The sequence below is a fragment of the Hesperophylax consimilis genome, chromosome 31, assembly GCF_061612785.1.
Source record: "Hesperophylax consimilis isolate HC1 chromosome 31, BYU_Hcon_1.0, whole genome shotgun sequence".
Taxonomy (NCBI): Eukaryota; Metazoa; Arthropoda; class Insecta; order Trichoptera; family Limnephilidae; genus Hesperophylax; species Hesperophylax consimilis.
The window spans coordinates 10,814,213-10,886,301 of NC_142866.1; the positions used below are offsets into that span (position 1 = coordinate 10,814,213).

The 72,089-nt window shown below is 32.2% G+C and overlaps 1 long non-coding RNA gene across 1 annotated transcript; it reads left to right on the forward strand.

Moving 5' to 3' along the window:
• Positions 1–22,797: 22,797 nt before the first annotated feature.
• Positions 22,798–52,422, forward strand: LOC149409448 (uncharacterized). Its single transcript, XR_016305188.1, has 6 exons — positions 22,798–23,592; positions 23,935–24,248; positions 30,571–30,707; positions 32,116–32,244; positions 38,217–38,305; positions 52,325–52,422. It is a non-coding gene; the product is annotated as an uncharacterized LOC149409448 (long non-coding RNA).
• Positions 52,423–72,089: the final 19,667 nt, after the last annotated feature.

The window sequence follows — 72,089 nt, forward strand, 5'->3', positions numbered from 1 at the left end:
TTTAGTCATTACCGGGATTATATTCTCTGCAATTACCTTGATTAAGATCTTGAATTAACGAACATCGGTAACATCGGCAAAATTGGCCTTGGGCTAAACGCTCAAAGGAAAAAGACGCCTGTACTCAGACTCCAAAGCCTGAAAGAGCTGCAGGACCTGACGGAATACCCCATAATTGAATTATTTCCATTATCATCACTGTCCACTGAGCTTTACATTTAATCTTGGCATATCGACTGCTTGTTTCTCCCATTCTTGGAATTTGAGACAAGGCAATAAATAATTACAGACCTGTAGTCATACTACCAATGATATCAAAAATATTTGATAAGAATAAGAAATTACATTATCAAATTGTGCCTTTTCTATTAAAAAAACCAACACTGCTTTTTTTACGCCAACGAGATTCAATACTTTCCGTAACATAAAGTCACATAGCATAAACATAATTATAGAATTATTTAATTTGATTGAATTGACTTCTTAATGCTTTATTTTGAGATCCTTTTACATAAAAATGACAAAAAACACTCAAGGAAAATAATAAAAAAATTATTTAACGACAAATAATATATAAAATTTGGTTAATTAGGCATTACAATAAATTAGTCATAAAATTTTTCTTTACGAACCGGGAGAGGGAGCAAAAATATCTGAGAAAGGTTTAATAATAAATAATGGTTGTTTCAAGTAAATTTCTGAAAACAATTTTACATTACATTATTAATTTGACATACCTACAGTGCTATTCCACACGCTAAATTATAAAACAAATGCAGCATCTAATTTGACAATTAACCGAGCTCTTCATACCCTAAATAATATTTGTCTTAACTCTAACATTGACATTTTTTCGTATTCACTACCCAAATTCAAACGTGGCATCATGTCAATAATTTAAACTATTCAATGCGCATACATACACACACACACACACATTCTCTCACACATACATTACACACGTCACACACACACACCTATAAACTACACAATTCACCTGGTAATTAAGGAATAAACATACCACTTAGAAAACATTACAAGGAAACATATCATAGGTACACAACATGAAGTATCTTATTCCTGTATATTGTTTCATCTCTGTAAATCATGTACTGTTTGTTTTTATAATACAAAATAAAATGAAATAAACAAATTACTTTTTGTTGTTGTTGATATGTATCACTCGTATGTTACAACTGAGAGACAAATAACTTTCAAAACAAACCAAAACATGAAAATGCATTACTATAATATAAAATAACACAGAATATCAAGAATTTTACAAACTGATGAGAAATGGAAATCAATTTATTACGCCAATCTTTAAAACAACTCAAATGCAAAACCATTATATTTACCAAGCCATAAAAAACTACAATAATCTCCCTTCCGAATTGCGCTGTATTACGAACCAACAAGAACAAATAAATAAAATCAAACTTTTTTTCCAAAAAAACGTATATTAAAAATAATATGTATATATTATATATATATATATATATATATATATATATATATATATATATATATTATATTTATATTTTACACATAACATTGAATCTAAGTAAGAATCGTGGCTCCCTTATCAGGCACAAGAGCTCCTCTTTTCTGATAAGGTATACATGACCAACTATGTACCTAAATATGATATATTGCAAAATATGTATGATTTAATGTAACTATGATCTATATTAAAATAATAAAAAAAAAAAAAAAAAATAATATGAAACACGATGATAAGTGGATTTTCCCGCAACTCCAACCGCGCGGAAATGCAGGTCAGACCAAGATGGGTGTCGTGTGCCGGTTTCCTAGCCAACGCCCCTACTCGGGCACCGGACGCCCGTCGCGTTGCTCGCTCTGTCTCGCCTGACATGTACCTTCTTCCTGTTTTCAGCCCGCCAATTACTAAATATGAATTTGATCGTTACTCCTAAGAATCGTGAACTCCTGATAAACAAATACAACATTTTTTTGCTATTCAAGTATTAATTTATCTGAGATTTTATACGTATTATTTACATAGTTACCAATGTCATGTCAAATATAAATATTATTTTTCTAAAGCATATTTTGGAAAAATCAATCACACATTTACTCAATTTAAGTAAAAATTTGTTAAAATATATATTCGCCACCAAATATCTTAATTGCTCCGTCCATCAAGGTCTTTGGAATCTTGTTTTTTTTACGATACATTTTTCCATGACGCTTGTTTGCAAGTTTATTTGAGATTTGAGACTCTAAGGACTGAATTTACAAATAAAGTAATAATTTCAGACTTGACAAAATATCAGCAACGTGTGCTTGTGTATGAATCCCCTCGCTTGAATTGTTGAGTATCAGATACTCCCATATGTATACCTGTAGAATAGGGGGCTAAAACTCATCCATCATGCTGTAAAATATTTAATTTTCAGTACACACAATTTAACGGTAATCTATAATATAATATTAGATATCGGATCATAATATGCGTATGAAATATTATTTCTGGAATAGATTTGAAAATATACATTCCCCATTGCAACCTTGAACCTCACAATAACTAAAATTGAGAATGCCATTATCTCACTGGCTACAGACGGTTGGGAGTAATTGGGACTCTTGTGCGGTATTGGTCTTCACATAAACTTTTTTTAAATCACGCTTGAAAGTGTAAGGACTAGGCGTGCTTTAAAATTATTATGTACTTTAAAACACATCAAATATCGCGGCGTGTAATCGGTCTTCTCGCCTCCACTTGCACTTCACACTCTGTTAATAATTAGTAATTTGTTGGATGACAAACTTCTGGAAACTTAACATGAAATTGCAATGCAAGCAAAGAAAGATGTCACCGAATGATTGAACGATAGTACATTAATGAGATACATAACGTAAGTTATAACCTACGCAGTGAGGAAGTAAGAAGTGGGGAATGCAGTTATTTTACAAGACATTATATTTGTTTATTTTTTTAATATTATTGCACTATATTATTATTACAGAATTTTTATTGAAATATCTCTCAGTGCAGAAAATCTTTAGAGCACATGCGTCAGGTGAAAAGGCTGTCCCTATTCTACCTGTATTTCAAAGTAACATGCTCCGAGAAACTAGCGTTCTTTTATCCATTCGGCAACTACGCATTTTCGGAAAGAAGGACAAACGTGTGCCCAATGTTCGTACATTGTTGACATTAATTCGTCACACGAGAACGGGATGTTTTTACGATTCTTTCATGATTTCAAAAGCTCGGCTGTGAAATGTATAGGTCTCTTAAAAACCCGTGTTCATTCCTTCCTCTCCTCAAAAACACCTGCCAAACAGCATTCCCAAAGATGATATACGCCCTGAGGGAAATCATTTTCCTTAGAGCCTCCTGTGCGGAGTTAAGGCAATGCACTGCGTCGTGTAATATTTTGAATTGAGCCGCTATCAATAACAACCCTTACGTAGATGGTGATAAGGTTTAAATTCCCGCTTAACACCATCCGCCTGTTTTGATTTATGGAAGAAAAAAACATAGCCAAAAAGTGCCTTTTATTTTATTTTGTGGATGTTCAGGCATAAATATTTAATTTTTTTCCGATCATTTTATAAATAACTTAATTTGCTACATTATACAAGGAGTGTGTGCCAAGACCGAGTTGTTTGGCGGTCCGTCCTCTCTGCCTACCCCTGCGGGGAAACGGCGTGATGGTTAGTTAGTTAGTTAGTTAGTTTATACAATAAAATTATAACCGAAAATGGGTTCGTAAGAAGGAGATTTTGAACTTTAAAGCAGTTTTCATAGGCCTTTACATTATTTTTTTCTGGGCTTATAAAAAGACTTATATAAAAAAAATACTCGATTATTTCAAAGGCCAAGATGTATTCTACTCGCAGTATTTAATTAAAGCATCGGAAACATTTCTAGGCGACCAAATTTTCAAACCAAAAACACATGATTTTGCATTACTACGTACAGTGGTTCACCAAAGTCATTTAAATACCGCTGAAACAAACGTAGAATCCTATCTTTCAACTAAATTGAAACTAACGCCACTCATTGAATGTTTTTTCCCTTAATTTGTATATAGTGATTTTATTCCAAATAACACCCTTAATGCAGTTGTTATTTCGTGTATACTTCTAACATAATCTGACAATTGAAGGACAGCTTTCTCAAATCTTGTTTATCCTACATTTATTTTAAATCTACAATGAAATGAATACTGCTTCCGATATACAAACGTCATACTACCGAGATACTCTGACAATATTTTCAGTGGATAGGGGTGACTTTACACAGTCAAGTGAAGTCGGACACATAAAACCAATTAACTATTATTTAACATGAAAGGCACCTCTTAATTTATAAACTGTGCCACAACGGAATATAAATAGAATATATGATGCATGTATATGTAGTTAAAATATCGGTATCATGGAATATTTATAAGTGAGTCATTTCTTTATTGCATACTTTGTCGATTCGCGTCGCCGGCACCCTTGCTTTTCCGAAAGCTCATGTGACATTTTTTTAAAAAGACAAATTGTTTTCTTGAAGAAATCATCACTAAATAAAAATTTTAAAAAGACAAACATTAATATCGTGACCAGTTTTTTTTCTATTTATTTATCAATATAAAGTTTAAGTGTTAAAGCTAAATGAAAATGAGCGGACCCCACAAATTATTTTATAATTTTTGCAATTTTAATCTGGGAGGAAATCGCAGCGCGCACTTCGGCAACTACTAGACCAAAGTTACGTCATCTTACTGTATTGATGTTTATTATTGCAGCCCAAAAAACAAAGCGTCCTTGGATTTGAAACAAGGGCAAAATAAATCTGTGAACATTTGGTCAAAATATTTTCGAAAAATAAGTAATATCTCTAGGCCTCAGAGAGGTCAGTTTAATTGTATATCTGTTCAGGAGGTCTAATATGGACATAAGAAATGATACGACAAAGTTAGACAAATTTTAGCACGGCCTCCATAGTATCAGATAAGCTTCGGTTAATTGTTTTGGAGGATTGGTTTTCATTGTCAGTTTGAATGGATTGATGGCTAAATGATTCTGCGGTTCTCTAAATCAGCAGAATCCGAGGTAGCGTGATTAATTTATATGTGAAATAACGAGAATTTGGATAATTTTAATTTAGTTTTTTATTTAACAAAACTCCCTTACAATAATTTTACGAAACAAATGATCGCTGACCCTAGAGGAGGTTTAGAGTCAACCCAACGACAGGAATGCTGAAGACAGAATAATATTATTTACCGCGCGAAGTATCGCGCGCAGGTTTGCAATGATACCTGCCTCATAAGAATGTGGGTAAAAATAATATTGTTGTTATTTTCGGGAGATGCAAACTCCCTTTAATTTACCCCACACTGTCAATATACATATATTTTTTAATAATGTCGTTCGCAATTACTGTCGTATTCAAAATTAATAGCTTATTAACTTACGTAGTTGTACTAACAAAGATCTTAAAATTGAAATAAGTCGTATTGAACTAGCGAGTTGAATCCATACAGACCAACGCCGCTACATTGACCGGTCAGTGGCTGAGTTGGCATCACGTTTGGGTCCCACCCAGGCGTAGTGTGTTCAACTCCTCTGCTGGCTAAGTCCTCCATCATAATGCAAGCTATATTTGCAGTGGTAGTAGGAGATGTTCAAATATTGCCAGTTTGTTTGTAACCCAAGAATATTTGTCTTACTTTTAAAAATTTAAATAAAGCAAATTGGTACGGTCTTCGAGAAACTAAATTTGCTAATATAATATGAATAGCTAATTAACTCCGTTTATAGTAAATGCTGACTGCCAATATTTAGATTAGTATTTCAATTTAATAGTATCAATTTATTAATAATTTTACGTAGTTTTATGACGTTTGAAGTTTCGGAATGTGAATCTCGGACTCGGACGGTGTCCGCGAAAAACGCACTGCGTGCAGTACAAGATCGTCCGTATTTACCCCCGTTAAGAATTTCGATATTTGAAATTCTTTTATCAATTTCACCCAAAGTGAGATTACTTACTTACTTACTGTCTGTTTATCTGTTTGAAATGTTTTTACTTGAAATCATTCATCAATACAAAACAATTTATTTTGTCTATGGCGAGAAAATCGAATCCGCTTTTTCTTATCTACACCATCCGTTTTTTGAGATACCTATAGAATATACATACACAACCTACAAATACTGCTACGGTTATTTCTGAAATTTCGTAACAGCAAACACAACAAACAGCAAATTTTACCTCTTGAAAATTGTTTTTAGTCTAATCTCATCTTCAGAGTCATATTCGTGAACAATCTCACGGTTAAATTTACAACAGTTACCATTCGTCAAATAGTTCACGGAAACTATTAATATAAACATATTATTGTCTCATAATAATGCAGAAACTTCGGAACAATGTTAGTGTGTGGTTTTGCATCGCTTCAGCGCAATGTTGAAACGTACAAAAGGAGGAGCTTTCGCGCACCAATGTCAACCAAATATAATAAGGTATTCTCTTGTTGGATATCGAAATGTTGGTATTTCCCGTCATTGTTTGAAACAATCTGTACACGTGTGGGCGTTCGTATCGCAAATCATACGGGCAAAGTTATAGTCACTGAGCAAATGAATGAAAACCAGGCAAACGATGCTCGCAAATTGATAGAAAGGTGATATAAGGCTGAAATACTAAGGCATCCTGGGGATCAGACGCAGAGCTGTGAGAAGATGAATTTCCATGAAGTGCACCCAAAGTACGCGCAATATATGTCCTTATTTACTCGAAAACGCCACGTGAACGTTTTAAATATACATTATCTTTGACCAGCGGCTTCGCTCTTGGTACAAGGGAAACATTACTCTAAAAAGAATTTTCCCAAAAAGAAACTAATGTCATTCCTCAGTCTTACAAATATGACTGTTCAAAAAATATCGTCGATTGGTCGCTCCGTTGCTACGTCAAAAAAAGACAAACAAATCCTTTTGCATTTATAATATAAGTTAGGATTATAATCTAGTGTTAGCTTTGCTCTGCTTAATACAAGACGTAAGTTATTGATATTGCATTCTAATCAACAAGCTACAACACAGTGTGAACATAAGTTATTACAAACACCTATTGGAATACCCGTTCCAATCCCGCGTTTTAAACCCATTCAAATCATAATGCAGAAGAAGAAAACCAATCGTGTTTGGATGGTTATCTAGTCACCTAAATGTCACCTCAGAACCGAGCGTGCATGTCCTTACACACCCATGATAAATCTGTAATATTATTTCCACAAGTCTGAAAGCGCAGTTGATGAACTATACAGTATACACGTCACGTTTACCCCAGGGCGCAGATACCGATAAAAGGCGGCAATATCTACTAGTTCACACTCTGAGGCAGAGGGTGGTACTCACTACTCCGAGGTGCGTGTTGTCCCTTCGGTTCACTAGTGCATTGTTTACAAAATCCACATTATTATTTACTATTTGACAGATTTTTTTTAAACCTGTTTAGCATTTCATTAAGGGACAGTGTACTAATTTTTAAAATTGATCTACTAGTGTTTGTGGTAGAAAATTAACGAGAGAACACGTCCTGAATTATTAATTTTCTCCGGCGAGGAAACTAATAAGCTACACGATCATGGAAGATGATGAGTTACAAGATGACGGTAAATATAAAAAATTACTTTATTACTGCGTTTAGATTATCTGTGATATTTGATGTCTGTTTGTTAATTTATAAAAATGATTTGTAGATGCGAAAAAAATATTGTTTTTTGTGTTTGTTTTATGAAAATGTTATTTTAGAATATGGCGATTTTAGATGTGGCGATTTAAAAATATTATTCTAAAATTCGATTTGAAAAGTTCTCGCATTGCGGAGTTCAAAGCGCATTCGGTTTGATATATTTTTTTCTTATTTAGCATTTTATTTTATTATTTTTATTTAACTTAAAATAGTACTAACATTTGTGCTAATGTATTTCTTGGAATTTTCAATACTCTGGAGAGTTTTCAGTTTTTTGATTACAACGAATTTGTTGGAATTAAATTATCAATTCATTTCAAATAAATGTAATATACTCTACTACTTGTAATGCGTATAATGCATCAAGAAGAAAGGATGCGCAACCTTGTTTTCATGTAAAACTTAACTTTGGTTTTGAGGCGAAATTATTTAATCAACAGGGTATCCGGGGGTAAAGTGCGCTAACTCCGGGAGGTGATTCTTCATGATGGTAGAAGATAAAAAGATAAATAACTTTTTTTCTAAATTCTATATTAATTAATTAAATTAAATATTTATTTTCACATACAGAATATTTGTTCCGTAGAATAATATTTATTTTCCAAATTTGTGTTCCAAAATGGTCGCTTGGAATTTAAATTGAATCACATAAAAACATTTTCTATCAATATTATTTTGTGTTTTTCCATATTTGAATATGTTTTTAATAATAGCGATTAACTCACCCAATTACAAAAGTGGCCTCTAAAATCAAATTATTTGTCGTGAAAAAAAAACTTTTCTGTTGAGTATTTTGTTCGCAAATCCAAAATTAATTTTTGTATGAAAAAGACATTCAGCCGTTCCTTTTAAATTCGCACTTTATGGGCTCTCAATATTTACGTAGAAATTTTTTTGTTTTCTGTGCGTTTTATTTATTTTAACTGTATGAATAAAAATATTTGACTTTTGAATCGGCTCGTGCGGTTTCTAGAGAAACCAGAATTTTCATAATCATATAACTGAGCCCTTGCCCGAAATAATGTTGTGTCCAACAAAACTATCAATGTTGAGTTGTTGATGGAATTATGTTGGGTATGTGTATTGTATTATTATAATTATTATTGTATGTGCATTCGTCATTTCAGGTGGAGAAAAATATTTTAAATGGTAACTGAACAACTCAACACAATGACAATTAAACAAACCTTTAAGATGTGACATGAAGTCATGAAAAGTAATAAAACAAAAACAATATTATGTAGATTTGGTAGGTTAAGTTTAAAGGCTAGTTTTTGTTCATCAATCACTTTTTAATGGTGTGCTGAATTGTCATTGTGTTTAGTTATCGTGGAACCATTTTCAATGAATTTGTTTGTGGAAGAACGTTACATATATTAAAATCACGGAGCGTTCATGGGAATAAAGTGAAAAAAGGGGACATCTTGTGTTTTAAACTATCAAAGTCAAGAAGCTTAAAGTTGAAAAAAGCGGTATTTGTTTAAAAAAATATTGTCGAGACAACTTTATTTTTCTTTATTTAGTTTTACGCCCAGCCGGGCTTTTACATAGATATTAAAAACAGATTATATCCAGTGAGCTCTCCAAAATTATAAATTTTTTTAAATTTGATACAACAGTAAATTGATTAACTGAATATTAGTAAAACATGTAATAGTAACATAAAAAATTAGAAACTAGAACAATACCACATTTAAGACAAAATATCAAAACTACATTATCAACACTCATTGACTAAGTCGTATTACATCAATGAAAACGCTACTATAATTTGGAGGGTAAGAGTGCTGGTATAGATTACGCTTAATTTTATAGTTTTTAAATTGTATATATATAAGTTATGAAAGATGTACACTTGACTTGGTTGTTTTAATTTATAAAGTCTTTTTTTATATAAGTACAAAAATTATTTCATGTAAATTTTTTTATAAAAATATTTTTCACAATAATAACAAATTATTTACAACCGGTTTTTATAATATTTTGTCTCGAAGTTATATTTTTTGTGTTCTTATACAATATCTTGATTGTCAGTATACGTTGTATCCTAAGTAAGAAACCTTTGATTTTGGAAAATGTTGATAATTTTTAAAATAGTGGTTCAAACAAAGTTATTTATTTTCATTGAATTTAAAATGACTTCTTAAGTTAAAATTATTTCTTTGAACTTATTTAAATGACTAATTACTGTGCAATATTGTGAGAGTTTTATAATTGCCACCCCATCTTATTACACAATTATAAATTGTGGATTGACGCAAAGCGAAGTAGGTCATTCTAATTAGTCACTTATTCAGAATATGTCTCAAACGACTAAAGATATAGGTCAACTTTCCAACTGTGCTTTTTAAAATAGTTATGTTACCATTTTAAGTATTGCTCTATGTTTAAGTGATATCAATTGAAGTTCTGTTTTCCATATAAAAAAAGCAGGAAATTACGGTTGTAATACTAATTGCTTGGTACAGAATGAATCATGATGTTTTTTAAAATAAATTCTTCATTTCATTCTGTATGACAGTCCGTATTTCATTCTGAATGTTATGTATGTCATTTTGAACGTCGTTATTTGTGTCATTCTGTTTTGCATAACGTTGGACCTCCGATGCATGGAAAATTTTCGTCATGAGTAATCATTTTCTCTATACGCTTTTTTTAAATACCTTTCAGAGTTTTCAGATTCAACAGTCTTGGTCTTATGTCGAGGCCCAGGCAAAAATTGATGAAGTAATAACATTTTTTATAAAATTATTCATGATTTTTCCGTTAACTGGCTCAAGCGTCGTGAACAAAACAAACTAATAGTTTACTACATATTTTCCATGGTTCTGCTTAAAAAAATAACAAAATGCATTATATAAAGGAAAGGAGCGAGAGAACGTTCTGGAAAGGTAAAGAAGGTTGAAAGAAGGAATGAGGGTTGGGTAAGAATCTGTGCAGGAGTGACAGACATATGAATATGTTCTTCCCACTGCGCGCAAGGCGATGGGTCGAGAGACCAGTTAGAGAGGTCAAAGGGTCTTCCCAAACGAGCTTCTCCCGTTCTGGCATGCCAAGCACCTCATCCGATGAACCCGGGAACTCCTGCTAAATCACCAAACGTAGCAAACCACTTGAGGCGACCTATGACAGAGTTATTGGTTATCCGATAAATAGTTCCCAGGGGGCGGGTACCAAAATCCGCCTCACAAATTGTCCAATTAATACGTTACTTTTGAAACCTATGAGATTTTATACAAAATTTTGTTGTTTTGAAGACAGAATACGATGTGTAATAATCATTTTATTTCAAATTTACTTTATCAGCGCGAACAGGTTTAAATACGCTGCTGGAGAACAAGAGATATCCGATTAGTGTTAATTTTCGCAAACTTATCTGTTATGTGCATGACAAATCAGGAATATTTTAATAAATCCCTGAAATTCTCGCCAAAATAAAATTTTACGTACCGACTAGAAATACGAGGAAAAGTGCTACATTTTTCTGTGTCAATTTTAAAACCAACTATGAAGCTCATACACCTTTAAATAGACTACATCATTTTGGCAATAAATTTGGGAATATTGTAGACATGTTTAAAGATTCCGTATTAGTTATAAAACGAAATCTTTTTAATCATTTTACTGAGATGTATGAATTCACAATTCCGTAGTGAATACACTTTTGTTTTTATATGTATATGTTCCTTAATACATATTTAGCTTTCCGTAATCCACACTGTTAATTTGAATTTACCTTAATTTAATCAAAAATTATAATTTATTGAAAACTATGTAAAACAACTGTATTACTGGCTAACTACTTTTGTAAAAGCCCATTAGGGCGTAAATAAATAAATAAAGTAAAAAAATATACGAAAAGTGTTAAGGTTAACTTAATAATAATTAAACTTATCTCTTATTATAGAAATTTAATTCAATTTCTCCATTATTTTTGTCACGTTTCTATTCTAGAATATCTGTTCTGCCGTGTGGTATCTTTGAAAAGTCGTGGTGATGACTACAGCTTACATCTTTTTAAAACTGATCTAAGAGAAGTCAGAAATCATAACCTAATTCATTTACATATTTGAATTTCACTTATGTTTTCCGGAATGCGAAAGTTAACCCACTTTTCGTTATCCGATCAAGTTGCAACTGGTCAGATAGACTCGTTGTCGATGACAATGCATTCTATCAACTTTTTAGGCAACAACGAATACACACGCAGACATGTACGCATTACTGGCAATGTAATACAATTTTCATATCAGGCAATCCTCAGCCAAGCCAAAAAGTTATAAAAGACATTTTAAAATACTTGTATTGAAGTAAAAAACTATGGTTTAATTTTTTTTGCTTCCACTCATTAAATTTCATTATATATAATACTTTACGCATTTTTTAAATAAGCCGTAATGACCATTTTTGTTACAAAATGAATATCACCAACTTGCCGGCGCTATTATTTGTATTGCTACAACCCACGATGTGGATTTTACTCAATTGATTTGTGTCTTCGATGTATCTATCGGCATTTTTTTATGATAAACTAATGTTTATAAGACTAGATTTTGTGCATAGCATAAAGGATAACAAATAATTATAAGCAATAATTAATCGCCTGAAACATCAATACAAATTGAAAATATCTCCCGAGTAAAAATAAATGCCGCCAACGGGAATTGAATCCTTGCCTTCTGATGTCCGGTCAGGTGCTCTGTAACCACTGAGCTATGTCGGCTTATTTCCAACCCGCCAAATGATTCAATATGTAGTAGTACCTCAATCAACAATTAATGCTTATTATATTTTTTCCACCTGTAAACAACCAACTTTATTTTTGTAGGAAAGGCTTTGTTAATGCTAAATTTCTCACTAGATGGCGTCGATACATATAAAATCTTCATTTATTGGTGAAATATATATTTGATTGTCAAATATTATTATTTTTTGAAATATTATACATAATTATATAGATATTTGTTTTAATTTAGACATTTGATTAATTATAAATGATGGCCAAGAACACCCTTGAAGGTTGAAAGCCAGAAATAATGGAAAAAAAGATTAATGATACGTAACATAGCATTTTTATTATTACTAATAATTTATTATTACCAATTTAAACACTTCAAAAAAACGTATTACCTTTAATCATATTAAGCTGATATAGTGATGAAGCCCTTTATTTAAAGAGAAGCAACATTATACCTACCTAATCAGTGTCTCACCAGTACAGGTGTGACAATAACAAATCTTTTATGAACATATTTGTATTTACCTTTTACCCATTCTTATTTGTCATTTACTTCTTCATATTTAGCTTATTCATTTATTTACTATTTTTGTTTTTGTTATGTATTTAAACATCCGTGTATGTTATTTTTTGGGCACCATGCCTGTTTTATTTAATTAAATAAAAATAAATAAATTACTACAAACTTAAAGTAAAATAATAATAATATCTATCACAGAATTTTCACTTTAAAATTTATTACATATTCAAACACTAGTATCGTATTTCAACCTATTATTATAATAAAATAAAGTATGTTGGCGCTGCTTCTCTTTATTAGGAGCAAAGGTTTTTTTTAAATGGTAACTTATATTAAAAAAAAATTATTTTTTTGTAATGTATCTGGCTTTCACCCTTCAAAGGTTTTCTAGGCTATCTTTTTAAATTATGAATTATGGTGAATTTATAAGTTCATTCTGTTTAAATTGGCAAAATTTCAAAATTATATGGAAGATTCGAGTCGAATTCAGACTTATAAGAGATGAGATGTTGAATGGTGGGAAAGTTATTTTAGATAAAGCTTGATAGAAGAGAGGATGTTTGCTTAGAGAGGGGCGATCAAAAAATGTATGACTTATAATTTCCACTTCCAGATCACAAAATATACAAACTGAGGAGTCAAGAACGAATTTTAAAAAAGGTGAGAAAGAAAGGAACGATGTTCTAATCATCATTCGAATATGCGAGGAAATTTTTTTTGGGAAAAATAAAAGATTAAGTTGCTAGCCATAAATTATCATGTTTAAAAGTAAAATTGACGGGAATTGAACCCAAACCTTCTGATGTCCGGTCAGGTACTCTGGGCCAAATAATTCAATCTGTACTAGTACTTCAATCAACAATTTCATTGGTTTTTCATTAAAAAATATATTTATCGTTTGAGTTTTTTAACTTAAAAAACACAGCAATATTCACCATCACGTCTTTATGTACTATAATTCCTTTCATACAATTTGTTTTCTTTGTTTCAGACATGGTAGATATCTGGTATATTGAGGAAGAGGACTTGACCTGGGTTACGACCCAGTCTTTAAGGAGACAACAATACATTATAAATATTTCAGAAATTATCAATTATATCATCAGTTATATATATTTTATATACATACTTATATATGTTTTTGTTGAAAGAGCTCAGCACATATTTGAACACCTATTAAATACTCACCCTTTCCAGACTTTGGTGTTAACAGAAATGCTATTTTTTTTAACAAGATTTATTATAAAAGCACTGATAAAATTAATATCTAGCTTTTTTTAAAACAGATTAAGGTGAAATATGATTTCGTTAAATTACAAATGAATATATTTTTAAAGAACAATCTTTTAATGTTCATATTTGGTCGGAACATTTAACATAATTCTTTATTTGATTTTTTTTTTAAATGTTACGTTAAATATTTATGGTTTATAATTAGTAGGTAGTTAATATTTAAGAACCAACCAACAAATCTTACGATATCACAACAATTTTTGATTTTTTAAATTAAGAGAAAATTAGAAACATACACTTTTGGACTTGAAAAACGTAACATAATATTTAAAATGATGGGTAGCTAAAACTAATGGCATTTTTAAATTACAGATGTGAATATGTATTCTTACCCGATTAAACCTGTACATAAATATATATTTTTAAAATGTACTTCATATTTTTAAAACAAGAAAAAAACATTACATTATTTTATTGTATTTTTATAATACTTGTACAAATTTGAAATTCAAAGTCGCTCGAAATGAGGCAAAATTATTAATAAAACTGAATATGTTGAATCTCATCCACGTTATAATGAAAATGCACAAAATTACATTTATATAAATACTGTAATATTACAGAAACAAATTTCTGAAAAATTTTTCAGCAAACTCAAATGTAAGGTACTTAATATTTAAATAATGAATAGCCAAAAACATGTTTTTTAATTAAAAAATAAATCTTACTGTGCACGGCGATGGGGTCTTGAAATTTCCGTAATAATAATTAGTCAATATGTAATGTAATACTAATGATAAACTTACCAGTTCTGAATTACTTAGAATAATCTTACTACAAGAACTCACTTAACTTGCGGGTGTGCAAAAGAGAAACTAACGATCGAGCTATTTTTTTATCCCAGAAATTGTTTTGTCTCAACAATATTATATACAAAGCCACGCACAGTAGAGGATTTTTTTCATCACAAGGGTAATAAAATGATGTTTGATGACCTTGATCATCCTTAACTGTGATTATTTCCTATTTTAGGTTTTTTGCCAATGACTAGCATGCAATAGCCATCCAACCAGTTGCTTTTAAAAAAACTTAATGTTTTAATTTTAATTCTTAATGTACAATTATGTGCAATTTTATTATTTCCTAATGTAAGCTGGTGATTGCATAGGAAAGGAAACGCAGTTTCATTATTCAAACATATATTTATAAAGGATAGTGTCTCTGCCTTGTGGCGGGCGGACACCAGGCGGTCGGAATAAAATCTACAGTTTTATTATCAGGTTGATGAAATTCGCAAAAATGACCTTCAAAATAAGACGAAAACCACTGATTTGGAAAAACTCCATGTCCTTGAATAAAAAAAAATTAAATTAAAAAATAAAAAGTACCCACGCAGAAACGAGAAACATGAATAATAATTTTAAAAATAACAAAAGCATTTAAATAGCATAGACGGTCGGTCTAAGAGCGAGGTCGACAGCCGTATACGTCAGGCTAGGCTTGCATTCAATAAAAGGTCGAAAACAATAGAATCGAATAATATAGACCTAAAACTGAGAATACTCCTCATCAAGACCTATGTATGGAGTATCTTGATGTACGGCTGCGAAACATGGTGCCTATCCGAAAGAGATAAACGGAGGCTTTTGAGATGTGGTCCTATAGAAGACTGTTAGGAATTTCCTGGAGAGACCATATTACAAATGAGGAGGTTCTCCAAAGAATCGAAGGAGGAAGGCACCTGCTCAGGACCTTGTCCGAAAGGCGTGCAAGATGGATCGGCCATGTTATACGACAAGAAGGCCCCTTGCATGTCATAATGGAGGGTATGACCGAGGAGACCAACTCTAGGGGACGCCCACGCCGAGAGTACCTGGAGGACCTGCTGGTGGACGTGCGCTGCTCATCATATGCAGAAGTCAAAAGAGCCGCACAAGACAGGGAAGAATGGAAAAGGAGATTAGATGAAATTGCTGCAAACCAATCCCAGGATTGAAACCAGAGAGAGATATAAATAATTTTACAATTTAAAAAAGAAAGTCTTTTTACCTTGTGTGGCGTGCGATCGCAGCACTTTGCGACACTTATTGTAGCACAGTTACATTTTTGAAGATCTGAATATATTTTGTGGTAAAAATGAAAAAAAATTTAAGCAGGTTCCCTTTTTGCCTTTGTGTTTAATCCACAATTTATTGATCCATGTTTTGTTTTTGTGGATTATGTTTAATTTGATATCCATTATGAATATTGTGAGGATGGTCCGATGCTCTGTATGGAATCAGCTTGCACAGCGCGGGTGTAAACTGCGCGCTCTAATTTTTCGTACTTTATTTATTTATTTATATATTTATTTATTTATATTTTTATTTATTTATTTATACTGGGTTTTTACAGATGATCACACTTACGTGAGAACAATCCACTTATAAAAACTCAGTTATTGTACAATTACAAAAATCTACAATTAAATAAAGATACAAAAAATTAAATACAGATACATAAAATTAGAAAACAAAAACATCCAAAAAATAAAAATAAAATACACAATCATATACAAGCTCGCTCAAGTAACACATTACATTATACATTATTACAAGTGGTAAGAGGCATAAGAAATACGAGAGGTATGCATAGAGAGAAAATTGACACAATAAATTAGCTAATATTTTTTAATAGCGCCAGAACTTTTTTTCTGAATCCGTACAAATTAACGACGAAAATATCTACTTCAGCACACTCTATCTTGTTATACAGTCGACACATCTGGGTCAGAGGGCTAAAGTAGGCGATATTATTTATAGAAAAATATTATGGCGTCTCAAACAATGGGAATGGGAATCAATGGGGACATTTATTTCGATATTGCTAAGACATAATGTAGTATCAAGTTGACCGTGAATTATTTTATGTAAACATATGAGATTACTAGTAACATAAGTTTAGATCTAAGTAAATCAATACTTTGTTTGTGTTAAAGAATTGTGAAATAATAAATTACCGTAAAAATAAATATTTAATTGTAAAGAGAACGTTTTTAATTTATTTTTGTTTTGAAAAATTAGTTGGATATCAGTGAGAACAGGGAGTATACAGGGTTTTCCAATAAGAGGTGTTATTTTGAATAGCCCGCTATTTCGGTAGATGTTACTTTTGAAGCTGTCATTTTTTAACATTTAACAAGTAAAAACTACGCCATTAATAAAAATGGAATGATTCACGCTTCAACAACGCATTGAAATTATTAAAATTCACTTGAGTGAATCAAATGCAAATCATCTTGAGTGATGAGGCCCATTTCCACCTCGGTGGCTTCGTCAACAAGCAAAATTGTCGCATCTGGGGCTTGAAAAACCCAAGAGTTATTGTTTAAAAGCCTCTCTTTCCTCAAAATGTGACTGTTTGGTGTGGTTTATGGTCTGGCGAAGTCATTGGACCTTACTTTTTCGAAAATGAGGCTGGAGCAACAGTAATGGTGAGTGGATTGGGCTATCGAGAGATGATTAATGAATTTTTATGGCCGGAATTGGATGGTATTGATTTGAACAACGTTTACTTTCAACAAGACGGCGCAACGTGCCATACAAGCAACGAAACCATTATTATTTTACGATTGAATATCAAAATAACACCTATTATTGGAAAACCCTGTATAACAGTGATTCCCAAACTAAGTAATTTGGAACTATTCAAGTAGGTTATACATTTTTTATGCAATCGTTCCCGTTTCATAAAATTCAAAAATATTTAGAAACAAAAATGTTCTTTGAAATCTGACATACCAAAATATAAGAATCGACAGCATTTATTGGTGTACAAAATCGCATAACAAAAATATTTCACTCATTTATATAAAAAAGAGTATGAATAGTTACAAGTATTTCTTAATAAATTGTTCAAATATGATTAATTAAAAAAATAAAATATATTATCCTAGCAACAAAAAATATTATTCTAGTTATTTGTTTTTTTTAACGTGGCCTCCGTACAGCACATATTGGATTATTATTATTATTAAAAATGTATCACAACGCCCTTTTAAATAGCCTACCAGATCAGATCACTGAGCAGAACTCCCAAGAATCACTCGAAAAAGATTGGAATGATATAAAAGAAGCAATTGTAAGAGCAGTGGAATCAAGTGTCGGAAACATGCCCAGACAGCCCAGGAACCCGTGGTTTGATGAAGAGTGTGAAAGAAAGATAGCTGAAAAGAATATACTCAGAAAGAAGTACTTGGAAACGTCAACAAGAAACAAAAGACAGGCGTACGAACAAGCGAGAAAAGAAACGAATAAGCTGATACGGGGAAAGAAAAGAAAATTCTTGAATGATATACTGCTAAAAATGGAACAAGACTTTGTCAATAATAATCCTAGAGAAGCATATAGGGGAGTAAACTTTTTCAAGAAGGGTTTCAAACCGAATACAACACTATGCAAAGACGCTGATGGATCAATTATATTAGATAAGGAACGAATAAAAACAGTGTGGAAAAACTACTTCTATAAACTTCTCAACCCTAATAGCGACCTGAGAAGTCACCCTACCAACATCCCCACTGAATCAAGTAATGAAGAATCAGCGAATCCACCAACAATGCAAGAAATAAATGCTGCACTAAAGAAACTTAAAAACAACAAATCACCTGGGAAAGACAACCTCCCGGCAGAGTTGTTCAAATATGGAAATGAGCATCTGAGAAACCTGCTACTCAATTTAATAACTAAAATATGGACACTGGAAAAAATCCCAGAGGAATGGCAAATAAGCTTAATATGCCCAATTCACAAGAAAGGTGACAAATTAAAATGTGAAAATCATAGAGGCATATCACTTCTATGCACAGCATATAAAATCTACACCATGATACTGAAACAAAGAATTGATAAATATGCAGCAAACTTACTGGGAGAGTATCAGGCAGGCTCCCGCACCGGTAGATCCACAACAGACCAACTGTTCACCGTCAGACAGATCTTGGCAAAGTGCTGGGAATTTGACATAGACATACACCAACTATTCATTGATTTCAAGCAAGCATATGATAGCATAGATCGGGAGTGTCTATATGACATACTACTACAATTCCAGATCCCACCTAAATTGGTTAGGCTCATAAAAGCCACAATGTCAGACTCAAGATGTCAGGTCAAAATAGACGTAGAACTGTCGGAAGAATTTACAGTATCACAGGGACTTAAACAGGGGGACAGTCTGGCTCCCACTCTCTTCAACATTGTGCTCGAACATGTAATACGAAAAACACTAATAGACACTGGCTCCAATATTTGTTTCAAGAGCAGTCAAGTTGTCGGATATGCGGATGACATCAACATTGTCGGAAGATCAATTTCAGCCATTAAGGAGGTCTTCGACCCTTTAGAAACAGCGATATTACAATTTATACCTATGAGAGGATATTATGAAAGAACTTGAGAGTGCTGTGTAACCGGAGCCCGGTAAATAACTGTCAGTCAGTATCTTTGTTCTTTTTTGTGCCTTATTTTGGCATAGCTGCAATTTTTATGTTTAAATCCTATATTGTACCCTTTCTCATTGTACTGTGTTTTAATTGGACATAGTCCGTTAAAACACAGTACAATGAGAAAGGTTTATTTTAAAACCGTTTATTTTGATAATAATTTGCAATAATGTAGACATGAAAAAAATGTCCAAAATTGAATACATTTGAAAAACACCATTTTCCTACGTCATCCCAAAGAAACCCTTTTTTTCAATCATCTACGGAAGAATACCCTTATAAAATCCAAATTTTTCAGTTTGTTCAAAAATAATTTGAAGGCATTAAATAAATCTACATTTCATTTTCACTAGCACAAATCCTCTGCTCTGTTTTTAATAAATTATATTACAAAATATTATTATTAGAGAAGATATATATAATAATATGCATGCATATAGCAGAATAATTTTCAGACATTCGAATTAAATGTCGGTTCTATACGATCGGCATCTGGCAAAGTTGGTAGCGCCATTGACTCCTGTCCCTGAGAAGGATGATTCAATCCTCAGCCAAATTTTTTTTTTTTTAAAGTTAAAATGGTGTATAATACAGGGTTTTCCAATAAAAGGTGTTATTTTGATATTCAATCGTAAAAGATCAATGGTTTCGTTGCTTGTGTGGCACGTAGCGCCGTCTTGTTAAAAGTAAATGTTGTCCAGATCAATACCATCCAATTCCGGCCATAAAAAAATCATTAATCATCTCTTGATAACGAAATCCATTCACCGTAACTGTTGCTCTAGCCTCATTTTTGAAAAAGTAAGGTCCAATGAACCATAAACCGCTACAAAAAAGGCGCACGTTCAGGATAAAGAGGCTTTTAAACAATAACTCCTGGGTTTTCCGAGCCCCAGATGCGACAATTTTGCTTGTTGACGAAGCCACCGAGGTGGAAATGGGCCTCATCACTCAAGATGATTTGCATTTGATTCACTCAAGTGAATTTTAATAATTTTTGAAGCGTGTATCGTTCCATTTTTATAAATGGCGTAGTTCCAACTTGTCAAATGTCATAAAATTACAGCTTCAAAAGTAAAATCTACCGAAATAGCGGGCTATTAAAAATAACACCTCTTATTGGAAAATCCTGTAGTTAATTTTTTTTTATAGGCGGATATACTTACTCTCCTCTACCCGGGGGTAACGCACCCAACGGTGAACATACCGGGTAAATGAAAAATGAACAGATGTAGTTTTAATAATTTTCAAGAAATATGAGATGCGAGTAAGTGTGGTTATGGAGTTCTTGTTTAGTGCCTATGTCTTGATTGTTATGTTATGTTATCTCTACGTTTTGTCTTGTTCACAACCCAAGATTTTGTGCTTTGTTTTTTTAAATATCTATTTGATGTTTTGACTTTTGTTTAGTATTGAAACAGTGAAACTTGACGGCCGGCATAGTCCAGTGGTAACGCATTGGACTGCCATTCCGAAGGTCGCGGGTTCGAACCCGGCGTGCGCAAATAAATTTTATTTGATTAATTTGTGTTATTTCACAATTAATTAATTAAAATAATATATAGTATATTTGCGGCACGTTCCAGAGTGGAAGATACTACCAGTATCGCCCTGGTGTAAGACCACCATTCAGAATTGAAACGTTGCTCCAAATGGCTTTAGCCGCGTTTAGTGACTAGATCTGAATAGCCAGGTACTTCCCCACCTTCCTCTTTCCCTTCCCCACTTACATTCAGCCTCACAACATCCCCCAATTGGGGATGCCATAGTCTCACTGGCTCCAGACGGGAGCAGTTGGGACTCTTGTGAGGTATTCACTATAAAAAATAAAAAAAAAGTTTTTCGAATAATAACCAACCTTTTTTCCCATCATATACTATCCATCTCCTTCCCTAAAAACAGCCTTACCCACATTGGAGAAAATAAGAAGATTTATGTTGCACTGTATAACAAGAAGGTGCAATCTTGGAATCGTCGTTGTATTATTCACATGCAAATATCAAAATTCTCTCGTTTATCTCGTTTTGGAGTAAATTGCAAGTGCATCGAGAGCCCTATTGCCAGGATTCATAGAAATTCCAGGTAGGCTGTTTCCTTCATTCCACTTTTCCCGTGATTTATTCAAAACCAATTGAATGAGCTCTTTGCTGTCGTATTTTATTATCGATTTAATTTACGGTTAATTTTAATGTGTAATAAAACACGTTACAACTTTTGTTTTCCGAATGAATTAGTGAAAATCTTGGAAGCGTAAATTAAGCCACTTTCCGAATTCGTTTAGGATAACAATGCATTCTATCAACTTTAATATGTAATCAAATACACACACGAGGTCTTATGGGCACTTCTCTGATATCGGATGTCATTCAGCAGTTAATATTCGAAATAAATAGATAGGCATTTGGCGACGGTGGTAGAGTTGTCTACTTCAGTTCCTGGGTAGAAAGGTTTAATATTCAGTAAAGCAAAAAATATATACTAAAAAAAAACATTTAAAAGTTAAATAAAAAAATAAAAATTACGGGTTGATTTTTTTTATAATATTGCACATGCTTCAGATATTATTTAAAATTAATAGATATATTCAGATATTTATTTGTTTAACAAATTTTTTTCGACTAAATTTAATTGTAATTATTATTATTTAATATAATATGTATTTTTTTAAATAAAGATTATTTAATAATAATTATATTTTTACAGTGAAGTGAAGTAAACAGTAATAATTACTGTTCCTCATAACGAGATAATGTTCTTGTGTTTGATTAGGGAATTTAAGCATGAATAATAATGGAAAATAGAAAAAGTAGATTTAAAAAAGTCATGGTTTGGGAAAAAGTGAGTAAGGTAGGCGCCATCGACCAAATTCTGTCTGGCTTCAAGCTGGGAGGATTCGCCAGGCAAAAACCGGTCACCTTCTCAGAAGGTTCGGGTAAGTGTACCATCGAGACTTGTCTGAATTCCTCCCCTTTGACAATAATCTGGTTCACGTGCCGTGACCCCTTGAATTTTCCTCTAAACTTCGTGATCTGTTTGTCTCCGGCGGGATTGATCTTCAGCACAGTCGCGCTTTCTTCCGTATAGTGGAAAGTCTACCACGAGGTGTTGTGTTATTGGACCTCGCGATTTTCGCAAATTCACAAATGTGCTCAAAATATAAACTTTGTAGAATACGGGAAACGGACAAAGATCCATTTTGATCAGAAGCCATTCGTGTTAAATTAAAACATAAGTCGTTATGATTGGAAAGTGTGTTGCGTATTTTTTTCAATCTAATTGTGTGTCGCATGAAGTGAACTTGATACAATAGTAAAAGGTCGATAGTTATTATGCATTCAAATAGGTGCTTTAAAAGTTTTACATTTACGGTGGTTTTTAAAATAAGGTTACTATCAGTTTGTTGAACTTCTGAAAAGTGCGAAGATATTCATTTAAACATCAATATAAAATTGAAATCAATCATAATAAAACAACTCCTCGAATGAATTTGTAAAATTTTATATGAATTTCCCAATGTTTATGCTATTAAAATGGCAATAAAATAAATATTAATAACATTTAGAAATAATAAGTTACGTTCACGTTTAATGTTACCATATTTCAGACTCTTCAAATAAAAATAACAATTTTAGTATAGTAATAAAATAAGTGTTTCCAATTCAAAGTTTAAAAATGTTCCGCATCTATATCAGCAGGATTGCAATATGCCGGCATTAAGTGCAGTGCGCAAGTGCAATTCTCTACTGGTGTTAACTTCACTCCTAATGAAAATGTCAACACAAGTTGGGACGGAAGTACGGGTGTAGAACTCACGAAAATTCAACGTAAAATGAGCAAAGGAATCTACAACTCTGTGAAAATAGCAAATGTATCTGAAAGTAGTGTCGTATTTGGTGAGTTATGAACCGTTAAATTGTGTGTTTTCATTTATAAATTGAATTATTTTGATGGTTCGTAACAGTATTTAATGCGCTACAGTTTTACGTATGCAAGTAGCTTAAATAACATTTTGTTTTGAAGAGTTTATTTCAGAATTACATTAATTTGTTGCAAGATGTTCTCTGTTCGTTCATTTAATTAAATTAAGTAACAAATAATAATTAAATGCACAAGGAATACAAAAATATCAAATCAGCATATTACTTAACTTTTAAAATAATTATCTTCGATGAATTGATTTCAATATTATTACATGATTCATCTTTGCCATCATATATATTTTTTAATTACTAAAGATGAACCGGGCGGGGTGAACCGGAAGAGGTGAACCGGATGAGGTGAATCGGATGAGGTGAATCGGATGAGGTGAACCGGATGAGGTGAATCGGATGAGGTGAACCGGATGAGGTGAATCGGATGAGGTTCACCGGATGAGGTGAACCGGACCATGAGAAGGGACGGATCAAAACCGTGCGAGGTGAAGCGGGCTGGGTGAACCGGTCGAGGTGACTGGATGAGGTGATCCGGTCGAGATCAATCGGTTCTAAGGCGACCAAAGTGGCCAAGACCGGATGAGGTGAACCGGTTAAGAGTCTTTATAAGATATTAGGTAAGAAACATAATTTGAAAATTAATTAAATTATTACATGTTTGCGTTTTCCGTCCAAAGTCTTCGTTACAATTTCATGAACGAATCAGGAATAAAAAACGGTGTCTGGAAGAAATTACACAGGCGTATATTTCACTTACCTTTTTAGTCTACTCGTACAATATTACACATGGACGGATTCATAAATGGACTGCTGATTTAATAGGTTTAAATTTTGATTATTTTATAGTTACTGTGGTGATCCTATGTTTGCGCGTATAAAGGGACCGCGTACTTGGGTGAGACAGATGAATGGGTGTTTAAATAGTACGTAATTGTACATTGTCTTTCTCTTGTCTCAGATTCGGAACAAAAACCTTACATTATACACCTCATAGAATTAAAAAACTTCAAAGTACCTATTTTTTTTTTATAGTGAATACCTCACAAGAGTCACAACTGCTCCCGTCTGGAGCCAGTGAGACTATGGCATCCCCAATTGGGGGATGTTGTGAGGCTGAAGGTAAGTGGGGAAGGGAAAGAGGAAGGTGGGGAAGTACCTGGCTATTCAGATCTAGTCACTAAACACGGCTAAAGCCATTTGGAGCAACGTTTCAATTCTGAATGGTGGTCTTACACCAGGGCGATACTGGTAGTATCTTCCACTCTGGAACGTGCAAATATACTATATATTATTTTAATTAATTAATTGTGAAATAACACAAATTAATCAAATAAAATTTATTTGCGCACGCCGGGTTCGAACCCGCGACCTTCGGAATGGCAGTCCAATGCGTTACCACTGGACTATGCCGGCCGTCATATTAATACTACCTACGTGTCTTATTAATCGAAAATAATACACATCTGAGTAATTCGTCGGCCACGGCATATAATTACTACGGATGGGGCATCCGAAAAAGGAATATACTACAATTGGGCAGCACAACATAAAAGGATTTTCTCATCAACATTATTAGGTACAGACTTTGTACAAAAATTAATATTGTATTTACGGCATTAAAATCGGTTTCATCACAGTTAGAAAGTGCTATCTAACTATGTGCATGACAGAAAAAGTAAATAAGAAAAAAAGTACTAAAATTTCTACATTATATTTCGAGGTATTTTCAGATAAACTGGGGAGATTTAATAAATATAAAGTGCATTTAAAATTGAAGGATAGTGCAGAATCTAAATTCTGCAATCAAAGAAATATTCCTTTTGCCTTGAAAACAAAGGTTAAAGCGGAATTAAATCGATTACAGGAAGAAGGTATTTTAGTTCCGGTTAACTATAGCAAGTTTGCATCACCAATTGTTCCCGTAGTAATAAGTAATGGTAAAATCCGAATTTGTAGTTATTATAAAACAACAATAAATCCACAGTGGATTGTAGATAAGTCTAATTGAACTTTGTAGGTCAGAGCCGTTTACTATGGTCGCTCTTTTAGTGTAACAGGCCTGCTCATCTGGAATATACTTCCCTCAGCCTTTACCAATCTCCAAAATTTGGCTGAATTTAAACGGGCTTTTAAAACAAAATCTTTTAAAAAATCTTACCATTCATTAAATCTTAACTTCTTTTCAATATTTTATAATTAGCCACATTCTAAAACTTCCGGTAATTGTTTGGTTTCGGTTGTCTCCTTATTGTACCTTTTTAAAATGTCTGCTCAGAAGATTTTCATTTTTGAGTACAAACTGCCTTCTGTTTTGTATTATGTTTTAGTTTCAATATTCTTGTTTTGTCCTGTCCTGCTGTTATTGTTATTCTAAGTTTTGTCATTACTTTGTATAAACAGTAAATTTAGTGTTATTATATTAGATCTGTATTGGGTAAGGCACCCTGTGGGAATAATTTTAAGAACATGACTACTTAAGTTTGATATAGTTAAGCGCACTTGAAGTGAAATGACACTAAACTGCGCCATATAAATGCTATGTTATTATTATTATAATTACCCCTTGCCAAGAGTGGAATGTTTGCTTTCTCAAATTGCAATTATTTTTTCAAAGATTGATTTACGGAAAGCTTATTTACAGTTAGAATTAGATCAGAAAAGCCAGAAATATACGACTAATTCTACTCATCTAGGGCTGTTCAAATTTACTTGGCTGGTATTTGTCATAAATTGTGCACCGACTATTTTTTTGTAAAACGATCGCGTCGTGTTTACAAGGTCTGAAAACAACAGCAGTATTTTTAGATGGTATTATGGTTACAGGAGAAACGACCGAGGAACATAATATTAATTTAAGCAATTTTAACTAGGTTAAAAGATTGTGTAATATTAAAAAGTGAATTTTTAATTCTTCATCGTCAACTTTTCTAGGTTTTGAAATCTCGAATGAGGAGATTAAACCGCTGAAAGAGAAAACAATCGCGATTAGTAAGGTTACGCAACCAAGGGATATATAACTGAATTGCGCAGTTTCTTATGATTAGTGAATTTTTACAGGACATTTCTGTCAAATATGTCTGTGTTATTAGATCAGTTGCACAAATTATTGAGGAAAAATACGCATTTTGAGTTTAATCAATATTGCATGAAATTTTTTAATAAAATTAAATTGATTTTATGTGATAATGGAGCATTAGCGCATTACCATCCAAAGGTATTTTATCTTATTTATTTATTTATTGGATAATTTGTAGAGCGCCGCTTTTGTGAGATATCACCTCAGGGGCGCTTTACAGTTGATGCAGGTATTACAAAATATAAATATTACAAAAATAAGTGAAATTAAGTTAAATAAAATGAAGTACATGAACGGGTGATGAAGTACAGGAACAGGTGATACGAAGATAGAAGATGGAGACTCTGCAGCAAGAATCCTAGATGGCGAGGAAACTGGACCAGCTGCTGCAGCGAGAGAGTGCACCGCGTCCACCAACAGTGCCACCACGAGGTTCGCCATCCGTCCAGATATGTGTCTACTGCTAATAGAGCACTGGCACAATATCCTCTCATAGATAACAGACCTTGGCAGCACCGCTGTGACGTTCGGCGAAGATAGAGGATGGAGACTCTGCATCAAGAATCCTAGATGGTGAAGAAACTGGACCAGCAGCTGCAGCGAGAGAGTGCACCGCGTCCACCAACAGTGCCACCACGAGGTTCGCCATCCGTCCAGATATGTGTCTACTGCTAATAGAGCACTGGCACAATATCCTCTCATAGATAACAGACCTTGGCAGCACCGCTGTGACGTTCGGCGAAGATAGAGGATGGAGACTCTGCATCAAGAATCCTAGATGGTGAAGAAACTGGACCAGCAGCTGCAGCGAGAGAGTGCACCGTGTCCACCAACAGTGCCAGCACGAGGTTTGTCATCCGTCCAGGTATGTGTCTGCTGCTAATTAAGCGCTGATACAGTATCCTCACACAGATAACAGACCTTGGAAGCACCACTGTGACGTTCGGCAAGGCCATCATTCATCTCCATGTAATCTTGTTCTTGGTGATTGTGTTAGAATTGCATTGTGACCGCAATAAAAGGTGACGGGCGGGATAATAAATTACCCTGGGCTTAAATAAACATTTATTAGGGCCTTCAGAGTTTCCAAAAATTCCATTGAAAACATCTGGCGTACCCACAGTTACCGATTCTCGTCCCAAGTTCAACTTCATCGAATTTCGAATATCGAATATTTTTAGCAGAATTTTCGATTATTCTAGTAACCTTGAATGTAGTTAGGGATGCCTCAACCAAAGGATTAGATGCGACACTTTTGCACGTTTATGACAATAATTTACAGAGACCTTTTTCTTTTGTTTCTCCTAAATTGTCAGAAGCGGAAAAGAAATATTCAATATTGGACCTCGAGGCAACTGCTTTTGTTTTTGCATTTATTTTTTTTTTTTGAGAATGGAAGACAATTTAAATTAAAAATTGATAATGATGCTTTGGGGAAAGAATTTTTGGAGAAAAGAAAGGTATTCCAGTTTAAGCGTGCTATGGTGTATTTCTTTATTCATTCAATTACAAAGTAAAATACGTGAAGTCATCTTTAAATTGTGCTGATTATTCATCACGTGTACCGGTAGGTAGACGAGGCAGTCGTAGAAGGTAACGACTTAGATGCAAAAAAAATATGCTTAATCAATAATAACAGTGACATGTCAATAGATGTCGAGGAAATTAAATCGGAATCAAATACGGATAAAATATTATTGGACATTAAAAATTATCTTATAACAGGGTGGCCCAATAAAATTAATAAGGATGATTCCAATGGATTTATTGGATAAAAAGGAATGAATTATCAATAATTTATAACTGCGTTTTCTGGAACTATAAGCTAATTCCATTAAGTTAAGAAAAAAATGTTTTAAACTTATTGTATAGATCTCATCTAAGCAAAGATGAAAGGGTTAGCTAGGGGCTATGTTTGGTGGCCGGGTATAGATGGTAAAATTGAACTTTTAGCAAGAGGATGCGAAAATTGTTTGGAGATTCAACCATCACTCACTCCCTTCACTCCCTGGCCTATAACTGAATAATTTTATGGCAGGATACATATTGACCATGTGGAGCCTATTGCAAATAAGTATTTTTTTGTGATTTTAGATTCAATATCAAAATTGTTAGATTGCGTGGAAGTTAATTCACCTAACTCAAATAATACTATTAAAATTTTGAAGATATTATTCAGTTATTTCGGGAGTGCACAGACAATAGTGTCAGATAATGGAGCAGTCTTCATGTCGGCGGACTTCAAACAGTTTTGTGAGACGAATTGCATCAAACATTTAACTATGATTAACACATCCTCAATCGAAGAGTCTGGCTGAAAATGCAGTAATTTTTTTAATGAAAATAATGCTAGGAAAATAAATTTCAGTCAGGTTGTGATGAGAAATTAGAAAGTTTTCTAATAGATTACAGGAATGCACCACACTGTACAATGTGTTTAGAACCAGCAATTGTAATGTAAGGTAAGAATTTAAGGTATAACTTAAACAGTTTTGTACCGAGAGGGGGTAGAGATAAAGAAAATAGAATTAATAAAGAAACTAAAACAAAAATGTCTAAAAGTCAGGAAAATCAGGAATATTATTATAAAATAAATACTGTCTAGATATAAACGTTTCTAAATGTCACACTATGACATTCACCACAAATAAACTCGTAATTAAGTACTCATATTCACTCAACAATGAACCTGTCATCTCTAAAACGGAATGTAAAGACCTCGGCGTTTACCTTGATAGCAAACTTATATTTAATAAGCACATTGACTCAATCGTTAATAGGTCGTATAAAATGCTTCGTTTCGTGCTACGTGTAAGTAAAATATTCAGTAATCCGCGTACAATTGTAATGTTATATTTCGCATTAGTCAGAAGTACACTGGAATATGCATCGCCTATTTGGAATCCACAATATAAACTTTACATAGATAGTATAGAACGAATCCAAAACAAATTTATAAAATATATTACCTACAGATTCAACAATTATTTTGAGTGTACATTTGAAACATTGCAGCAAAGAAGAGCAGTAGCTGACTCAATATTTATACACAGAATTTTAAACAATGAGATTGACTATACTGAACTTCTGTCCCTTATTAACTTTAAAAAATCTTTGAGACGTACACGACATACAGTGCTATTCCACACGCTTAATTATAAAACAAATGCAGCATCTAATTCGCCAATTAACCGAGCTCTTCATACTCTAAATAATATTTGTCTTAACTCTAACATTGACATTTTTTCGGATCCACTGCCCAAATTCAAACGTGGCATCAAATCAATAATTTAAAGAATTCACTGCGCATACATACAGACACACACACACAAACACTCACACATACATTACACATGTCACACACACACCTATAAACTACACAAGTCACCTGGTAATTAAGGAATAAACATACCATTACAAGGAAACATATCATAGGTACACAACATGAAGTATCTTATTCCTGTATATTGTTTCATCTCTTTAAATCATGTACTGCTTGTTTCTATAATATAAAATAAAATAAAAAATAAATAAAAAAGGAATAATAAAGAATACAAGGGTTTTTCGATTAATCAAAAAGTAATGGTTGGAGATTTTAGAAACCAAATCAGTAATAAGTGGGTACAAGGAAAATTAAATAAACGATTAGGAAAAAAACTTTATTTATTGGGAGTTAACTTGAATGGAAAACTCACGTATTGGAAAAGGCATTTTGATCAGTTGTCAAAACTGTGTGTATCATGGGAATGGAACCCTAATAATTCTATCGTGTCAGAGACGAGGAGACTATGGGAAAATGATTACGATGTGTCCAGTTTTGTGCCGGATGACAAACTAATGGGTGACTCTCTCTAACTTTCTAGCTCCGGGGAATCAGCGGCATCGACGTCAAGGATCTGGAAAGATCTCCTACGACCGAGACCACAGAGATGAACCAAACAAGCAGCAGGCAACTCGCAGAACAACATGATTAGGGATTTGTAAATAATCAAATATTCATGTATGTATTATAATTAGTAATAATATCTTCTTCTTTATGTGCCGTATCAGGTCCCCCCGACGTTGGCGATCACTCTTGAAAATGTCTCTTTGTCTTGCGCTGCCCGGAATAGCTCCTCCACACTTCTAATGCCGGTCCACTCTCGTATGTTTCGCAGCCAAGACATTTGTCTCCTACCAGGCCCTCTGCGACCCTCTATCTTGCCTTTCAATATTAACTGGAGCAAGTGATACTTCTCCCATCGAAGTACATGACCCAGATATGAAAAGATTTTTATTAATCTAAGCAGTTCTTTCTCTGCTCTAGCCCGCCTGAGAATTTCTGTGTTGGTGATCATGTCGGTCCATGGGACTTTGAGTATTCTCCGGTGAAGCCACATTTCAAAAGCCTCTAACCTGTTCATGGTATTTACTTTCAAGGTCCATGTTTCACATCCATATAACAAGACCGACCACACATAACATTTTAGCATTCTCTGCCTTAGTTTTAAGCTGATATTATTATTGCAGAAGAGGGATTTCATTTTAATGAACGCAGTTCTTGCTGCTTCAATTCTGCACCTAATAGTAATAATATAAACAGGTTGTATTACTGTCTGTTGGTTTAAGTGTGGAGGTATGTGGTGATCGTATGTTTGGGGGTATGAAAGAGACCGCGTTCTTGAGTGAAAAAGATGAATGGGAGTATAAATAGTATGTAAGTTGTCCATTGTCCCGATTTGGAACAACAACTTTATATTATACACATCATAGAATTAAAGAACGTAAAAGTACGTAGGTACGTGTCTTCTTAATAGAAAATATTAAAAATCTGAATAATTCGTTGGCCACGACACATAATTACTACAATTATACATTAAAGTGGTATCCAAACAAATTTATTTGAATTGTAATTAGTTTTCTAATTATAATTATGTATACCACAACGTGATTTCTAGTTGTAAAAGAGAACAAATTTTTTTTTACATTTCGCTAAAATTCATCTGAATATCATATTAAGCGTAAAATTTTGCACAAATGATAAATAACCGTATTTTTGTATGAAACGAAAATATTTAGATGACTGTAATGTTTGTAATGCATTTTTTAATCTAAAATATTTTTTTTCGACATCATTAATTTTAGTTTATTTATAATAAAATTAGAAAGAGTATTTCAACACCTTTAAAAAACATTTTTAAGTTTTCAGATGCATTCAGAATTATTAATTTATTTGTATTTTATTGCTAAGCGGAAATACTCCCAGGCCGGAGACCTGGAGGCGGGGGGGGGGGGGGTTAATTCTGAAAGTGGATAGATTCATAAATAATGGTATTTAAAATGACTTGTTAATTACACGTATCACGTTCAACGTTCTAAAAAAGAGATAAATTATAACACTAATTAACTGGTTTGACACTGTATTCCAGTGAACGAAGAAAATACAACGTAGCAGACTCTCCCCCTGGGACTTGTTGCAGCGGTTCAGCAAATCGAGGCGTGAACACTTTCCACATTGCCTGTCTCGGAGAATTATTTTAATGAAAGCATTTTTTCAGGTAAGAAGCAGTGGTAGCTGTTAACTTTTGGGTGTACTAGAGTGTTAAAATTACAAAATATGGTATTATTGATGTTGTTGTAGCTGAATTTTTTTTTTTTTTCTAATTTTTTGTATGAAGATTTTCAAGAAATTTCAGTTTGGCCGTACAAATTTCCTGAAAACCATACAAAAAATCTATTTTCAAAAAAAATAATATTGCACTTAAAATGCACATTCAGCTACAGCATCAATAATTAAAAATTTTAATATTAGCACTCTAGTACACCCAAAAGTCACAAGCCGACACTGGTAAGAAGACATTATTGTAGTTTTAATATTTACTAAAGATTTAGATTTGCCAGGTTTAAATTCTAGAGGGATCGGCAGTTCTTTACGAACTAATTTACTGTCATTGGTCGTACCTTCCCCATAAAAGGAGAGTGGTTGCACCCTCGTTTTTGCACCAACTGAAGCAATTTTATTTTTATTCACATGTTATCAATATTTTTTATAATATAAACACATACATTTATTTTTGACATCTGTAAACCAAAATATATTAATATTAATAAGACCTACAACCTCTTACGTTTTCCATACATTCTGGTAGGAATATACTTCATTAGCGCCACTTTTAATGGATTTTACAAATCTATTCTACCCATATATTTTACAGATCGAAAAAAATTAACCTACACACGACTCTATTGCTTTTTGTTTGTGTGTAAAAAATATTATGGCGGCTGTTAATTCTGTCTTTTGTGGTTAAGAAAGGTAATAAAAAACTTATATAATTGTGAGAAATTTTCTAAAATTTAATGTTTACAGATTTCACTTTTTTTTAACATAAATTAATATAACAATAAATTATTATCATTAATTCTGTTTATGTATGCTTTAGTGAGGACATATTAATATTAAAGGGTATGTATTATTTATTATAATTAATTATTTATTATCAATTCAATTAAGTTTCCGCATTTATAACTAACCCGTGAACGTTTTTTGGCATCACGGAAAACTACGTGATTTAATTTGTAATTATTACTTCTGTAAAATGCACACACATAAACTTATTTTTGGAACATTTTTAAAAGTACATATTATCAATATTGATCAAAATATAAAATAGAAGGCGCAAAAAACCGCTTACGAAATAAATTAAATTTGCCGCTATTGAAATGAATGTCAACGTCAATATGCTACAACAGCGCCTCTAGCGGCCAACGTTGATGATATAACCAATATTTTACTGGAGTTGGAAGTATTATTAGTATTATATTATATCTTCAATAAACTCAAGGGACCAACCAGTAAGATCAGAAGAATTAAAATTATACGATTGCCATATAAATAATGTCCATGCCCAGTTATAGAATAATCACAAAGCATAAAATATGAAAAACGTCTACGTCATTACGTCATTCTCGAATATAATATGGAATTAAAGCATGGGGATCTGCTATATCTAAATACATACAATTTAAAAAGGATCCTAAAACACACTCTCTAATTCGAAATATTTTGATTTAAATTTTTAATAGTTTTGATGTACCGAATCTGCAACAAACATATGCCAAAAATATACTATTTAAACTTTTTTTAAATATGGAATCCTTTAATAGAACGTGTATTCATCACAATATATCGAATCATTATGACATATTCAAAGTTTTACAACCACATTCGTTCAAAGAAACTGCTTTTATTTTACAACAAAACTCCACAAAATAATTTTTAATGATTACAAATCAAGAATAAAAATCTCTCTAAAAGAAATCAATGAAGAAACTCTGAAAAATACGACATAGAAGACAAATAAAATAGAACTATATAAAACAATAAATTCAGGTATTCCTTCATTCGCAAAAAACTAAATATTGAGCATACGACAGCTGATTTTTTTTTAAATCAGCAAAATTAGTTGGAAAATTTTTCATGGAAATGACGCATGACAAACTTTTGTATTTCGGGATGCATTGAAAAATTATCTAGATTAATTTCTATTCAGGGAAAAAAATGAGGTATAAAAATGAATCTGAGATATTAAAATTAATGAGATATTAAAATTAATGAGATATTAAAATTAATTTGTTGACTTGTTAAATTGTTCAAGCACTATAAATATGGAGTCTATTGGCGATGTTCTGTGATTAAGTAAATTTGATGTAACAATTATATCATGATTAATAATAATGCCTTCAGTGCCTATCATTATGAATATAATTACTAAAATGATTAAAAAAATTACAAACATTTGTAGGTTATTTTGAAAATTGGTTATGTTATTTTAATGGTTCTTCTTTGTTTGTTTTCCTCTGCTTGCAAAACACCCAGTGATTTTGAATTTTTATTTCTGTAAGCATTCGTTGTGAGGGTCGATAAAACTTAAAAACAGTGTGAAAAATAAATATTAAAATATAACATCTTGATAAGATAATTCATCGTGGATGCAAACCAAAATTTTGTCGTCGTGACGTTAAAAGAGAGTGAAAAAGAAGTGAGTAGAAAATAAAGTGGGTGCTGGTTGGTGCGACTGAATGGGTAAATGTAAAACATTTCACTAGAACAATACAGCTTTAAGATGATTGTTAACCAGTGTTGGATTTAACCCCCGTGGAAAGGAACCTATTTATAATCTGTTATTTTTTTCCGGTAAGATATATTTTTTTTAAATAGGTTTTGTTAATTATTAACGTTTCCGAAGTAATCTTCCTTCATCAGGAGAATATTTAAACCCAGGTTACCTGAACTGTAATTAAAATTAAGGGGCCAAGAAAAAAATATGTGTGGTTTTTATAAATTATGGCGAACCACAATGTTAATGTATTTTATAATAATTTTTATGTTTAGTATTGTTCTGATATGTGTGCATTTTCTCTATGTCCTGGCTTAAATTAACTAGGGTTTGATTTATTTAATTGATTTGTCTACCTTTATCCATCATCGATCATTAATTAAAATTATTATTAAATATTATAATCATTTCAGTAATTTCCTTCATAATGATAGCCACTGCAGGCATCGTTATCCATCATGTTATAGTTATATAACTTTTTTAAATACATGAAAATTATTAACACTTATAATAACTCCTTGATTAACTACAAGTGTGTAATTAATAATTACCTAATTAATTCACTTAATTTCATTTTTAATTATCAGTTTTAACTTAGAACAACCACACGAATATTTGGGCTACTGAGACCTACTTAAATTGAGTAATTTTTATCGGGCTCCTGTTTCAATTTAAGAATAACATTACTATTAAGACTAGTCCCAGTTACGACCTACTCGTATACCTTACTTTGGTTTTTAAATCTTTTTTCATTGATATGTTTTCGATGATTAAAAATTTAATTTTAGTATAATTTTAGTGCACAATTCTTACGAAGGAATATTTGCTACTCTAGAGGTATCTGTGGTATAGGGTCGCATGCAAACATATTTATTCAGTGATCTAATAAAATAATACAAACCTTTTCAATACTTTGCGAATGTATTTAGAAATTTATCGTGAAAATTTACCTAATTTAAATGTCTGTATACCATTGCCACCCTGTTTTACCGACACGACGCGAGGTTGAAGCATTTTGGTTCGGGTCCGTGGTCACCAAAATACTTGCTTATTTAAACATTTTTTTTTAACTATTGAAACTATTTGACTATTATTTTTTTAATATTTATACATTATACATACAAATTATGAATTTATGTAAAGTAATTGTGTTTATTAGTAATCCTCACTAGGGTGTCCTGTGCTGAGGTGGACTAAAGTTATACTTGTATATTGTTTTCATTGACTTCTTTTAGCCAGATTTCTATTCTTGATTTGTAATCATTAAACTTTTTTGTTCGTTTTATATCTTGAAGAAGGATGTTGTGGAGTTTTGTTGCAAAATAAATGTAGTTTCTTTGTCCGAATGTGGTTTTATAACTAAAAATATTATTTATGTCATTTTGATTGTGATGAATACGCGATCGTTTCAATGGTTTAAATAGTGTATTTTTGCATATATTTATTGTAGATTTGGTACATCAAAACTATTTAAAATTTCAATCGAAAGTGTTATGGGTTCCTTTCAATAGCACTAAATTGAATTTATTTTGGTGGCGATATTTTCCGCTTTCTAATTTGTATTTTGAGCAATATTGATAAAAAATATTTGCAAAAATTTCCTAATAAGAAGGTTGTGTGTGTGCAGTCTACGGATTTAATAATTACAAATATCCAAACAAGTTGTTTTCCAGGGTGCCAAAAAACATAATAATAATAAATAATTGATTACAGTAAATAACAAATACCCTTTAATATTAATTAGTCCTCATTGAAAGTATACGTAAATATAATGTATGATAAAAATTTGTTGTTATATATGTGTTAGCAAAAAATTGAAATCTACAAATAAAAAATTGAAGCAATTTTCTAAAAATTATATAAGTATTATATTTCCTTTCTAAACTATCAAATACAGAATTAGCAGCCGCTCTAATATTGTATTGGGATACAGACTATTTATTTTTTAAATAAAAATAAAACACTTTGTTTAAATACCACGAATTATTGTAAATTTTATTAAGATCGACTGGTTTTGCTTTCTAGAAGCATCTCAGGGCTCAAAATTTAACTAATTAAAAATACAATGGGTGTGCTTATAATATATACATGTCATTGAGTAAGACAACACAAACTATCTCACTGTTCTATTATTATAATGGTTTTTTAACAAAGTGTTGTATTATTGTATAATTATTATTAATCCATTAAATTTCATAGTTTTAACTCCCTCCAAACACGACGTCTAATTTTTGATCAAATCCTATTATTTAAAATTCTAAATAATGGTCTGGACTCACCAGAACTTACCAATTTAATAAATTTTCATGTTCCGTCTAGATCAACCCGACAATCTGATTTATTTTATCTACCCTCGTGTAGAACAAACATTCGAAAAAATTCCCCAATTCCTCGTATATGTGCACAATATAATAAAAAAATTTACAGCATTGATATTTTTGGTAATAACCTAAAGAAATAACGATATGAAGTAATGCGTACGATCGATTATTAATATGAGAGTATGGAATGAATCGGCAGCATCTCCTATCCGATTCCTACTTTCCTCTTCCTCTCCCCTTCCTTTAACACCAAATTAATTTTAAGAAACTAAAACTTCATTTCTAATGCACTTTAACATAAGAAACTTCTGTGGCTTGACTTCAATTAACTTATATATTTATATCTATCACTGCATATTATATAAAAGCTGTTTGTTTCTTACAAAATAAATAATAATATGTCAAACCACAAAGTGACTGCTTTTTACCAAAATATTCATTTTATCAATAACTTAATCAGTAAAACCTCAAGTTTTAACATTTAATCACTGAGGACAATCCTAATGGTTCAATTCCTAGATTCGAAGAAACTTTTTCTAATTTTCGTTTGAGAGTCGCAAATATTTTATTTAATAATTAACTATTCTTAAAGTTTTAGACGTGTCTGGTTTTAGGACGGTAGTCGATAACCTACTTGTAGGTGAATTAGTTGTCTCTACACGCGCATGAGCCACTCCCAAACAGCAAACAAATTATAAATCATTCAAAATGACAAAATAAAGCGCATAAAATCAATTATTATGACTTTAATAATGTATTCGGGCCTTCCAATTAATATTCCGGTGTTTATTAAATTAAATGCTAAGCTTAGAAGAGGCTTACGTGTGATGTGCGATCCATCTGGAGACATCTATTGGAACCATAGTTTTTATGGCAAGGGTTTTTTTGATGGCCTTGTAACTTATTCTTGAAATATTAAAATTATTACCTGTCGTGCTTTCTCCTTGATATTTTTTTATGTAATTTGCATTATATAATAATATATTTTGATAACTTTTGCTTCCTACTTTGACAGTGCCAACATTTTTGTTTGAGCCCATTATGTAAACTTGTAGATTCCGAGTAAAAATTTATTTCACAAATTGATTTCAGAAATGACCCCCTGAATGAGCCAGCAGAATATATCAATGCCCAGAGGAAAATTAACCAATCACAGTGAAGGAAGAAATACAACATTAAACGTAAGGATTTTTAAATGTATTTATTTCATGCAATAAAAAGAACATGTATAATTTTTATATTGTTTCGCCCGCATGCTATGGTTTACAAAGTCACATTTAGATTATATAGTTACATTTATAAAGATAACATTTAGATTAAATTTAAGTCACATTTAGATTTTATGGTTAGATTTATAAAGATAACATTTAGATTAAATTTAAGTCACATTTAGATAACATATATTTGTTGGGTAAATAATGAATTTAATAATAAAATTAAATAACAGATGTATGAGGAGCGTACAAGTGGTTTTAAGATTAAATTTAAGTCACATTTAGATTATATAGTTAGATTTATAAAGATAACATTTAGATTAAATTTAAGTCACATTTAGATAACATATATTTGTTGGGTAAATAATGAATTTAATAATAAAATTAAATAACAGATGTATGAGGAGCGTACAAGTGGTTATAAGATTAAATTTAAGTCACATTTAGATTATATAGTTAGATTTATAAAGATAACATTTAGATTAAATTTAAGTCACATTTAGATAACATATATTTGTTGGGTAAATAATGAATTTAATAATAAAATTAAATAACAGATGTATGAGGAGCGTACAAGTGGTTTCTGAATAGAATGTACGGGTTTTATTGAAATGTGTATTTAGTGCAAATATTTTTTTTTCCATAAATAAATACAAGGTTTTACAGTCTCATACTATTTTTTGTCTATATATATATGTATATATATACGTTGTAATCAGGAAAAAAATATGAAAAAATATAACTGCCACCATGCCGAAACACACGAAAATTCTGACTTTCACTCTTCAATGGCGTTTTTTTGCCATCGTTTCAATAAATACAGAAAGGGGAAGCAGATTCTTATTTTAATTTTAAAATAAAAAAGAAAAACCGCACAAGTTTCCTAACCGAAATTTCTTACCAACTACATTACACTACAGCATTCTCAATTAGGGTGTATTGAGAAGCTAGAGGGAGTGGGGAAGAGAACATGTGGTGGAGTTTATGTACTCTATGTATAGGTAGTATGTGAGAGATTCATGCAATAAAAAGAACATGTATAATTTTTATATTGTTTCGCCCGCATGCTATGGTTTACAAAGTTACATTTAGATTATATAGTTAGATTTATAAAGGTAACATTTAGATTAAATTTAAGTCACATTTAGATAACATATATTTATTGGGTAAATAATGAATTTAATAATAAAATTAAATAACAGATGTATGAGGAGCGTACAAGTGGTTTCTGAATAGAATGTACGGGTTTTATTGAAATGTGTATTTAATGCAAAGATTTTTTTTCCATAAATAAATACAAGGTTTTACAGTCTCATACTATTTTTTGTCTTTATATATATATGTATATATATACGTTGTAATCAGGAAAAAAATATTAAAAAAGATAACTGCCACCATGCCGAAACACACGAAAATTCTGACTTTCACTCTTCAATGGCGTTTTTTTGCCATCGTTTCAATAAATACAGAAAGGGGAAGCAGATTCTTATTTTAATTTTAAAATAAAAAAGAAAAACCGCACAAGTTTCCTAACCGAAATTTCTTCCCAGCTACATTACACTACAGCATTCTCAATTAGGGTGTATTGAGAAGCTAGAGGGAGTGGGGAAGAGAACATGTGGTGGAGTTTATGTACTCTATGTATAGGTAGTATGTGAGATCATACAACATTTGCATAGAAATCAATTAATCTGAAAACTAAGATCATGATAAAATAATAAATATATAATGAAAACATTTTTTTTTATCTTTTATCATAAGAACATTAAACACGCATTTATATTATACTTAATGTGTAATTGACTTTGGTTACAATAATAAGTGATATAGTAATATGTGAGTAGAAAAACTCCTTGGAATATTCAGTATTTTTTAACATTGTAAATTTTTCTAAAGTTTTTCGTTTCAGTTTATTTTAGTAAGTTTTATTTTAATTCGTAATAATTCAATGTATTTCCAAATAGAAAAATATGTTTTATACGATCTACATTTCAAGTTCATCAAAATTCACATTTCTTCTTAATATACACGCCGGAAAATTAAGGGAGCGTAAGCGATAATTTAGTCAAAAATGAGTTAATCATACAGTTTTGATTAAAAGTTTTGTCTGATAAAAACTGTATATTTAAAGTATTTTTTCCTTAATTGTCGCTAACGCCCTTTTGCCTTTCCGGCGTCGATAACTAAAAAAAAATTTCAATATAAAATTTCTATTTCATGGTTTGCATTTCTTCTTCATATCTGAAGTAAAAGTAAAAGGTAACTACGATTACTAATGCATTCTTAATTCATTCATCAATTTTTTTTCCGTAATATATAAAATCTTTACGAAATGGTACATTTTCAATTCTTTACAACACCATTTTTTATTCATTAATGTAAATTCAATTTGTGTTATTATTTATTATGGAGAACTGCAAGAATTTTAGATTTTTTATCGTGATGGCTGTTGTGACGTTCAAGGTCACTTTCAAACAATGGTTAGGCAATGTTGAGATGACTTATTTATTATATGATTCTATTTACCCCCGCCCAATTTCAATTTTTACTATACCAAAGTGATTTTCACAACAGATTTTCCATTATGTGGGAAACTTTGAAATCTGTACTCCCCACATTAAATAGTAACTATTTTTAATAATAACACGACTGCTGTTAGCTTATTTAATTGTGTTATATTGTTTAGGTGTTTTGAACTTACTGAGAAGTGGGAATAAATAATTTTATTTACTTTATTTAATAATGTTATAAGCAATTTGAATTGATATTTTATGTATTTATATGACCTGAATGCTGCTGGGTATTGATCGATGAAAGCCGTTGTTGATATTTTATGCAGAAGATATCCCTTGGCAATTTTGAGGTTCGGCTGTGTTTTTCACATTTATAACGTAGGTTGCAAAAAAGACTCCCACCGCCAGGCAAATGATTTGCGCAGTGATGAGACCAACGTAGACGTTATAATTATGTGTATAGAAGTAGAAGTTTGCTATTGTTAACGAAATTATGAAAAAGATTGCTGTTAGAGCAAAACCGCAAAATTTGGCGAACCTTTTGTCAGTTGGTTGAGGTGGGGGTGGGATCGGTCGATGGCGTCGAAGTCCTCGCTGGCTTGGTGGTAGCGGTAGTGGGGGGCGGAAGGTGCTCAGCTGCAAGTAGCTCAGGGGGTTTTGAGGTTCCACAAGGCTCCGTGGGCTGCCAGGACTCTCTGGGTTCAAAGGCTCCACCAGAGGACACAGTATCATGGCCGGAGCGCGGTAGTGAACATTGGGACTGTTTGAAGGTTCGGGCGACAAAGATTGTATCCCTTCAGCACTCTTCGTTTTGTTATGTATAAAGGGCAACATTTCTTTTCTGAAACAAAATAATATTTAATTTTTATAAGTAGCAATCAATTCGTGGTTATACATAATTATCGTTTTATTTAAAAAGTGGTGAATACAAAACGATTTATTGTCATAAAAAATTTTCGGTATCCGGTTGGTGTTGGTGCGGTATGTATTCAATAAAGTGGTTCTAAAAAGCATCATTTATAAAAGTCACAACATAATTCTATCACAATTTTCATCTTTGAATAAAATTCTTAATATCATGTACCCATCATTACAATAGTCTATCATAGATGCGCACTCACGAAAATATTTATATTTAACGTCTTATGAGAAAAGCACTGAAACAGTCACCGTGAATAAAATTGATACGAACATATCCAAAAACCGAAGAAATTTCACAGGCTTGGAGAGATTTCGAAGACAAGACGTCAACTGTTCGGAGGCGAAGTGACAAGTGTGAAGAGCACTTCCTTCGTCCGAGCAAAAAGATCCTATTATCTAAACATAGTAAACGAGTGCACGAGACCTATACGATTTATGGAGACCTTGACACGCGAAGGGACTGGTGTAGTAAAATAATTCCACTGAGTGAGTCCAGTGCACGTGGACAGATCTCCTTAGGGACTAATAGGGATCATTTGTTTGTGGTTTTCAGAATATCGGTGGATAGACATATCCATGTTGTCTATCACAACACAAAAATCTTTTCCAAACCAATGTGTATTTTCATCAAAAATTATTTACCTCCGGAACCTTATTACTGAGAAATAAGGTTCCGGACACACATCACACAATATATAACCTTATTTCTTACAAATAAGGTTCCGGAGGTAAATAATTTTTGATTAAAATACTCATTTGACATATTTTTATTTGTACAGCTGACACATAATTAATTTACACATGTGTTAAGGGAAGTACTTGACTTACAAAAAATAATAAAATAAAATAAAACACTTACCCCAAAAAATTACTACAATTCTACAATATAAGAGATTTTTGATACTGGAAACGTTACTTACAAGTTATTAAATCGTTAATTTTCACTATACATTCATCCTGGCGAAGAAATCTCGTAACTATATTATTAGTAGAAATATAATATAAATATATTTCTATATCATGTAGGTAGTAATATAATGTATACTTTATAGGTAGTTACTAAATTATCGCTGGCAATATAATATATACCATGTAAGCAGTAATATAATTCTATGTAGGTAGTAACTAAATTATTGGTAGAAATATAATATATACCATGTAGGTATTAATATAGTGTTTACTTTGTAGGTATTAACTAGAGTATTGGTAGAATTATAATATACATCCATGTAGGCAGTTATGTAATGTATTCTGTGTAGGTAGTAACTAAATTATTGGTAGAAATATAATATATACCATGTAGGTAGTAATAAGAATCAAAGTGAGTAATTATTCGGGATTGCTGGCCACGCTTATAAGGATTTTTTTAATAAAACCTTTTATTCCCCTAATTTACTATAAAAGGAAACTATCTGCATTTGGGAAATTTATTCGGGGAACATGAGGGCAGGAACGTACCGCAAATATACTATAAATATTATATTTATATATATATATTTTTTATTTATTATTGATTTTTTTTATACATATGTGGATAGTTACACAAAATATTGAAAACTGTAAAAAAAATATTGTAATAAATGTACGTAATTTAAAAAAGTCCCACGAAGGCGAAGCCTGAGTGTGGGTATTATAAGTATTTTTATCTTATTTCCATGGTTTAAGTGGATATACAATATCAAATATAAATTTAAGTTATTTTAAAAGAGTTACTGTACAGATGCAATACAAGAAACTTAAGCATTAAATATGTAAGAGTTTTAAAATAACACAAAAATTATGTAAATACTAGTTTTTAAAGAAGACATCTCAAAAAGTTAATTAGCAGACAAAGCATTACAAACTATATCCGCTGTTTTGAAAAAAAATATATCCGCTGTTTTGTATGTATGTGAAATAATAAATAAATAATCTGTCTATGGATATAAACGTTTCAGATAGCTTTGCTAAAACTTATAAGAAATAAATATCTAGTCAAATATCTAATATAAACCAATATATATGTAACCACTCAAACACACACACATATATATATATATATAATGGATATATATATAAATATACATATATATATATATATATATATATATATATATATATATATATATGTATATTTTTTTTACTAAATAATTACAGAACAACACAAATCATTCATAGTAATTTATTTTGGAGTATTATGTCTTGTTGCACTACCTCCTTCTTTAGCCAACGTTTTGGACAGCATTCCAGTGTCCACCATCAGGGCGGATGTGCGATGATGGTCACTGTAATGCTGTTCGAAACGTTAGCTAAAGAAGAAGGTAAGGCAATACGACATAAAACCCCAAAAAAATCACTACAATACTTTTAGCCGTGAATATCTCAAATCATTTCTGACAAATTAATCAAATTAAATTTACTTGTACATGACGGGATTTGAACCCGTGACCTCCGGATTTGTGGCCAACGGTCGTAACCACTCAAACACGGTTGATGTATTGCTATGAGGTATGGAGCTGGTAGAAGTGGGATGAATGCTGTAAAAATAAGATCCCTGAGGCCTAGACCCCTAAACAATGATAAAAAATCCGGAAATAATACAAGGCTGATGTGAACATAAATAGCAATATTAAATAGCACATCGCATTTCACTTTGAATCGGGCCGCTAGCAATAATACTCCTTAAGTAGATGGCTATAAGGTTTAAATTCCCACTTATCACCAGCCGCTTGTTTTGATTTATGCACGAAAAAAAATCGCCAAATAGCGTGTTTTAGTTGATTTTATGGAGTTTAAGCACAAATATTTAAATGTTTTACGATAATTTTCTAAAAAACTTAATTTTCCGCATTAAACAATAAAACCATCACCAAAAAGGGGTTCATAAGTAGGAGCTTTTGGACTGAAAAGCATTTTTTAAGGTCTGGTCTACAAAAAGGCTTACCAAAACAACACTCGATTATTTCATAAGCCAAGATGTGTTCTGTTCGAAATATTTAATTAAAGCGTCTGAAATATTTCTAACTTATCAAATTTACAAACAAAAAAACGTACGACTTCGTAGTGCTTTGCCTTGTAAAGGGACGCTCGTCACTCATATTGTTTGGACATGTAAATAAGATAGAAGTGTGAAGAGAAAAATAATGGAAGCGTGGGGAAGACATCGTACGATCGGGTGAATTAATTGACAAGTCATGCTAATAGTGTACGAGACGATCATCCCCCAGAGCACCTCAGAGTTAAATAGTTAGCTAGTTAGCTATTTATGAGTGAGGGGGGAGGGGTGGCTAGAGAATTTCAACACGCCATAGGAATGCATCGTTACTGTTGTGTGAGTACTGCTGAGACCCTCAACTGGCTTCAGACGGTTGGGAGCAGGACTTAATGAAAATAAACTCTGACCCACCCTCCGCCCCTCTCCCCCTTACCTCTTTAACCCACTCCCCCTCTACCTCCCTCCCCTCTATTCCACAAGCATTTTCCACCTAACCCCACTCATTTAAACTCTCCCTCAACACCCTCCCTCCTCCCTTGGGAGCAGTTGAGACTCATTGTCCCACTTCCTGTCACACAACCAGTCAAGTGCCTCCCATGTGATAGGTATATCTAGCCGCTGTGGATTTGTGTTGTTTTATGACCGAAGTACTAAAAGGGAAATATATTTTGAATATGGTACAAAAATTTTGCATACACCAAAATGTAGTGTTAATACACCAATCACCTCACCACCTCACTGCTCTGGTACAAAAATTTTGCATACACCAAATGTAGTGCCAATACACCAACTACCTCACCACCTCACGCCTCTGGTACAAAAATGTCGCATACACGATATAATATAATATAGTGCCAATACACCAACCACATCACCACCTCATTAATACAAAGAGGTCTGACAAATACATGTTGTGAGGTGGTGGGACATTTGTAACGCATCTTTTATGAGGTACTCAACACAAGACCAAACATATTTATTATATAGATTTAGTCTCTGATAATGTAAATAGATTAGGTCTCTTAAAGACCCATGTGCACTCCATCCTCTTATATGATGATATAGGCCCTGAAGAAAATAATTTCCCTGTGTGGAGTTAATGGAAGAAAAATGGTTATACAGGTGTACATTTCACGTTTCAATATTACACTGCCAGAATTACACATTGACAAAATTATACATGAACTTAATTCACCTACTGGATTAAAAATACGAACCTTACCTAAATGTTTAGTAGTTAAAATTTTTCCACCTAGAAGATTGATTTTAAGGATAAGTTTTTTATTTGGATATTTCGCATGCAAAAAGTTATAATTAATTACTCGCAAATGAAAAATGAAATCCAATGAACAATGACAAAAGTACCTAAGTACCTAGAAACATATCTTGCGCTTGCGCAGTTCAATCGCTCAGTTCAGTGCATAAAAAGTACCTACAGTATGATTACATGACACAACCAATTTATCAGACGGCAAATAATATAATGGCACCGGGGAGAATATCACTGAACTCACTCGCATAGATTTCTTGGGCATGAAGACATTCTCGATAGATTATCCTGGTCCCCTTTTACGCAGAGCCTCTATTTATTGCCCGGCAACAAACACTTCTCTCCGCTTTCGATTATTGTATCCGTTATCCTTTTTTCACGTGTAACCTTGAAGTTTCTATGGAGAGATAGAAAATATGTTTTTAGACTTTTCGCAAGGTCATTGCAAGAAAAAATAAATAAAGATTTCCCGAAATAGATTGGATTTCACCAAGAAGAAAGACAATTGTCTACAATACATGTATGTAGGAAAAATCATCCTTAAACACAGCATCTGAGACCATCACTATACTTTCTTCGCACTATTTAAGAAATAGCTTAACTGAATTAGACTATTTTGGCTAGAAAGGGAACGACTACTGTTTTGGACAGTATGGAAGAAATAATAAAAATGGTTTGAAAACATGTGAAAAGCCTTACCTGCAATTCCTCCCTTTTTCCTGGTTTTCTAAATACGTTGTATTTATAATTTAATCATCAAATTATAATCGATGTCTCTATATTTGCAAAGCTAAAAATGGTGTATTTAATAACGCACTTTCGTTTAGAAATCACGATGATATCTAATGGTACTTTCCAACAAGTGGCTGACGTTTTACTGTCTAGTTAGAAATGAAAGCGCACGAATTGGACGAAGTTCAAATTATTGATCATTTCATAGATAAAAACCATAAATATTCATGAAATTACAAATCTGTTTTCCAGCCTTGTAAATTCCACTTCAATATACAAAATCAGCTATATACTTCTCCGACACTATCAAACCAGTTTATTTTCACAGAATTTATCTTAGAACAATTAAAATTTAAGCTTTATTGAAATTATTTTAGGTTTAAATATCGTCACGGATCGACTGACAAAACATTTTGATTTCGGGAGTGTCGTCAGAAAATGGTCCAATCTATTGTTAGTTCCTATTTTGACCGCCTGTAAAGTTCAAAATTTTAAGCTACTGTTTTGCAAGAAATATAAAATATCCAACTTAATATCAACGACACATTTAAAAGTGTTTTATTACACTGGTTTTTATTTAGCGTTGAAAAATTTTTTGTGGTTTTACAAGATCAGAGCTTATTATATATTTCCTTCTTTTCACCAGGACAAAATCACTCATAGAATAATACGCGTGACGTTGGTTAGGAAAGACGCCACTTTTACAAATAAATATTATGTTCTGCAATAAAAGTAACTCGTTCACAAGGTCTAAACTTACTGTCGCACTAATCGCGGATTTATCACGAATTAAAGTCGTCTTCAGTATATTGTCTTGTGTAGGTACTATAAACATTACACGCTGATTGCCACGCCATTATGTGCATTAAATCAAGAGGTGTAAATGTCGTTTTTGGGATATTATTTTATATGTAACGAGATTCGAAACAATTGAAACGCGCATGATCAGAATCTTCCCTTATGATACAACAAGTAGGGATAAGCACCAGGTGAAAATCAACGAAATTGAACGACGAAAATTTGAAAGTAAATTCGTGACTACGCCATCGGTATTGAAACTCTTGACGGTTTTCTTGACATTATATCTATTTAGCAATACCACGAGGAAATCTTATTCTTAATTATGGGTTTATATTTTGTTTGTGTCACTGTATTTATCTCACTCAAACAACAACAAACGATGAAAACATAACCTGCAAATTTCAATCTGCATTGTTTGAGAGATTGGAAAGATAAATGCATAAAGCCAAATGTAAGAAAAACATCATGTTTCAGATTCTTGAATAAACTCTGAAAGTTTTTTAATTAGTTTGAATAATTTTATATTTTCACTTGATCAGCCAAACATAACCTAGAAAGCGATAGGTGACAGATGACAGACGAGATTTGTTATACGAATATATATTAAACCATAGAAACCAAGGATAATAAAATTACAATACTAAAGTGTGCATTGTATTATAAGTTATTTATTTTCATACAGCTTCCAATATTATTATTTTTTGGTAGGAACTGCCAGGATGTAAAGTAATGAATAGTAACTTTTACTCATAAAAATGGGGAGCGTATAACTTATAAATGATTCATTTTATCCGTATCACAAATATTATGAGAGAAATAACTTAGTTATATTATGTACTCAACTTTCTTCTCAACTCATCTAAAACCACTCCAAACATTCGCCAACCTCGGAACATGTTTAAATTGGGATTGTCCCATTTACATCAAAATGCAAAATTAAATTCATCTTACAGGCAGTTGGGTTGGGATTCACATTCAGTTACATTTATTGTTTTTGAACAATCTACGTCTTAAAGTAAACCCATCGACTTAGTACATTTATATATATACAAGCTCATATATTTGTTCATCAAAATAACACATCTGCCCTGATGATGGACACTGCAATGCTGTCCGAAACGTTGGCTAAAGAAGGAGTTAGCGCAACACGGCATAACACCCCAAAAACAAATAGTAAAAATATAACGCATTACCCAGTAATTTAAAATTTCCGGCAACGAACAAAAAAACATTGACAATTTCCCGAAATGAGTTTTATAAACTCATTGGGGATAATATATTATTACTTTGTTATCATTTTGTAATGTATTATCTTGTAATAAAATAAAACCACATTATATAATTTATGTATTGCGGAAATGGCCAGAATATTATTTTATTAATATTAATTGTACACGCTTAATATTTAAATAAAATAGGTATTGCCGCCCCTATTCCACGCAAGCGCATTAGCCCCTTTTAGGGAAATGGAAGGGATGATACAGGGCCGCCCTGTGCCGTAGTGGAGTGGGCACTGAAGAATTTTGAGATTTGGTTAGAATACCCAGAATTATATCAACGTCAGGGAATACGCCAAACCCCTTATTTTTATTTCGCTCCCCCGCACCACAACCCAACGTATAAATGTATTTTTGTAAATCCTAGTATTTTGAATTTTGATTTTGACTAATCTACAAAATTTGATATCGTGTTACTGGAATGCTCGACATCCAAAAAAAGTAACAAAACAGTTTTTATTTGCTTAGACATAGTCTTAAAAATATATTTTCTTATTCCTTCAAACGATTCTTTTAATAGAGCCGCCACTGCACTCGAATGCATGTATTGACCATAAGGATTCATGAAACAAGAAATTAGTAAAACGTCAAACAATTTGAATGCACTCATCCAAAACCACCTATTCCGAACTAATTGCAAGTATCGACGAGAGAAATGAAATAATCTACTACAAGTGGGTAACAAGAATTAATTTTTTAAAAGTTTTTAATCATACCTATAATTCAATGAATGCATGACTCATCACAAACACAGGTTAGAACTGTTTTACTTTACATGTGCACCATGTTTAAAAAATACATTATATTTAGATAAATAAATATACAGATTTTTAGAGTCCCAAATACTTTAGATTGTTTATTTTCCACTAAAGTCCTGTCCTTATAATAAGAGCATAATACATCATTATAATATTGTAGAAATAGCATTAGAACACTGGTCAATTTTGACGTTATAAAAATCAGTGCTAAAAGATTCACAGTAAAAGAAAAATAACAATAAAAGTTCCCTGATTAAATTAAATCGATTTTTACATATCTTATGGGAAGCAACATAGACGCGATATAATAATAATATGTTTATTTTGCTCTGGGTAATTACAGCCCAATTTTCTCACAACCATCTGAATAACAAAAAAAATACGAGTTAACAGAATGAAAAATTGTTGTTCTCTTAATTGATCTCAAAGCTCAACTTAATTATATGGAAAAAAATATTTGAAAGAATCTAGATTCGATTAAACATTAAATTACAAATTGCTTTAGCAAATATACCCCAAGACGTCACTGTTCTGGAAATGTTTTAACCATTTTGAAATGAATCCACTTTCGAGATTAATTTTCTAAAATTATAGAACATCATCAAAATCAGTCACCGGAAGCTCCTCCGCGTAAAAACGCAAATTGAATGGTTATGGTCTGTCCAGTCTGTCTGCAAGGGTGAAAGAGTTGGATTAATGTTTCAGCAAAGAAATGATGACCTCTGAAAAAGGAAATCAGTGCAAAAAAGTATTTTGAGTTCATAATAATCTTCAATACAAAACAACGTTTCCATCCATGCAAATAAAACATTCGGAAAGAAACTCGAATAATTGCAATAATAAAATACAAAAACATTTGGGCAAGAACGAATGATGGGAGGAAATAAAATAATTCAAAATGTAACGTATTTTTATAAATCAAAGCGAAAGAAATAGCTGAAGTAGAACTAATATAATACCACATTAGTTCTATTTCTTGTCTTGGGAGTAAAGTGCACAAACTTCGGGAGGTCTTTCTATATGATTGTAGAAGTAAAATAGATTTTTTTCCGTTTTTATCAATCATATTCATATATTACTCAAAAATATTTTTACAACCAAACAACTCATTTTTTTTACCTTAAAACAATGAAATTTCGATAAAGTTATAGATATCTTTTTTATTTCCAGTACCAGGCAGAATCAACTCTCGCCACCTTGTATGTTATTACTAAAAATAATGCAGATTTTTGAACGATGCCAATGTTTAAATTGAATGTCAAGCAGAAAGTGTCAGTAGGTTTCCAAAATGAATCAACATTGAAATAGGTAAGAGATTAATGCCAGATACAGGAATTGGTTTGTTTACCAGTTGATAATATTTAGTGAGCTGAAACGGTTACGGATTCTGATGATTTGAGAGAATTATTTACAAATGAGAGACAAGAATAAATTTTATATCTTAAAGAAAATGATTTCCACAAACAGTCATTTACAATACCCCATAGTATTAGCATCAAACAAATGGTTCTGTTTTTTCATGACTTGTTTCTGCCAGACTAAATCAACATCAACTGGGTAGGTAAATATTTACCATTGATTAAAATTTCTAAACACTGTTTCTAAAAGTAGTGAATATTGTATCTAGTTTTTACAGATGGTATTCTGTATAACCTCATTCCAACACGCAATTGTAAGAAATCTTGGTAAATTGCCAAACTTGTTGCTTGATATTGTAGTACAAAATTCAACAGTACGAAATGCAACAGTGCAAAATACAACAGTAGAAAATGCAACAGAAGAAAGATCTCCTGTCCTCAACGACAGAAATTTTTAAACAGATCAACGTTCCCAGTATACAAAAAATCTATTCATAAAATATTCTAATTAATCACCTCAAAATATGCTTAGAGGCAAACACCTCACACAATCGTGAAAACAGAGCGAAACAAAAAGACGAGCTAAATGTACCTAAGTGTAATACTACCTCTGGACAAAGAAATTTTGAATTTTTAAAATAAACTCCCACCCAGTAGCAAACTAATTAAAACACAAAATAATTTCATTAAGTACTTCAAACCTTGGTTTAAGGAATTATCGTAAATAGAACTAACTAGTATTTAAAAAAAATCGTCGTTGAAGTAACTGTAAAAACCCTATACCACACCATGGTTGTACCATAGATGGCGATGAAAACCCTATTTCCAAAACATAGTCCCGATCAGGATATCCTGGTGAGGAGGACTAATAAAATATTTTACATCTCTTTTATATTTACAATTCATATATATCTTATAAAAATATAAATATTATACATCAATATAATTAAATTAAAATACTTTTCTTAAATTGGACTTATAACCCCGATTGGATACTTTTAATATTCGTAATGTTTGATTTGGTCTGAAGTTGCCACCGAAAGAAGAACCTATTGCACATGCCCGGGATGTGAAAGGTTATTGATCTTTCATTGTTCGGAGGAAATCTTCATGGACCAAGGAAGCTAATTCCAGCTCTATCTTTTATCATCAGAGTTTAATATACCATTATGTTTAACATACAAAAAGGTTTATGAATGAATTCACACTTCTAGCGCCAATATGTATGTTGTTATTATATAAGTTTAGTGATTTCTAACAAAATTTGTGCTGTCGTGTGTCGACAGCATGATAGAACAAAAAAAGCTTTTTGTACTGTTTATAGATTGGAAATCATGAATTTGTTTGCATAACTAACCAATTTTTATCTACTTTTGTTACAGTTGATCAGTATTATTTGAATTTTGGGGAGATTCCAACAGATGTTCTGCTACCGATGTACAAATTCTTCTTGTGGTAATCAGGAGTCATATTGACAAGGCGAGTTTTTTAAAATTTATTTGAATGCAATATTTATATGAGTCAGTTAATATATTACCTGCTCGAGAGATATTATAGTATAAAAATTGTAATCCAAAAGATATTGACAGATTCCATGTACAAAAAGGTAGATCACACACTACACAAGATTAAGTAACAAGGAATTATATTCATTCCAAAATTTACTGATAAATACGGCTAGCAAACATTTACTTATCTTTTACCTTCTAAATGTAATAAGATGCCAATGGATGTAAAAAGCAAATCAATGCACAACTAAACTAAAAAAAAAATTTAAAATGTCTAAGGGATCTAGATTTTCTGTATTTATATTATTTATACATTAGTATTCTTTGATTGCTTGCATGTAATTGTACAATTATGATTGTAAGAGTATTTAAGTATGTGGTGTGCCAACAAGTATGTTGATCTGTCTATGTATTGTATGTCTTTGAATTGTAGTCACTTTAAATATTATTCTACTCTATCTTTTTTCTATATTGTGGCTTCTCGTGACATAAGTGTTAAAATTAATGAAGTGAAATGACCTGCTGACAAATTTTTTTGGCAGTTAAGCGGGTGTTTATAAACTTTATATTCTATCCAACGTTCAACACTAATTTGATAAAAAAATCTGCTTAAAATACCATGATATTATTCCATTTAGTTTATAAAGTTATTTCTCCTCGTGGTCAAAATAATTATCGCAGTTATTGATTATTATATTTTTTATCTTACAGGATCGCAAATTAAGTGTTGGAGAAAAAAATTAATTTTCTACAGGCGGGCTAAACATTCATCCCTGCCCGTTGGGGAAGGCAGTGAAGTAAATAGACATACTCTGAAAGAATTGCTTCAAATAATGGATGAAATATGAAATATCAAACATTTTTTATCGAAATGGAGCTGTCGTGAAATTAAAGGTAAATAAATAACATTCATTGAATTTAATAAAATTCACAAGATTATCATCCCTTTTCTTTTGTTGATTTTTATAATATAATCATATTCTGTAAAAATTTCCACTCACATCGCTTATATTTAAAAGAAAATATGGTATTTGTAAAGACATATTTAAGATGAAATAAAATATTGCAAGGCTAATTCTAAATATAATTGTGAGGTTAGAAAGTCACCTCTTTGACTTTTGCAGTGCAGAGGGAGACAAAAATAGCTGAACCACTGATGCGTTCATAAAAATATGTATCAATAAAACTGAATGCTAACTTTTTAAATGTGTTTGAAACTAAGTTCATTGAAAAAATGTAACATTTTTTAATATTCTCCTTATGGTGTGCTAGTTTCTTAAATTGTATTTCTCCATTGCAATTAAAATTATCCATTCATTTGATATCAGATTAATCCCCCGCATACCCCATTTCTACTCATTTATAACAAATTTCTCTTCAACTTTTTAAGTTTTTAAGTTCTAAAAAAAATATGTTATTTTTTAAAATAATATGTATACATTTGATATACCGAAACGTGAATTATATGAAATTCCCTCGATAATAAAATAAAATAAAAATAAAAACACCTTTGTTCTGTTATTTAATATGTTATAGGCATGAAAAAATTTAAAATTTTAGTATCTTCAAATTCAATTAAAGCATTTTTCGAGAGATGTTTGTTTTATTTCAAACGAGTTGTGTTTTATTAAATATTTATACCATTTTTGCTTAATAATAAACGTTTTTTTAATATTAGCGCGCTCCCTCTAACATTCGTATTAACATATCTCCCTTTCAAACCATTTTTGACTTACTGCGGGTCCTTAAATCCGGCCTTTGATCACCAACCCAATCCAAATGCAGTTGCTGTGGGAGCTGAAAAAATATATTTCAAAAAGGCGAAATTCATTAATTTCGTTAATATTAAAACAATGCCATTCTAAACTTCTTCCATGAATTGTTCTCTCTCCACTTCCTTTAATAATAATGTTCTGTATTGTTATATGCATCAGCCCATATTCTTTCAGATACTAAATACTCATTATTAAAAAGAAATATTTTGCTACACATTATTATTTTGAATCTTGCTTTATAACTCATTTTTTATTTTGAGTTTACTATTCGTTATTTTCAGAGATGTGCTTTATTTCAAATAAATCCATTTCAAATGGAAATGCAAAATGCAAAATGGGTATTTTCCATTTTTCATTTTAAGTGCTTTTCTAAAAACCATTTTACATTTTGCATTTTGAATGCTTTTCTCAATGCATTTTCCATTTTAAATGCTTTTTTGCAACATTCTTCCTACTATCTCCACTCATCTTTTTTTCATAAGCCCCAAATATCAGTCGGTCCTCAACCTCGCTATGAGAGATAATTTCCATTTGTCAAGTTGCTCCCTGGTAGGAGCCCTGGAAATTGAGTGATACCATTACAAAAAATACCGGTTCAAATACTGAACATGGGGCCATGATGCTGTAATATTAAACGTTAGATAGCAGTTTCTGTGTTTTTACGTTGGCAACATTAGTCCCGCGCAAATTTTTTGTGGTTTCATAATATGTAGTGGTGTTTTTGGATTTACCATCATGTATAATGTTTGTTCTACATTGATGTCCATTATTAAATGACAAAATTGTTTAAAAATTCCATAATTATTTTAATTGTTTGACCTGAGAAACCATTTTGCATTTTCAATGCATTTTGAAAATGGGTATTTTGCATTTTGCATTTGAAATGCTTTTCTAAAAACCATTTTGCATTTTGCATTTTCAAATGGAAAAGTTTTGACCCATTTCCATTTTGCATTTCAAATGGTTTTGGGTACCCATTTTGCACATCTCTGGTTATTTTGAGCTTTATAAAAAAAGTAGTTTTTCTAAATGCTTTAATTCTAAATAAATCTATTTTTTTTATAGAAGAGTGTCTGCGGACAGCATACCCACAGCATCCCCAAAGATGACACAGGCCCTGAGGAAAGTTAATAAAAAAAATATATCGAGGCTGATGAAATTTCGCACACTTGAACTTCAAAGCAAGAGGAAGGTCACTGTCTACATTAGATCTGGAAAAACTCGCATCGGGGAATAGTTTTAGATAACGACTGTGGTTTGGTAAAACCCCTCAAGTCACAGAATAAAAACTGTACAGAAGACGATAAAAACGAATATAATCAAAGTTTATATGAGAGTTGTTAGTTGTTTTTTTCAAATGTGTAATGTTAAATATAGCAATTCTATTTGTAAATTACGAGTAATGAGTAATTTAACCTACGGTTCTCGAAATAAACTAAAAAATCTGTGCATGAATTTATTTTTTTGTATTTAAACTTATTATTAATTATTAATGCCTTAATCGGGAAAAATTACTTTCCCATGATGTACTTTGAAAACTGTTCTATATGAAACCACTGTAAAGAAACATTTAAAAAAAAGTGCTTTGAGTGGTTTTACCAAAACACAGTGGATAATTTTCAAATATTTTTATTTGGCCTGTGCTTATGTGGGGGTTAAAGCATTTATACATAAAACTTCTCTTTTATTTCTCTTTGTTTGTCAAATATGTATATTTGCCTTCATAGTTAACTTTTCTCGTCTCTCAGGTTTTGCTGTGAATTGTGGAATTTTATTGGTTCTGTCAATAATATTATTGATCAGAATCTGATTTATTTGCTCTCAAACTGAGACCGATTAGTAACCACTAGAGCACCAAGTTCGTCTATAATGTATATGTCTACTACTGAACTATTCGTATCAATTATACATTTATACAGCTCGAGCTTAAAAGAGAACAAAATTATCACAAAGGCAAAATATAACAAATTTGTTTTCTTTAGATTCGATTTCACGTCCATCTTTATGAAGTGATATTTAAGAGTCTCTTTATAATACTTAATCAAATCAAAACTTGAATATTTAATAAATACTACAATATCGGTTTCAGAACAAAATCGTATTTTTTTTATTACTAGACTAAGATTTGTGTTTTAAACAATATCTCACTTTTATTAATGAACGTATTATATATTTTACGCCACTGATTTTACCTTATCACCTAAGTGATTTTACTTAACCATTTATTGTTAGTTGTGTAAAATTTCATTGTCATTGGCGACATTGTTTTCGTGGGAATATTATGACTTCAATATTTAAAAAAAAATTGCAACCTTTTTCCCGAATCACTCGGACCTTATATTATTATATTATAATATATTCTAAACAAAATTTAAACTAAACAAATTGCATCTTATAATTATTATTTTATTAATTGAAGTGAAATAAAAAAAACTTTGAAAAACAAATGTAATGAATTTTATTTTTTCTTCAGGAAGTTTAAAATAATATTGTTTTTGTCCTAGTAGTTCAATTTACGCTGAAATGAAATAAGAAAACACAAAACATCACGTATGTATTACGGTGACCTTTATATATCTACATCTGAGTTCTGTAACATTTAAGTAAGTTCTATCAAATACCCAGTAATATTAAAAACCCTTCCATTTCCGACATTTCCAATGAATTTTTAGAGCAGCATGTTATACTAGCGCCTCCTAGCGACATGAATTGTGGGCATTGGTATTCTTTCATACATTTTACTGGATTAATGTGAAATATATTTTATTTAACGTTAATAAATTACTGAAATCGCAAAAAAATAGGTAACTTACATACGACGTTAATACTTGTTAGCTCATACAAAAATATGAAAGCGGCTTTTAACCCTGTCTTTGACGGTTTATAAATGTAATAATTTATGTGATTGTGAGAAATTTTCTTACTCGTTGTATTCACTTTTGATTTTTATTATTTTTAATCAAAAGAATTTATTTGCTCGGATGTAACGAATTTCTCTTTTATTTCACTAACTAATCTTTTACCTTTTTGTCATCCTGAAAAACAACTTTTTGGTGTGTTTTTGTTGTTTTTAATTATTACATCCGTAAATTGCACACACAGAATGTTCTTTGTAAGATATTTTTATTTATTTTTTGATCAATTAGGTTTCAGCTGAAAATCTTCACCCTGGAGACCGAAATGGCAAGTCAAGTTAAGGGCAAGTAAGTTTTTAAGTCATTATGTAAGTCGTATTACTCTGCTGCGATTCTATTAATAATTCAGTGCCCAGAAACTTCCATCATTTATCACATCTAGCAATCGTAAAACAGAAAGGACTTCATTTATAAAACAACAAATTATTACAATAGCATTTAGATAAAAATTTTAATTGCTTGATTTTACTATGGTGTCCAATTAAAATACAAATACAATAATGTAAAATAGGTAACGCTGTCACAGACAGTACAAAACTATTTCAAAAAACATCTTATTTGATTTTGTATTAAAACAAACGGATTTAAAACAAATTGCGATGGTCCCGAAATTATTACTTTAAAGCATAAAGATAGTTACAACTACTACTTATACAGCTGTCTCCAAGATTTGCTAGAATTAGTTTAAGTCGACAACTTCTTCCCGTTTTGCCCTGAAGAAAATGCATTCTTGGTTTCCCCTCAACAGATATGTGCGGCAATATTTCGTGGGGTTACTGCCAAAAACGTGGTAACGACATTTTTGGGTTTTCTGGGTTTTTACAAATTTTAATATTTATGTATTATAACCTATGTCTGGAATAAGTTTGGGTCCCTCTTCTTTGTCGTTCTTCTTCTTCTTCAATGGCGCTACAGCCCATTTCGAGCCTTGGCCTCCTTTAACATGAGCCTCCACCGCCCTCTGTCCTCGGCCGTCGTCTTCCAATCTGCAACATGGAGTAGTCCTCTGGCATCTTTCCTGACATCGTCCTCCCATCTCAGCCTAGGTCTGCCCGCCTTTCGTTTGCCTCCCGGGTGTCCTGTTAGAACCTTCTTTGGTACACGTGTGTGTACATTCGGTGCACATGTCCGGCCCATCTTAGTCTTTGGAGCCGTAAATGAGTAGAGAGTCTGGGAGCTTGGTAGATGTCATATAGCTCCTTATTGTGGCGGATTCTCCATGCCTCTCCCTCTCGCACCGCTCCTAAGATTCTTCGAAGTACCTTTCTTTCGAAGGTGTCCAGCCGTTCCGCAGACTTTGCTGTCAGTGTTCCCGCCTCACATCCATAGGCCAAGACCGTTCTAATAATTGTTTTATACTTCTTTGTCGTTAAGTAGGTTTAAAAGCAATAGTTTTTTTTAACTTTGTTTCATAATTTCTTTATAATTAATAGGCAAGAAAATGATTGTAAAAGCACTTTAAAAATATGTATATTTTTTTTAAGAAACAACGCTCCAGTAATTTCTTTTTTCATATTAACATTAACAATATTTCCAGAAATTTGACTTCAAAATGAAGAAAAAACTTTAAAATTGAGTTTACCCCAAAACATGATTTTGCTATTTTTGTTGTTTGTATTGGGGTGTTATGCCGTGTTACGCTAACTCCTTCTTTAGCCAACGTTTCGGACTACGTTGCAGTGTCCATCATCAGGGCAGATGTGTAACACCCCAAAAACAAATAATAAAAATACTTTAAAAAATCTAAAAATCATATTTGATGTTTTTGCTAGTTACCGACATTTGGCAGTAACCTGACGATTTTGTTTATTTATTTACGACATACATGGTATTTAATTGACATTAACAAGACATTAATACATTAAATCACATAATTAAAAAAATATATATCTTTTCCGATTTTATGTCCGGGTTAAATCTTCCCCACAGAAAAAACTAAACCCTTCCACACACTTTTCCACAAATGATCATCTAGTCAATCAACATTATGCAAGTGCATTATATAAGCAAAATAAATACAAAACAATACAATAACAACACGTCAACTCACCAGAGATCAAATGGGAAAATAATTCACCGAATCCAGATATTTTCATATCAGAGGGTTCGGCTCGGTAATTTATTTATTTCTGTCTTTATTACTATTACTATTTTATTTCTAAATAACTAATTTATGTTTGTTTAATTTCATTTCAATACAGTCAATTTAATTTTAAATTATAGATATAAATTTTGTATTTAAAAAAATATATGAAATGAAACCCTCAGCACGGGTAAGCACCCAGTGAGGCTCACATAACCAAATAATGTTTCTTAAAAAATACTGCTAATATATCATTGATGAAAAATAAAAATATTACATAAAAACATAGTTACAAGTAATATTTATTCCATAAAAAATATATTTAAAACATAATGTCACCGAAAATTATCCTTAGCAATAAAGTAATTTTATTATTTCGGGCGGTTTGAAAAGCTTGATAGCTGACGGACGAATTAATTGTTTGTGATATTTTGCAACAGATGGCAGTATAACTCAATAATAGTATTATGTATTTTGTCTCTTGAGCAAAACACTGTTTACATTTTTGTTGTGTAAGTGGGTCTTTACATCGTTTTACATTAAACATCAACGATGTTACAAGACAGAAACCCTCCTCGTGTAAATTTATCTCGGAATCTTATCGTATACGTGTCGTTCAATACATGGTTTTCCAATAAGAAGTGATATTTTGATATTCAATCGTAAAAGATCAATGGTTTCGTTGCTTGTGTGGCACGTAGCGCCGTCTTGTTGAAGTAAACGTTGTCCAGATCAATACCATCCAATTCCGGCCGTAAAAAAACATTAATCATCTTTCGATAGTGCAATCCATTCACCGTAACTGTTGCTCCAGCTTCATTTTCAAAAAAATAAGGTCCAATGACTCCTCCGGACCATAAACCGCACCAAACAGTCACACGTTGAGGATAGAGAGGCTTTTCAACAATAACTCTTGGGTTTTCCGAGCCCCAGATGTGACAATTTTACTTGTTGACGAAGCCACCGAGGTGGAAATGGGCCTCATCACTCAAGATGATTTGCATTTGATTCACTCAAGTGAATTTTAATATTTTCAATGCGTTGTTGAAGCGTGTATCGTTCCATTTTTATTAATGACGTAGTTTCTACTTGTCTAATGTCAAAAAATGATAGCTTTAAAAGTAACATCCACCGAAATAGCGGGCTATTCAAAATAACACCTCTTGTTGGAAAACCCTGTATGTTTCCACTGTTATTAAAAATACATAATTTAACAGTGTAAATGAAAATTTTTTCTTATAGATTTTTTTCTGTAACAGAACTTGAATAGGCCCTTCACACAATTTGAAAATCAACTTTGAAATGTTCAAATTCTGTGAAACAACCCATCCATAGTTTGTACTTGTTGAAAAGTTTCATTGCGTGAAAATCGTTAGTTATAATGGGTTGTGTCTTCGACTTATTCTTCAGTTCAACAGCTAGCTGTGGAACGATTTGTCGACCTCTATGTTTCCTCCCTCCTACAAAATGGGTCTCTTCAATGCTTGCATTCACTCCTTCCTCTCCTAAAAAAGACGCTCCACACTCAGGACGATACTCTCAGTGAGGTGGTGTTTCTTGAAATGGTGTTATGCTACGTATACATCCGCGAGCCGACCTATATTGAACCTCAATCTATGGGATAGAAACGCAGCAACCGCAAATGGCGCGAAACGCCGCCTGCAGTCGATTCGTTCCTTTCCCGTAATTCGTGGTACGGTTCGCGTTTCGGTTCGCAAATGTATACATACCCTTACGTGGTTAGATATTATGTAAGTTAGTTATACCTATTATTGAAGATGAGATCGTTAAATCGCAGATTCCAGGATGTTGGTTTCTGGGTCTACACTATAATTCATATGATGAATCGTAAAGTCAAACAGAGATAATATACGCAAAATAGTTTATATTGACATGAAAATACATCTAACATCGGCTTGCTTGTAAAGGGGTAGAACGACGAAGTATACCAAGTTTGATGATTCCATCGAGGAAAGTTGTGGGTGTAGGCAGAGACACGCGCAGACCTCAGAGTATCGGGAGAGCAGGATAGCTATCGGTCAGCGCTGAGGGGTTTTACAAAACCTGATAGGGTTTTCAGCCATCATAATATATTTCATATGCTTTTTTAAAGTAAACGACAAAATGACAATTTAATACGTAATTAAAGTACATAGTCTTAATTTAACACCTCCGCGAGTCAGGCTGAGAAAAATCTCAAAAAGATTGGATGGGATTGCAGCTATGGTGACACTACCTAATGAGAAATATAGCCGCGTTTTTTCCCAAATGATCCCCAACATGCCCATTCTATTTGGGACGCGGGTATGGTACCATCGCCCCGGAACCGTTTATTGTATAACCAACACCCCTGCCGTAGATCACCCAGAGTGGTTCGCTACATTTTGTGACATACCTAGCTGGGGTGCCCGGGTTCATGTGGTGAGATATGTCTAAATCTTGTCTGGATGCATTTTCCCACCTACTGCCTGGGGGGTCAGACTGGGAGAGACTCGTTGAGGGAGAACTTTTGACCTCTCCAGCCGGACCCTCTCTCTATCCACCGCCTTGCACCGCAGTTGGAGGGATGGTTTCATATGGCTGTCACTCCTGAATTCATAGACCACATATTCCTACCCACACGAGAACTTTCTCTTCTTCCTTACCCTAAAAAGACACAGGAGGCTATTTTTGTCACTGCACGTCTGCATTCCTGGTGGTCGGTTACCAAGTGCCTAACAATAACTCTTGCAACTTTTTGATGTTTAAAGTTGCAGCAATCTCTGGTAATTGACCTATCATGTACTTATCCAACTCTTGTGATTAGTTTTCAGTTACATAGCTTTGGAAATTTATTAAATATTTGGTAATGTAACTAATCAGTATTTTTGTGTTGATCAGATTTCAGCCAAGCAACAACAGCTGTTTGTTCTCTTGTGCTTTACCTATTTTGCGCTTCTGCAATACGATTATCAGATTTCAGTTGCGTGGCAACAGCTTTGAGAATTATGGGGTCATTTGACCTCAAATACGTTGCATTAAATTAAAGCTGCAGTTGTCTGCCGTTGAGCTGTTGCTAAGCGGACTGTATCGGGAAACCAGGAATACAGAATAGGTAGAGGTTATTTGAAACGCTTAGTACGTTCGTTTCCATTGATTTTAACGTACATCTCATTTTGTGTGTGCGATAGAGGGGGAGAGAGATGGATACTCTATAGGGGTGGAAAGAAGTTGTTTACCAAGTCACAAAAAATAGAGATGAGGTACAGGAAGCTAAGGTGTATAAATACCGAGCTATTTATGATTCCAAATGATTTTTTTTACAAGAGTCCCAACTGCACAAAAACGTCTGGAGCCAGTGAGTCTTTGGCATCTCCCATTGGGGGTATGTTGTGAATCTGAAGAGAAGAGAGAAAATAGATGTGAGAGAGGAGGTTGGGGAAATATCTGGCTATTTAAATCTAGTCACCAAGCACGGCTAAATCCATATCAAGCAACATTTTGATTCTGAATGGTAGTCAGGGCAATAGTAAAACATATTCCACTCTGGAACGTGCCGATAATATAATGTATTATGTATGTTATTTAAATTGGTAAAATTTTGAAATACGGCATATTAATGATTTGAACCAGTAACTTCAAAATTCGTAGCCAAGAATCTTAACTCGTAACCACTCGATAACGGATGCCATCATCCGTTTAAATCTTTCACTCACTTGATCTTAATTACAAAATTGAATTTACGTGAAAAAATATTTCCAAGTCCGCCCACAAAATCCTCTTGGGACATCATGGGGGTGTAACAACAGTGCCTGGATGGATTGGATCAGGAGAACAGAAACACTAGTGGGTGAATGTTCGTTGCAACTATGGGTAATGATAATAAAGTGTCGCATCACGAAAGTATTTATGATTTCTTTTTCGGGACGATTGCTTATTTTTTGTCCTAGCGACTGAAATTGAAAAACTTATAAATTTTATTTTGATAACAGATTTCTTTGTTTTTTTATGATATGTAACATCTTTTGATGCGCGTAGGGGGTTAAACTGATTCTTGCGTGGCAAGTGGCAAGTTAGAATGACGCTCTCGCACGGATCGTCACTTCATTCGGCCAGCCAACATGTCGGTTATTTCTGCATTTCAAATAAATATTACTTGCGCACACCAGGATTTGAACCAGTAACACCCAGATTCGTAGCCAATGATCTTAACTAGCAACCATTCGATAACGGAGGCCATCGTAGCACTTTATCATTCCCCATAGTTGCCACAAACATTCACCCACTAGTGTTTTAGTTCTCCTGATCCAATCCATTCAGGCACTGTTGATACGCCCCCAGAATGTCCCAAGAGGATTTTGTGGGCACTTTGGAAATATTTTTACACGTAAGTTCAATTTTGTAATTAAGATCAAGTGAAAGATTCAAATCTAAAAGCGTTTAAACGCTTCATTCGGCCAGCCTCGTGACATGTCGGCTCTTTCCGCCTGGCCGCCAAAACTCTGTGTCGTGTATTATTTTCTTACTAAAATTGGAAATGATCTAAACATCGACCAGTTTATTATATCTATGATTCTAAATGATGATTAAATGTAAGTCAGTGGTATTTTTAAAAAATTAAAAAATAAAATAATAATTTTTTTTACTAAAAAAAAAAGATTAGTTTACTTTCATTTTTACTTCCTTCAATAAAAATCTATGTCTATGTTTCACATCTGCTATGCGTACTGTAACGGCTATTTTTTTAATAATTGGTTAAATTTTATTGGATTTTTGTAATATTTTTAAGATTATTGGAATAATAATAATTTTTTAATTGCTTTGCAAATTCCAATTCCAACTCGCTGTTTGTTAGCTCGTTAGTGGCCGAGTGATCCAGAGCTACTAGTCTCCATCCAGGTGTTGAAGGTTCAATCTCCTGAAAGTTAAGTTCTCCATCATTGAACAAGCACAAATCTGCACTTATGATGATTATATTAGAATGGTTTCATCGGATTTTTCATAACTTGGGATTGAATGACTTTTTATATAAATTAACAAAAAAGTTGAAAAATTCTGCTTATGGTGAAGATATTTAAAAATAGTTTACTATTTCTGCAACATTAACTATGTAGGTACTTTAATATATTAATGTAACATCTAGCACCTGTTTTTCCTCCTTCGTATAATCCGAGCTTTTTCAAGACCTTTATTAATAAATCCTTCCTAGAACCCTTACCTTAACTCGCCTAACAATGCTACTCAATCAAGTGGTGATAAGTTCCTTGATACATTTGCGCTCTTAGGAAGTGTAACATAAAAAATAAAACCATTTCTAGTCATTTTGTTATTGAAGAATTTTATTTTACAATGCATACTTACTGTAAATTACACAAGCACAAAAAGTTGATATTTTTAGGTAATAACATCGTGTAAAACGTTATTGAATAATAAGCGAATTACACAAAAAAAGTAATAAGTGTACATTAAAAAATAAAACTCTACAAAAGTATCTTCCTTATAATGATACTTACAAACTGACCGTTCTAATGAACCTCCTGCGGTTGTCTACAATAGGGGTAGTGCAGTGGTGTCCCAACTTTGGCGGGATCCAGTTAAACCTTTGTGACCATTTTCTCTTGAATTTCATGTTTTCCTATCAAATATCCGGGTGATATTGATCCGAAATGACGGTATTTTGGCGCTAGCTCCATTGATCCGTTTCTTTGCGAGCTTGATTTTAACTATGAAAATGTGAGATGCTTAAGTATACGGGACTACAAAATAATCTCATTCCTATAATTATAATATACATTTATTTTAAAATTAAAATAAATATATATTAACGAGGTATTCGTAATTATTCATTGTTGTTTTACGAATACGTGGTATTTTTAATTATTCATTTTAACTAAACAACAATGATAATATTGACAATATTGTTTGATTAAATATCAAACCAATGTAGTTAATACTACTATAAACAGTCATAACTAACGAGATTCAATTCTTTAATAAACATTCTTCAACAAGTATAAACTAAAATAAATAATGTAAAAAGTGGCTTCCAGTAAAAATTTATAACTTTTGTTTAGGTCTCGCCAAATTGTTGGACGTCTGGCGGCTTCGTATTTTTTATAAGGAACAGCGACAAAAATCTATCCTAAAATATGTTTTTGAAAAGGTGTTGAAAAATTAATCAATCGGCGGATTAGTAATTATGTATTTTTAATTACGGTGGAAACATATTTTACGGAATAAGGAAATAAAAAGAAACGACAACAGAAATTGAAATTTCGTTTTAAATTGAAATGATGAGATTAACCACCATCGGTCAGGGGATCGGAGTTTCTTTTGAAGCAGGACGAGCGGCAGTGGGTTGACAACGTGGATCCCCAAGATCAGATTCTCTCGCTCTCTCTCTCTCCAACAAAGAATGTTTCTCCAAAGTCAGCAAGGTCGAGGTTAATAGCTTCTCGTCAGGAACTGGTCTCCGACAAGCATCAACGGCCAGATGCGATCAGAAAGATCCCACGAACATGGTGAAGTGACTCGTCAATCTACCGCAGAGAAGAACCCAGGTTCTGGCACCATCGATTCAGGAATGGCGGTCCAAGACTTCCTGCTTCCTGTTCTCCCAGCTGTCAGGTTTTCAACTGTCCGAACCAAAAAAAAACATTAATGCCATTCGGAACATCGTTTAAAAGTCAGTTTTTTGGTAAAGGATCCCATACACACGAAAGCCAATGATGATTAGATCTTAAAGGTGGTCTTCACTGGTTTTGGAAGGGTATTAAATAGAATTGGAATAAAATGATGATTTAGTGTTGTTTAATTAAAAAATAAAACTTGACTCGAAAACGTGACTTTAATTCAAAAATAAAAATTACCAATCATTACTCGAACAACTTCACTTAGGGAATACATCAAACATCTCGAAAACTACGGAATCGACAACAACTGTAAAAAAATAGATTAAACATTAATTGATTTAAATTTACTAACAAAAACTTAACATAGATAATGAAACCAAGCAATCGACTGACATCGTCCAAGCCCATCAGCAAGTATCTCACCTGTTATCTGTGCTTCCTGCACTTGCTTAATACGAAAACCGCGGGTCTTGTGGTGTTTCGGCGGCTGGTCCTGTCTCAATCTCAACTGTTAACAGAAAGAAAAATACAAATAAAAAGTTTGCATATAATCAAACTCTCTTTGGTAGGAAAACAACCCTCTATTCTAGTATTTTATCAAATCACTATAAGGGATATCACTGCACTGGTTATGAGATATAAAATGTTAGGTGGGTACGCCCAAAAAGCAACACATTATTTTTGCCCGATACAAAGCTTATAAGACCTGAAAAAATTATTCACTACCAAGAGACAAATAATATAATCAGAGGAAGTATAATAATACATTCGCCAAAATCATTGATACGATGCGGCATTGAGTCACCACTACACCCACAATCACCATTTATAACTCCATTATTGCTCCACATTTTAATTACTGCTCAGCTATCCTTTTTCTGTGTAACGACCGAGAACAAAATAAATTTCAAATTCTCCAAAATAGGGCAATGAGAACAATACTCAGACGAAATAGATATTCAAAAGTAAATAAAATGTTAAACGAACTAAATTGGCTAACGGTGAAACAGATGTTGACCTTGAACACGATGATATTTGCACACAAAATAGTAAACAACCTGCTACCGAAATATTTTTCAAATAAAATTGTATACAACAAGGACATACACAAACATAAAACTAGGACAATGAAATCAGGCTACCAAAAAAGGACAAGGTGAATACACAGAACAGTATATTCTATAAAGGGATGAAATACTATAACGCGCTGCCGGAAAACCTAAAGACTGCCCCAATTGAAAAATTCAAGATGTTGTGTAGAAGCCACATAAAACAAGAAAAAACATAGAATATTAATATGTAAAAATCAATTAGTCATTTGTAAACTTTAATGTACAAATTACTAAAATAAAATTAATAAATAAAAAAAAATAAAAACTCTGCGCATGTAGTAGGGAGGAGAAGGAAATGGGGGAGAGGAAGGTGGGGAGTGCCTGGCTACTCAGATCTGGCCACCAAATACGGCTAAAGCAAAGTAAAGTTTTAATTCTGAATGGTGGTCTTACACCAGGACGAAAAGTATAGGACCGCAAGTATACTATGTATTATTTTAAAGGAATAAAATGTGAAATAACACAAGTTAATCAAATAAAATTTACTTGCGCACGTCGGGATTTGAACCCGCAACCTTCGGCTTCTTAGTCGAGAGTCTTACCCCTCGACCACAGAGAAGTGAATGAATGTAATACTGTGATATACAAATGTTATGTTATGGAAGCTGAATAACGGCAACAAGAAACCTCGTGAATACATCTGTAACCCTGTTAGCTATTTCTCAGAAAACATCTCGTCCATAAATGCAGTGTTTATGAATCATAAATGTTCCATGCTCAGATTAGAAATGAATTAGCCTTTATTAAGGTTATGTAAACAGATACCATTGAATAAATACAATACATCATAATACCAGGAACATGAAATAACAATACGCTCCGAACTAAATAAAATATTAGAACATATAATAATACAATTTACTTTTTATTTTAAGCTATGATAATCCTATATGGAAGTAGGTTTTATAACATAACCTAACTGACGTTACCTATTTAACCTAGTTTTTGTTTCAATAATTTTCATGACTTCATTTCGCTTCTTAAGCTATGATAATCCTATATGGAAGTAGGTTTTATAACATAACCTAACTGACGTTACCTATTTAACCTAGTTTTTGTTTCAATAATTTTCATGACTTCATTTCGCTTCTTAAGGTGTTTTGAATTGAAATTTGACGAATTTTTAAAATTCTGTGAAACATTCCGACCTAAGTGTATTAAAAAATCTGCCTCAATAGAGCTTCGCCTAGTGAAACAGGTACCTATTTAAATATTTTATAATGTTAAACTTACATACATAAACTGTCTATTAACTCTTTAAATGAATAATAAATAAATAAATAGTTGAATTTCCAACAATTGCGAATGACACAGCCCAGAATACATAATTCCGTAACATTTAATGAAATGTTAGATCATTTTCAATATTTATCTAAATTATTCGAAGAAAAATACGAATATAAGATATTCTTAAAAAAAGTTTAATATAATATGAATTGAACGCGGCTTCCTTTGTGAGAATATGTAGACATCAGCGAAATTGTGGAAGAAGTTTTGTGAACAACTATGTGCAACGTTATCAAAAATTACAAATATGTTTTCGTTTCTCATTAAATTCATTCAGGATTTTCAGAATTCTGACAATAAACATTTTATTGTTGATCAGTCATAATGGTATAACATTCGTGTTTTTTTTTAATTTAAATTTTCTTTTTAAGTCTTACTGGGAAACAACATTTCTGTAAAACACTATTGTTTTGGTTTTTTACGAAATCCAGAGAACGTTGACTATTTTATTATGGAATAATCTTCATAAGTATATTCATTTAATTTTATGCGAAACTTTTCTTCCGTTATGGCAGAAATGCGGCTTGTTACTATCCGCTTAAGGAAATAGATAATGATTTTTTATTAAATTTTAATTTTTATTTATTTTAAAATATTATTTTCAAGCCACGAAAAAATGGATGTTTCACTTGGTCTGTTCACTAGTCTGTCTTTCACTAGTCTGTACAGAGACAAGGGACTTTAAAGGTTTTAAGGCTCGACAGATTCTTCCCTCTCTTTCCAAGGGACCTTTCTGAATTTTCGTGGTTTTCTTGATGACTTCTAACTTTTAGTTTTAGGTTTTGCAGGATATTTAATCACACATATTATTGTTGCCTAAATTCAATGTCTTTAATTCTGCTCAACTATTTGTTACACACTGGTAACATACAATATGTATTACCATTTTCAAGACAAACCACACATTTTTAGTCATTTAGAAAAAAAAACGCTGAAGCTCGCATTCCTAAATGTAATGTACGTGCCGCAAACTGCCAAAAAAAGTCCCCAAAATCAGACTTTTCTGCTCCTCTCTATCAGAGATTGGCTACCACCTTCGAATTCTATCCCGGAAATCCTCTGTCCCGGAAAATAACTACAGTACCAGTCTTGTAGATTTAGAAGGCATTCCACTGGATTATCAATTGGGTAATCGTATTTTTTTCGCTCCCGATCTGACCCCAAATCTTACACAGACCCTGATGATAATTATGTTCATCCATTCTAATCCAAACCCTTACTTCTTTAGATGGATCCCATGTTACGTCAACAAATAACAAGTAGTATTTTGTACAGGTTAGAATCTCCAACAATAGGTTTTGATGAAATGTCAATTAATTATATAGAAATACTCCACTAGCATATCACCACACTATTATTACATAATATTTAGGTATTCATAAAATAATTAAAATTAATGAGACTGCCATCTGTAAGTAATTTAACATAAGCTTTTGCAATGTACTTGCATAAATCAAACTAAGCGCACGATGCATAAAAAATAATGATTTCTTTGGCCAATAGAGGGATTATCAAGAAAAACGTTTGAAATCCATTAATTAGCAGGAAATTAAAACACCACATTAATAATATAAATAATATTTTTAGCTGGAAACATTAATAAAAATTAATGCAACAGTTTAATTATATTAAGAGTGTTGGTTTTGAACTTAAAAGTTTCTGAGAATTAATTTCTCTTTTATCTCTTATGCTACTTATTTATAATTCAGACTCCCTTCTCTACCCAAAAATTGAGAACATACGCTAACTAATTGAAGAAAATTTTACATAATTTTAACTACGTGTGTAAAGAAACATAAATAATATTAATATAGAATATGAATTACCTTTCTTGGTAACCCAATTATAACAAAAAAAAGATAATTACTTAATTACTAATATTTTGGGAAATATTTAAATAAGTTTTTAAACGTCATTATTGTGTTAGAAGTGAGTAAATACGTGAATTCCTTTCTTAATTAATTTTTCTTAAATTGATTTTGTTTTTCCAATATGTAAACAATCCAATCCTGATTAAGCCAACAAAAATAAACGAAAAATCAAACATTTTATTTTGTTTTTTTGTCCACGGACCATTCATATTAATCTTCCGATGTAATTATATATCCCCCAAATTACCTCCCTAAGTAATCTCTGAAAAGCGGTAAAATGGGATATATTTTTCATGAAACCTCCTGCGGCATCATTAACTATAATATACCCTGTAATATTAATAATTCCTCAAACTTTTGACATTTCCCATATTATCTGATGGCAACATGCTACACTAGCGCCTCCTAGCGGCATGAGTTATGCGCCTTGATATTCTTTATTGCATTTGAATTTAATGTGAATTTTTTTCTTTATTTGCAGTAACAAATCAAAATAATTTAAAAAAAACATACATAAACAATATTAAACCGGCAATATTAAACACTGTCTATGGTTGAGAAAGGAAATAAAATACTTGCATAATTGTGAGACATTTTTGTTAATTTCTTATTTGTAGATTTAACTTTTTATGTATCTAATCGAGAACATTTTTTTTGTTAGGATTTAAGGAACTCATAATACATTTCAAAAATTTACTAAACTTAACCTAAACTAACATCTCAACTTTTTTATAACATTTACTGCATTGCTAACTTCAGTTAAATTTTTTTTTTCATTTTATCCCTACTCTTTGACTCGTGTTTGTGTTTCTGAAAAGGAATCGATTAAACATGAAAAGAGACATTGAACAGGTATGCATTTGAAAACTGGTAGATATTTTATATAAAATTTCCTAATTGGTTGTAAATTTTTTTTAAATATCGTTGATACATTTAGTATAAGTACCAAAAATCCTGCAAACATACTGTAGGTTTCAAAGGGTTCGTGGAATTTGACATCCATCATACGTACTTAGATATCGGGTCACTCTTCCCACGGGTGAATTCTGATATGAGTTTGAACAACTCGCTAGACAATACAATATCTTGTGGCTACAAATTAATAATGCATTTTAACAAAGCAAAACATCTTAAGACGAAACAATACCGTAAAATAACGTCGGAATCTTAACGATGTAAGTGAAGAAGCCATGCACAGAAAAATGGTAAACGCGGCCCTGGCATTTGGGCAGACCTACGGTCGAATTTTCCATAGCAGGCCTAGAAAATTGATCTTGCTTTGGAGTTAATTTTAATTATTTCTGATGAACGTATTACTAAAATCTCAGATTTTTCTAGGGGGATCCCTCGGTAAATCACTAATTCATCCATCGTTTAGAAAAATAAAAACTGTTGATTACCGTTATAAATAACTAACCGTAGGGATCAATCTAAATATTACCGGACATCATTGTGTTAACAGAGACGTATTTAAATATAAATACAATAGTATAGGATACTTGCAATATCGATTCTAGAATTAAATTAGATGAAAGTAATAATATACAGTTTAATGTACAGTAATGTTTTATGAACTCTTTCAATGGTTACAATAATAATAATATGATTCATAATATTAATTAGGTGATACGATTTACAAGGAGGTCAGATTATTCAGTTTGACTCATTGGAGTCAAACTGAATGTGCAAGTGTATTGACACTTTAGTGAGTTTTAAAGGATCAATTACCCCTGTTTATTTACGGAATGTCTTAAAATAAATATAAAATAAATAGTTTTCACCCAATTATAGCTGACAGGCAAGAAGTAGCAATAGACCCTATATGGGTGAAACCCTTCAATTAAGGTATTCCCTAAATAAATAGCAAAGTTATCTATAAAACCAAGATAATAATGCTTGCTGATAATAACCTAATAATTGGAAATTCAGCTGATAATCTATCAACTGTGGATTGGACACTGGTGTCGCCCATACAAAAATCGAAG